Raw genomic sequence first — 70,537 nt, 5'->3', positions numbered from 1 at the left:
CAAGAGCAACGGCAGGGGTAATATTAACAGCAGCTCTTGGGTGCGGCTTCCACGGGCCACCTACACGAACTCTGGCTCACGGCTTGTCTTTCCTCAGATCCCCAAACTTCTGAACCGGTGGCCTTAGGGAGATGCTGGGCTCACCACTGGGTTCTGGAGAAGCTCAGGCGGGTGGGGGCTGGGAGCCGGTGGCTTCTGAGGTCCCCCGACCCACACTCTCCGGGGTCCTGGAGTTCTGAACGCAGCCTGTGCACCCTGGGCTGGTGGCCCCTGTGGTGTGGCCCCTCACTAGCTGGGGGAAAGAGAGACCGGAAGGCGAGGGGGGCCCTCCTGGGTCAGGTTCACATCATCACACTCTTCCCAGCCCTGCTCCCCCGAATCTTAGGGCAGCCCCAGAGCCAGCCCCATGGTGGAGAAGGAAGGAAAGAGATAGAGGGAGACTTCCCCAGAACACAATTATAGCCTGGCTTGGGTTTCTTTCTCTCTCAGAAACAAATCCTTCGTAGAGAACATCCTCGATCCTCGGGTTCCTCTGGCCATGTATGGGAATGTGGCAAAGCCCGGGCTTGACACTTTACTAGGTCTCAGTCTCCCCATCTGTAAAATGGGGACAATGCCCTCACTCTGCCATCCCCCATGGAATGAGAGAAGGGAAGCAGAGTCGCCTTCCCAGGACGGAGGGATTGTTGTTACTTCCAGCCTGGCTCGGAGATAAGGCCTAGCACATTCTCTGTTGTCTGCAGCCAAAGCCAGGGTCCGTCCAGATTTGCCGCTCCGGCTCTGGTCTCCGATGAGCTAGGCTCCCCCAGCTCGGGCCACAGCGGCAGACCCAGCCACAGGAAGCAGTGGCCCACGCCAGGGCAGTGCTCTGCTTTTCCGCCCCCTTCCTCTTGCCAGGGCCTTCTGTCCCCGCAGTCACCGGGTGCAGCCTGTCCCTCGTTGGGGCTCCCAGGGCTCTCAGCTGCATCAACGTTTGGCCCCTCTCGACGTCCTCCTATTTCCACAGAGCCCTCCTGAAGGGAAAAAGCACATCTTTTAAGACTCTTAGGAACAAAACGTTAGTGATGGAATTTCAGGGACCCCCAGCGAGAAGGTCTTTATGGAGAGATATGCTTCTCCTTGGCTCTCGGCCTCAGACGTACTGCAAAGCACAGAGCCCCCGGCCCGGCCCCCACGGCATCTGGGTTTCTGCAAGCCTGTGGCATTCAGAGATGTGAGTTTTTATTTTTACAAAGAGGAATCCCTTCCCTTGTGTGTCAGTTAATGTTTTAATAGGAATGCATTCATCTAGGGTCAGTCTCTTATCGTCCCGTTGTTTGTATTACCTACCCACTGAAGGTGAAACCCTGCTCATGCCTAGAATCCTGCAGGTTATGTTATCGTGAGTTCCCAGTTCTTCTAACCGTGCTCGTCTATGGCCTAGGCTGCCACAGCCCCCGGAGCCGTGTTTCCTCTGTGTGCAGGGAGAGGGGCTCACAGAATGCCAGGGCCGGCCCGAGGCTTCCTTCCCGGTGAAGAGGCAGCAGAACTGGGCAGAGCTGAGCTGTCTGCCCCTCATGGCCCCCCCGGGGCTGGAACCTCAGAGGCACACTCCAGGCTGCCTGACCAGCACGGCCTGATCGTGGCCCTCCGTCGTGCCCTGCGTCCTCTCCCCTGCTAGGCCGAGGTCGAGCCCAGGGCCCCGCACAGGCTGGCACAGGAGCCAGCTGCGTGAGACAGACTCCGGCGGATGGCTGTGCGAGAGCGAGCCACGGTCAGCACCCCGGAGCTGTGGGAAGCGGTTGGTGTTGGGGCTGAAGACAGAGGGTCAGGCCGAGACAGCATCAAAGTCAGATTTTTAAAATGGTGAACAGTGTAATTCTCCTACAAATATATGGTGATATACAGAGAGATATATTTAAGTTGTTAATGAGGGAATCAGCAGGATACACACACACACACACACACACACACACACATTAATGGGGGGGGGGCAAAAAAAAGAATGCCGGAATAAGATTGCTAAATTAGATACAAAACTGGTATTCTCCATTGACCAAAAATCATTTGCACCTTACCTTGGATAATCTAACTTTACGGAGACTGGGTTCTCTCAGTAGTAACCAGTAAGTCAGGTAAAGTTACCTTGTTCCAGAAAGCCAGATGACTCTCAGGCAAGGCCGTTAGTGTTCTAGTATGACTTTGAAAGGATGTAGTTTCTTTTTTGCCTTATTTCAAAGTTTTGGGTATTTTCCTTAATAGCAGGCAGAAATAAGCAGGGGGTGAAACTGAGGGATTCCAGCCAGAGAGAGCCCAAGACAGAGATAGCACAGAGGATTTTTTTTTTAACCATCTAAGATCACTGTCCCCCTCTGCTGGTCCCATTCCACCTACTTGGTTGACCCCTCCCTTCATCTAGAACATTCCATTCTGGTTATTAGAACAACCTGGACTGGACACTTTATGATGGACATGAATCCAAGAGGCTCTGGAGACACCCGAGAGCTAATGAGGACTCCCTGTGGGCACCCAGTCTTCCTGGGGACCTTCCTGCAGGCTGGTGTGTGTGTATGTGTGGGGTTCCACTCCCTTACCACAAGGACCCTCTCCTTTAGGGATCTGCCAAGAACTGGGCCTTGAAAGCCTCTTCTTTCTTCAAAGAACTCTGCCCTTATTTTCTACTCTCCCAAACGCATTGCTCTTTCCTTGAGTTTTTCCCATGGACATATATTCGCCTATTCCTGCCCCACCACACAGGCCCACATGCAGCACCTCCCATGAAAGCAAGCCCACTCACTCAGGAGCTCTGAAGGAGCACGGCTTTCTGATAGAAAAGGGGTCCGTCTCTACCTTTCACGTCTTTCCACTTGGGGCCAAGGCTAGCCCGTTCTGCACCTTTGCGTGAATTAGAAAATGGCTCCCCTCCCTGCTGGCAGATGTGGCCAGAGCCAGGGTGCACCCACTGCTGCTTCGGTCCTACTCCCCCCTTTGCGGGACATCTTTGTGTTTGGCACAGACAGCACATCTACATGTAACGGCCCCATTCCCTCCCCCTCGGAGATTTCCAGAGTAGTCTCCAGAGCCCCTTCAACCTCTTGGTTGGCAAACCTTTTGAAGTCTCAATGGGAGATAGTCCAACCACCACTGGCATATGTCCTCTGAGATCCTACTCCGCATGCTGGTGCCAGCTCTTGTCTCTTGAGTTGGAGACTATGGTTGCCCAGGTGATGTGATGTCAGGGGCCAGGAGAAGCCCATTCTACCTCATGAGTTACAGGGCTTCTTCCTGGGCCCAAAATCAAATTGCACAGAAATGAGACTTACAGAGGGCCAGGCCAAGATGTTGTACATTCTTCTGGGAGATGGGAGTGGGGGGTGCATCTTCACAGCTGGGCGTAAGTGACTGATGACAGATCGTCTTGTCTGGAGGTGCTCTGGGAACTAGGAACTTGTGTGCATGCTCACGAACACAGAAAAGGGTTCTAAAGAGCAAGGTGATGTACAAGGATGTTGAGCCCAAGACTGGGAGCTTTCCATGTTGGCTCTGATGACCCTACTGGACAGAGAACCATGCCTGGAGCTTTTAAATTCCCAGATGTTCTCCTCTCTGCTGATGGGTGAAAGGAACAAGGAAAGGCACAGAGAGAAAACCTAAATACAAGCCCCACAGCCCTTCATCTGAACATGTCACCTTCGACCCTCTAGAGTGTGAACTGGGAGCCCACTACCTCCTTCCAGAGGTTCTCTGCCACTCCCCCAACCCAGCCTCTCGCTCCTCTCTTATGGTTTTGGCAGGACCCCCTGGAGGTAATTAATGAATAAATCAGTGTTTGCCTTTGACCTGGAAAAGTGATTTCTCCCCCCCCCCCCATAAGTGACAGATGTTTCAGCCGGGCTCAGCTGAGCCCAGCGAAGGGCCTGGGGCTGGAGGAGTTGTTTTTATGAATACGTGCCAAGAAGACTGTCATATCATCTCCATAAACTGAGAGGAGAGGGCTGGATGACATCATGATGGTGTCTGCCAGCTCTGGGGCTCTGGTGACATAGACCCCGTGTCTACAGGAGGAAGCTTCCAGGCCATCTGGGCTTTCCTCTTGGTTGGTTTGCCAAAAGGAGGTATTGGGCTCCACCCACAGCCTCATGGGCCTTGGCAGCAAATGCCTTGGCCCATCAGTTTGGGGGGGAATGTTCTCATGGGTGAGAAGGAAATGGGCTACCACAGGTTGTCCTCCTTCTCCTGGCTGCCTCGGTGCCCACGCTGGAGAGGCAAAAGCTGAATGCGTCCCCCTATCCATGTACCAGGGCCTGTGGACTCTGACACCTCTTGAATCAACCACACTGTCACTGTCATCATCACCTCTGGCATTTGTATAATCTGGTGTTTTACCAAATAGCCACCATATATGTAGTCATCCTCCTATGATGAGGTCAGGACAGATATAACCATCATTATTTGACAAGAAGCAGTGGCTCAGTGGGGTTAATGTCAATTTTCTTCCAAGGCCAGCAAGTGTTGGGGCCAGAACAAGAATCCAACTCTCTTTCTGTGGCATCTTATGACTTGACCCCAGATGCATCCATCCATCCCTCCATCTATCCTTCCATCCATCCAACAGATAATTACTAAGAGCCAAGCATGTAGGTAGCGGTGGACAAAAACAAACCTGTTCCTTGTCCCCAGCTGCCGTCAGTTAAGTGGAGATTGTCTTTTTTGTAGATAGAAAGATCCAGGGTGTAGAGTGAAAGCTTGGGCATGAAGCTCTCAGAGGAAGATTTTGTTTTCCCTTCCTACCACTTCCTCCTGCCTTCTACCCCCAGCAGACCGGTTTTTGGGAGCCCTCCACCTTCCGATTTCTAGAACCTTTGGCATGGTGAGCAGGGCTTGAGAAACAACAGAGCAGCTAAGCACTAGCCGAGGGGAGCAAGGACACTGATGTTTATGGGTACTGTTGGGTGCTGGTGTTGACCAGGCATTTGGCAAACACATCTCATCTAATTCATTTCTCGGAAAATCCCCAAAGAAGAGTGGGTCACGTCAGAGAAACAGTGATTTCTGGTGGTCTCGCTGCAGTGAGGTCCTGATGTGCCTTAAAAAAATTTTTTTTTATGTTTATTTATTTTTGAGAGAAAGAGTGTGAGGTGGGGAGAGGCAGAGAGAGGGAGACATGGTATCTGAAGCAGGCTCCAGGCTCTGCCCACACGGGGGCTCAAACTCACAACCACGAGATCATGACCTGAGCCAAAGTTGGATGCTCAACCAACTGAGACACCCAGGCGCCCCCTGATGTGCCTTTTTAGCGCAGGGCTCTGGTCTGGCCAGCTCAGCAGACAAGTTTCTTGATGACTGTGGTTCTCAACTTCAGTGTCCAGCCAGGGCACAGGTGAAAAAGACAGAACCCACCTCTGGAGAGTTCCACAGTGGGTGTGGGAAATTAAAATAAGATCCTGCATTAAACCAAGTTGCTCCCTCTGACCTCAACGCCATGATTCCAGTGCCCCGGGGGCTACCCTGAAGTTGGGGAAGCAGCTCTCCTCAAGACAGTGGAGGCTTTGGGAGTGAGTCTGGCATGAAAACAGCGCTTACCTCTGCGGACGGGGCATTTGTATAGGACTTGCAGTATTCAGGGCTTCTAGCGGAGAGACTTGTGCTAGGTCCTCTTGAGGTTGTGTAAAACGTGGAAACTGTGTGCTTCCAACTCCACCCGAGTGCGGGTCCGGAAGGTGGGAAGGAAGGACATCAGAACGGGAGGAGGTCTGGAGCTGAGCAAGCAGGTTGAGTGAGGGGTGCAAGGACCCACCAAATGCGAACAGACAGAAACCTCAGGCGGCCTCCGTGACTGGAGAGGCTTCCAGTCTCTGCCATTGAGGGCTTCTGAAATCCAAGTTCAGGTCCCCCCAAAACAGACTCTTAGGTGTCCTTAGGTTCTAGTTACAGGGACAGCCAATAGGGGGCACGCCGGCTGCCAGCCCAGCTCCTGGGGTGGGGGCAGACATCCTCGGTGGCCAGGTGGGTATTCCTCCTGAGCCTGGAGACAGCTTTAGAATTCTTCCGACCGCATGGCAGCCCAGGATGTTCCCAGATTCTTGTTGGCACCTGCCACGTATGTACCACTTAGCGTCCCACGCATGCCTCCTTGCCATTCCCAATCTAGATGAACTCCCCCATTTGCCCCATGAGGACCAGGAGGCTGAGAGAGGCTTGCTCGATGGTTATTTGGAATTATTGCAGGGAGATGAAGGAGGGTAGCTGCATGATAAGGTGGCCTTGTCGAGGGACGCTTGGGTCCCGGCTGGGTAAGTTTGACATATCCTGTATGCAATGTCCCCTCTACCTGGAAGATTCACCACTCACCTGTTACGTTACAGGCTTGAATATCCGGGAACTTTTCTTTTACCCCTGTTTCCTGGACGCATTTGGTCTTAGGACCCTTTCAGCGACATACAAGCCGCTGAGTCCTGCCGCACAATGTGTTCCTGAAACACACTTTGGGACCTGCGAGATGAGCAGAAAGACACGGGGGGGGGGGGGGCAAGATGCCTGCACTCTGGTTTCAGGGTCTGCCTCAGCCATGAACAAGGACACAGGAGGATGCGGGTTGGCACTAATTGGCGTTGCCCTCGGTTGGGGTCTTCGGGGGTCATTGACTTCATGGCTTCGTTTTGCTCTGGGGGTGTCGGCTCCTCAGGTGGGCGTGGGGGGGGGGGTGGGCAACAGCCTGCTCACCAAATCCAAGTCATGAAAAAGCAGCTCTTTTGGAAGGTGGTTTTAGGATGAATCAAAGAAAATGTCATTTCCCCAGAGTGAGGGGTAAACCTGGAGAACCCAGAGACATGTTTGTGTGGAGGAGGTGGGTGTGAAAATTTAACACCCCACTTAGGGGCGGTCAAAAACAGATCTAAGAACACAGAGATAAAAAAAGAAAAAAGACACAAAACACTGAAATAGCATTCATGGAGCTCACGTGCTTAACTCTGGGGCATAGGGTCTTAGATTTCTCTCACAGTTTATTGACTCTTAGTTTACAAAGAGTTCTACCAGTCTTGGTGCCCAGTCAACAATAGATTGAAAGCAACCCGTTGGAAGGGGAAGGACAGGCTTGGGGACGGCAGAACCTATCACGGAGAAAACTGTGTACACCCTCATCCTTATCACAACTCACCACTGGGTAATTCTGACCACTAGGAAATAGGGGAGGATACGTTATATTTAGCCACTAGAAGGAACTAGGAAACTAAGTGAGCATTTAGGAAAGATTTCCATACTGAATGATGGGGATTCAATGGGTAGGTTTGTGTCATGGGGAAAAATTCACTTATGTGAATCTTTCGCAACAAGGCTGATAAGTGAAACGTCACTGTAAATTCTAAATGCTCTAGATACATTTCCCCTGGGACAGACACATACTATGTATAGGAAGCAGAGCATGTCAGAGTCATCTGGTTCAAGCCCTTCATTCTGGAGGCACAGAAAGGGAGGTGGGGTGGACAGGAGCCACCCAGTTAGACGCCCACAGCTGGTGGAGGGAGGGATAGTGTAACTCTCCCATCTTTCTCCCCTGGGACTAAGCCCCCTAGCCTTCCCTAACATCGCTAGACCCTATGGTTCTTTCTTCTTCCTGCCCCCCCCCACGCCCCTTAGGGTGGACTTGGCATAGGAATGGGGCATAGTGGGAGATTCAGCCAGGGTGGGGGTCTCTTAGGAAACCAACTGCGTTCGCCATCACTGGTCTGATGGCAAGTGGCAGAGGTTGGAGCCGGGTCGCTGCATCTGTGTCCTCAGGTGGTGGGGCTGGTTTCACAAGGCTCTGGCATATAGATTCTATTTTCGGTGGAGCTCGATTTTAAAGCTTGTGGACTTCTGGCTTCCTGTGAAACGGAACACTAACCCTTCTCTGAGGGATGGAAATAGGCCAGTTTCTTCTATTTTTTTCACTATAGGACGATGAATCCATCCACCCCCATTCACGGGCACTTCTGGTGTGGACTTAAGCACTTAAGGAGAACCGAAGGAAAGGCGGGAGAATGGGACTCAGAATTCCAGGCTAGCCTGGGCTCGGGTTCCTGTTGCATCACTGCTGAGCCGGGAGCCCTCGGTCTTGGTAGCTCGTTTGCCTCATCTGTGGAATGGGCATATGATGCCTCATAGCGGTGATGGCTATGAATCATTTAGGGAGCCCACGGTGAATGGCAGATTATTGCTTGCAGGGGGATTTTGACTGATTTTGGCTGACTTGCCATTTATGAGAGCCGTCGCTGGAATTCTTGAAAGCAGTGAGCACAATGGGCACACTTCACGTTTCATAACGGTCTCCAAGCGTGACGGGCTGGCTTTGAATCTGCTTTTGCCGGCTGGGGGGCTGCGGACGAGAGCTGCTGCCTCACAGGGCCGAGGACAAAACACGGGGCCGGTCATGGCTCCCTCAGTGGGGGGACCGACGCTCCCTGGTCATTTCCAGCTCGCCGCTCACTAGCACTTCCTTGTGGGGTGTGTTTCACGTGAGTTACATTGTTTAGTCTTGAGGCGGGAGACTGGGGTTCTAGACTTCGCGCCTTCGTAGCGCCATGGATCCTGGAGCAAGTCGGGTCCCTGCTCCGCGCTGCGGGCTATGTCTCTGTTGGGGAATGACACGGCCGTGCCCGCGGGTCGTGAGAGGTAGAGACGAGGCTCACCGCGCGCTCACGCTCTCAGAAACGACGGCGCTCACGTTGCTGCCGTTACTCCAGCCCCGGTGTCTTCACGTGCGACGTGTATTGAACCTACTCCGTGCGTCCCCACCTGTGCCCTGGGGAGACACGGGGCTCCCGGGAGCCTCCTGGGCAGGCCCCGCGGGGGCAGAGGTGGCTGGCGCAGCCCGACTCTCCCACCTGCCCTGCGACCTAAGCGGCCCCGTTTGGTCTGTTGGAGTTTAAAATAAGTTTGCACAGCACTGACTGGGGCCACCGGCTGCGGGCCCGGCCGCGTCCATCTCCAACAGTGTCCGCTGCTCGCTTCCCTCCGCCAGCCTGGCCCCCAACACACACCTGCCCCCCACCCACGTACACCACACCCACACCCACACATACACACATCCCTCCTTTCGTTCCTGCCTCCACGCCATTGCCCTCTCAGCCCCTCACCTCGCTGGACTTCACCTTCAGCCTGCCTCTTCCCTAAAGAGGCTGGGCTCACACGGGCCCGCGCTCACCTCTCTCCTTCCTGACCGCTCAGTGGGGCATCTGACTGGGTTCAGCCAGGGACTCCTTGCTGCCAGGAATAGCCCTACGTGTCCACCCCACAATAAGGCCCTCAGTGCCCTCCTGCTGTCCCTTGTTGACCATACTTGGTGGGAGGGGACAACATTCAGTATGGTATTGTTTGCTGGGTCCTGAAAGCCACCCTTGGCACGTGCGAAGCCGTTGGTGGCCGTAGCCCTGTCCTGCTGGGCCTGTGAACACAGACTTGGCAGAAGCTGCCCGAGGGAGCCCGTGCGTGGGGGGCTGGGTCAGTTCACAGGGGAGGACCCACGGGATGAGGTCAAGGCGTGCAGGTGCCCGGGCAGCCTCGGGGCTGATGGAGACACTGTCCCTGGCCACTTCGTTCTCTCCTTTCTGAGTGCCAGGGCCCTCGATTCAATACTCCGCTATGCCCCTGCCGGGCACCCAGCTTGGGATGGGGCCTATGTGAGGAACAGCCCCCAGCATCATCATGCCATACGCAGGAGAACAGGGAGCCTCCGTGGAGCTGAAGTGCAGCGAGATGCACGGCCCTGGCCTTTAGGTGGTGACTCCTGGTCCTGTTTCCATCTGGGTCCAGCCCCAGGAACTGAGAACCGCCATGTTCGAGCTCCCTGAGAGCTCGAGGGAAAATGGAATCCCCGAAGCAGCTTCCTCACATCACTGGCACAGAGACCCAGGGGCCCCCAAGCTCCCCCCCCCCCCCCCCCCCCCGCCTCACAGCAAGGGCGCAGGATGAGCCCTTTCCAACGTGGGGAGCTACGTCCTCTCTGTCGGCCTCACAGATTCAGATTTTTCATGGGTCAGGTTTGCTTAAATTGTGCCTCTGAATTTAAAAGCAGAAGCACAAAAGGGCACCGTGTTATGAGTTCTTGTATTTGTCAAGAGGATATGCCCACTGGTTTCATTCTGACAACATCCAGTTAAATTTGAGGAGCGCTTCACGGTATAAATCTTCTCAAACAGTTCTGGGCTGTGGTGGTCCTTCCCCCGGTGACAGGGCTGCCCCGGGGCCCCAGGCCATTGGCCAGGCAGCACCTGACCAGGTGACCTTCCTCCTTGCCGACAGCTCCCTCTAGGAGGTAGGATGCCTAACCAGAGCCTTCCAGAGGGCAGCCCCCAGGGCGCCCTGTTCTCCCTTCTCCCCAGGTTTTAGAAGCACAGTCCTCAGAGCTGGGAGGCTTCCTCCTTCCGTGGTGGCCTCATGCCCTTCCTGCCACGGCCCCCTCCTCTACCCACTGGGTAGGACTGGAGCTGGCCCGTGTGCTATTGAATTCACCCAAGTGTGAGGTCTCAGACCTGCTGTCACCCCACTCCAAATGATTGTCCAACCCTGATGTGACCCGCAGGTTCTAAAACCTCCCACCCAGTGAAACCATTTCCCAATTCCTGGGAGTGTCAGCTACTCTGCAGAGGTCTACAGGGCGATGGCCCAGTAAGTAGAAAACAGGGCAGACTTGCAGTTTGGAAACTGGAAGGGCTCTGGAGTCTGACAGACCTGGGTTCAAAGCCTGTCTCTGCCACATGCTAGCTGTGCTGTTAAGCCTCTGAATCTTGGTTGGTGCAAGGCTTAGAAAAGATACGGTGCCCACCGCCTGGTGGGGTTGTAGGCGTCTCCAGGCGCTGGCTCCAGGCATTATGGGAGGCGGGGAGAGTGGCCTTAGGTGCCCCCACCTTTCCCTGTAGCTTTCTGCTGCCTAGAAGCATCCCCAGGGCATGGGGAGTGCACACCCTGCTGCAAACCAGACTCGCACTCATTTCCTTCCTCCAGAACCTTCTTCTCACTTAGATGCAAATGACTAGGGATATTGACATGATGAAGGGGCTCCTGCAGAAAGACAGACTCTAAATGGGGTGAGAATATGAACCTCAGGTGATCAAGCGCATGTCCTGATTTCACCACAGGAGGTCATCTTTCCGGGCCCTGACCTGGCATCCTTCGTGTGTCCCAGCCCCCCACACCAGCTCACTGCCCCACACCGAGAGGGCTCCTTCCTTCTGGCCTGCCCGGTGTCCCTGACATTGGATTGGTCTCTGCTGGGAAGGGCTCTCCCCTTCCCTCTGTCTGCTGGCTGACACCCTAATGACTCTTCCGGACTTCCACTTCTGTGGGTCCTGAGTCCCCATCCTTCCCTGCACCCCACCCCCCTATCCACTTCCCCATTCGGCTCCCAGCTCATCTCCTCACATGGTTACAGTGGGGGAGGCTTCAGATTGATCAGATAGAATGCAGTCTCTCAGGTGGCTCGACGTGTATCCACAACTAACTATCCTGGGGGCGTTTTCCTACTTACTTCTATTTGGGGTTTAATGGACCCTCCGTAGCCCACCCAAATCCAAAAAGCAGGAGTTCCCGGAGGCAGAGTTTTCCCTTCACGTCCCTGACCCTGTGCAAGGACAACTGTGGATCCTAATAAGTGGACCCACGATTATTCCTGCAGGAGCCAAAGGCCTTCTAATCAGCAAAGGAAGATTCCAGTGTATTTCATTACAGACTAGTTCTTTAAAAACAGATGCTCTAGCAGAGCGTACACGGTATCTCTGGGAACCCGCAACATTCAGTTAACATTAACTTTCATGTGGGACTTTGCTCAAGAGTGCTATAAATCACATGCACAACCTCTCACTTAGTTTGTGAAGACAGCTACCTTTTGGTCACAGACGGCCAGAAACTCAGAAATGTCCTCCCCCTGTTGGAACTCAAGCTGAAACCTAAACTCCATCCAGACTGGCTGGGATCCCAGGTTACAGACACACGGGGTAGATGGACTCAAAGATGGAAGGTGGGATAACTATCGTCCGCACCCAATTTGCTGCTGCCGCTTTGCCAGGAACGTCCCAGGAATACAGGGGACCTTGGACCCCGCTTCCCCAGGGGCTGTGTGACCATCTCCACTGCTGTTTGATGTGTGCAGGGACTGGGGCTGGACACCTTGGGGTTTCACTGTTGACATTTGGGACTGCATAATTCCTTATAGTGGGGGCTACCCCGGGCGTCATTAAGATGTTTTCCAACATCCTTGGCCTCTCCTACTGGATGCCAGTAGCAGAACCTGTCCCCCCAACTTTGTGACAACTAAAAATGTCTCCAGATATTGCCAAGTGTCCCCTGAGGGGCTAGATCGCCTCCACTTGAGAACTTGTGGCTTTACATATCATCACACATAGCCCCTTGAGGGACCAACTTGGATGGTCACCTCCACTTTCCAGATGAATTCACTGAGGCTGAGTTAAGCAACATTTCTGCAGCTGGTCAATGCCAAAGCCAGGACCCAAACCTGAGTCTGCTGACACCAAAGTCTATTTTATTGCTTTCTAATTTTTTTCAGTTTAGTTTTTAAGAGACAGACAGAGAGAGAGAGAGAGAGAGAGAGAAAGAGACCAGCAGGGGAGGGGCAGAGAGAGAAGGAGAGAGAGAATCCCAAGCAGGCTCCGCACTGTCAGCGCAAAGCCCGATGCAGAGCTCTAACTGATGAACCGTGAGATCATGACCTGAGCTGAAATCAAGAGTCAGGCGATTAACTGACTGAGCCACCCAGGCGCCCCAAAGTCAATGACTTTAACCGTGATTCTAGCCATGATTCCTGCTGCAGGGGGTGAGATGAGATCTTGTTCACTCTCTGAAGCTCCAAGGAGCCAGGGGTCGCCTGGGAAAATGCTCAAGTTTTGGGTGTGAGAAAAGTGAGCTAACAGGTTCACTGCAAGGGTCTCAGCCCTGAATTCTCTTCCTTCAGAGGCTTTCTGGGGCCAGGCAGGGATGGGAAGAAGTAGCCGAGTGGTAAACCTACTTTCCTTCTGCAGTGGGGCTGGCTAGCTTTGGACCTTGTGTCCATCTCGAGTGCCACAATCACGCTGCGTACTAAGTCACCCAACACCAGTAGCCGCACACCGGAATCATTTGCTGGAGCTCGCGATTCCCCCGCAGTGCATCTGGCCTCATGAAATCTCAGGGAGGCCCACGTGTGCGCGTGCGGTTTGCCGCCCTTGGCTGGGCTCTGTCCCATGTCTGTGCTCCTGCCTGGCCACCGGGGCTGTCCTGGCTCTGTTCCGTTTGGTCTCATTGTGCGGGAGGTTAGTTTTAACTTGCTCAAATGGTGGGGCAGGAATCCGAGAGAGGGAAACCGAAAAGGAAGTGTGCAGGGCCCTATGAGGCCTAGGCTTGCAGCTAGAACAGTCACTTCTGCCTCATTCTATCGGCCACAAGTCACAGAGCCAGCCCAGATTCTAGGGTGCGGACATAGACCCTGCCTCTAATGGAGTGACTGCAGAGTCACAGTGTAAGAGAGGGGACAGCTGAGGCCTTTTTTGTGTTCTTTCTCTCAGAGGGTTCATCTGGCTTTCTGGAAGGCCACGGGAAGCCCAGGCCCTGCTAGTGAGAGAGGAAGGGGAAATGTCAGCAGGTTCAGGCTTCTGCAGAGAAATTGTGGCTGCCTGGAGGCAGAGCAGATCTCCTGTCACCCCTCCGGATGGCGAGCTCCTTGAGGATATGGCCTCTGTTCACCCCTGAGTTCTGAGCATCTAGCATGTGCCTGACACACAGTAGGTTCTCAGTTGTTGAGCGTGAGATTAATTCAACGAATTCACCTCACTGAAATCACATAACCTGATTTCAGTGGTCTTTGTTCTGTCCCTGCTGTCTATTGAGCTTAGCCCTACTTACTCTGAGAGTCAGATCTGCCCAGGTCTCCACCACAGACCGAGAGCTGGACGTGACTCATGGGGGACGTGACTGAGAAGGCATCCATTCAGCCTCGGAAGTGCTGGCCTTACAAACCACACCCATGTCGCGACAGCCTGGGCCACCCAAGGAAGGGCATGCAGAGGCCCGGGTCTCTGGAAACTCTTCCCAAGTTCTCGGCACCATGTGGGTTGGGTGGATTTTCTGCTGATTTTTCCAAGTGGTTCAGTTTAGCCAAATCCAGCGGGTGTCTCGGCAGCCTGCTGGCTTCCCTTTTCCTTTGAAAGCCTCAGAGCTTTGGAAGGGAAATCTGAGACTGTGCACGAGATTTACCACAATGCTGTCTGTGTAAGGGCAGCCGGGATGGGACAGACTTTCAAAGCCCCAGATTCTTAGAAACAGGAAGCTGCCTTCTGCCAGGAGTCAACGAGGTTAGCCTCCCCCGGGCAGGCCCAGAGTCCCGGCTTAGTTTGGCCGAGCAGGCCTGTGCCTGAGGCGTCCCCTCTTCCTGCTCTCCAGCTTGGAGGAGGAAGGAAGGGGTCTTAATGAGATATCAGTCCTCCCTCTCATCTCCACCCATATCTCAGGAGTAGGGCCTAGGGCAGGAGGTAAAGTGGGATTCCTTCCAGATTGGGAAGTAAATCAGGCCGGTGTGTGTGGTTTCTCGGTGGTGACTGAGAGTGGAGATTACCATATCAGTCACTTAGGTCAGGCTGTGTGGAATGTGTGTGTGTGTGTGTGTGTGTGGTCACAGGGAGGAGGCAGGTGTGTGTGGTTACAGGGAGGAGGCAGGTGTGCGTGTGTGTGTGTGTGGTTATGGAGAAGTAGCAGGGGTGTGTGTGTGTGTGTGTGTGAGTGTGTGTGAGGTCATGGGGAGGTGGCAGGGTGGGAGAGAGGGGACAGGTAGAAGGAAGAACAAATACCAGGAGACCAGGTGTTATATGTTGATATATGACCAGGTGCATGTGGTGGCCTGAGCCTTTGCCAGCAGCTGTGGATGGCCTGGGAGAAGAAATGCAGCCCTTTGTCTCCAAGGTCCCCTTGTGAGTGGGGACAAGAACCTGGCACAGGGGAGACTGCTAGCCAGCAGGGATGAACAGTCAGATCGTGCGGCTGGGACACCGGGGCTGGGGGACAGCGAGGGCGGGTGGGGAAAGCTTGGAGAAGAGCGTGAGCTGTGGTGGCACAGTGGGCTGGCGGGTCTGGAATGGTGGGGGTCCACTGTGATCGTTGGACACAGATCGTTGTGTGATCTGTGTGACCCAGAGCACACAGTCCAGCGCTGGGGCTCCATGGAGACCAGTAGCCTGATACCTGCCGTCACGGTCTCCGGTGCCCATGGCAGGAGAGGCCAAATACCCCAGATGCAGTGACCCTGGTCCTCTGCTTGATGCTCTTGGGTGGGGTGGGTGCTTACTACGCTTCCATGTATTATGATTGTGAAATACGTTCAACTACAGGGTTTTCCCCACAACTCCCTTTTGCCCTATTATATTGGCTGAGCAGGGATAGCTGTGCCCATTTCCTGGATGGGGACAAAGGAACTCCTGAAAAGAAGCATTTGCCCAGGGGCATTCGGGAATGGATGGTAGAACTGGGATGCCCTTTTCCATCAAATACTCCTCACTAGACTGGGCCAGGCAGCGAGGCCTCCTGGGAATGTGTGCACTTGAACTGGGCAAAGACATGTGACTCCCCAGGAAAAGCCTGCTTTATCTGGTTACCTAATGTGCTGTGGTTGCTGATTAGTGGCAGAGAACAAAGTCCGGGGGGCACTGGGACACAGGATGGACAGGCTTTGACAGGCAGAGAAGGGGAGGCAACGAAAGGAAGGGTCAGCTGGCAATGAGAGTGTCCCATGCTGCTTCAGACCAGTCCTAGCTAGTCCTAGAGGCAAATATTGGCTCTTCCCATTCTCGCCGTTGGAGGACTCCTGGAGAGCTCCAGAATCATGGACTGTTATAAAACAGAAGGCATCTCATTTTACAGGTGAGGAAACTGAGATGCAGAGACCAGAAATGGCTCACGCAATACCTAATCATAGTGGACTAGGGTGACGCCCTCATTAACAGCAGACAAGGGCACATGCTTAGATTGTTCCAGATTCAACAGGCACTCATCAACTCACCTCCTTTCTTGTCCGGGATCTACTCTTGTTCTCCTGTCTCATCTTGGACTGTTTCTCTGGTTTTCTCTCCAATTCCCTGATGCTGAGCCCTTGTATTCTACATTGTGATTGGCTTTTCCAAACCACTTTTGTGTAGACCACCCTGAAAGGTGATCGGGGCAAGCAACCCACTTTATAGATGAGTAAACTGAGCCACCGGGTTAGTGGAATGCAGATATGGGACCAGACCCTGGCTGTTCTGATCTTCAGGCCCTCGGTGTTGGACACTCTGACTCTCAGAGAGAGCACCCCATGCTCACGTCTGGACCCTCACCCCACCTCCTAGCCTTCCCCTGGTTTCATTTCCCGGGGCTTGGATGTCCTGGTGTCCCTCTCTAGCTCAGACTTCTAAAAATGGGCTGGGCCTTTCTGACCCTCGTTGATCACCCCTCCCGTCAGCTCCTCTCTTCTGAGCCTCTTGCTTGGACCATATGGGCAGTCTCTGGGTGCCTTCTTTGTACTTGGGCTTGGCCAGTACATCGAGGGCACGGTCCTGACTGCTCACTTCTCTGTGTTCCCTGGGAGAGGGGCTGGGCACCCAGCAGGTTCCCGGTGAATAGATGTGGCTTCATTAGGGACTCCAATGGCTTCTTCCTGGCCTGTTAAAAGAGTGCTGTTATGGCCTTCGTCCCCTCTCCGACAGGCTCAGATCAAACGGGGACCCTCAGTCTGTTAATGGGCAGTTTGTAAGATTGTGTGACCCGCAGAAATGGGGGAAGAACCTTGCCTATGCACTGTCGTTTCTCTGCAGTCAGAACGCCTCCCTGTTCTCACAAGTCCCCAGCTGTTCAGAACATTCCCTGACGCGTCAATGTGCCTCTTAGTGTGGTGGGCCGAGTCAGACAGTCTGTCGGGGATGCTCTGTCGTCTTCCTAGGTCTGAACACAGCCTGAATTGTGCCAGCTTTCAGCAGCCCTGTCACCGTGCTCCTGAGGGCCAAATCCTGTTTTCTCGGTTTGCATTTTTCCCTCCTTGGTCTTCTGCTAGAATGAAATGTGCTGGTGAGGGCTCAGGATCAGGGCTTATGGAGGCATTTACAACTCAGCCCTTCTGGGACTACTGGGGAGAGCAGGTTCTAGATGGGCAGGTGGAAGGAATGGCGATGGGGATGGGATACAGCGAGGCCAAAGCTGCCAGAGGCAGAGATTGCCACCATCAAAGCTAAGTCTTGTACTGGAAATGCTGGGAGACCTGGCCCTCCCGCAAGGATGGAGGGACTTTACATGCAGGCCGAGAGCCTCAGGGCCATGTGACGCAGCAGGTGAGGGCACGGGAAGCCCAGACCCGGGTCCCCAGGGCCCTCCCTACTCAGCCCTGCACAGAGGTGAGGACAAAGGCTCACCCAGTGCTCCTCCGGGCTCTGTCTGAGGGAGAGGTCCTGGGCCAGTGGGTCCGTTACCTGGGGAGCCACTTTACCTGCCAGGCTGGCCCCAGCATGGCCCAGGGTCTCCCAGCAGCCGGCCGGCTGGACAGGCCACACCAAACTCAGCAGGTCAGCGGCCCACATCCCAGCCGAAGTCAGGGCGGCACACAGCATTGCACCCCACCTCCATTTCTGCAGCCACCGCCGTCACGCAAGGACACTGTTTCCTTATTACGGAATTTTTCTGACCTCTCCGTGTCATCCAATTAAGAATGAAGATGCCATGTATTTACATTCTGTAATGGATCCAAGAGCATGAAGGCATGAAAGGAACTTAGCAAAACCCTTATCCTCTTTTGGACAGGCCAAGTGACTTGCCCATGGTCACCCAGCTACTCAGGGCCTTGTTCCTCCTGGGCCATGCCAGGGTCAGAGGATGGAGCAAAGGAACACACGAAGGCAGCTGGCTCTCCCTCTCTCCAGCCATCTTCCCACTAAACCAGCCTTAAGAGACGTCCACCACCTTCTGGGCTGCCCTTGCAAACCACCGGCATCAGCCCTGGAGGCTCAAGCCCCTCCAGGGGGCTTCCCGGTGCCATGGGCCTTTGAGTTGAGGAGGTTTTGGAAGTGTCTCCTCCTGCTCCTCAAATAGGCAGGGGTGGGGGGGGGGGGGGGGGAGGGACTCACATCCAGGTCCCGGAGTCTAGCTGACAGCACGCATCTCCCGCCACAGTGGGGGTTTTGCACTGTGGGAGGGGCCGCCTGCCTTCGGCTGCTCTTTGTGGGACTCTCAGCGAGATCTATTTACCCAGAGAAGAATTGGAAACTGCAGATCTGATGCAGATTCACAAAACCCTTCCTTGATTCCCAGCGGGAGGCTTTGGACTTAGCTTGCTCTGCAGGAGGTCTCCTCCTCTATTACAGAAAGACTGATCGAGGTATAGGTGATGCTCCATAAACTGCATGTATTTAAAGTGTAAAGTCTGATGAGTTTTGCCACGTGTATATACCTGTGAAAGCATCTGTTCCCTGCTGGTTGGTTCTTCTCGACTAATTCATTTATTAGATCAGCTGCTCCTTGAGAACACCCTCCATGCCATGGGCTTTTGCAAACTTATGTTCCCTCTACATTCTACTCTCCAACCCCAGTTTCATTAGGTGGCCAGATAAAACACAGGATGCTCAGTTAAATTCGAATCACAGATAGACGATGAATAGGGCTTTTTTTTTTTTTTTTTTTTTTTTTTTTGGTATAAGTATGTCCCAAGTATTGCATGTGACATACTTCTACAAATACTGCACATGACATATTTATACTAAAAACCATTTGTTGCTTACCTGAAATTCTAATTTAACTGGGCATGCTGTATTTTCATTTGCTCACCCCGAGCTCTAGCCTCTTGTGTTGTATAGAATTCGTGTGTTCCCTCTGCCAAGGAACAGCCCTTCTGGTGTTTGAAGACAAATCTTAGCATTCCCTGATGTTCTGAACCTTCCTGGGGTTTTAGGGTGCTGCACAGCGGTCTCCCTGTCATGAATTTAATTACTGATGTTAAGATCGTGCTAGCCTTTTCGAGTCACGTTCATGGCCTCTGTTGACCTCATTTACTTGGGTGCCATCAGGCAGTCCTCCCCTCCAGCCTTCAGGCGTTTTTGAACTGTCTTGGCTCCTTCATCTCTACCCGTGTTCTTTCACCTTGTTGATTTGTCTATGCTTCTGGGCCATTGGAATCCAGAGTGTGTAGCCCAGCAAAAAAGTCTATCCCTCCCAGGTTAGAGTATGTTCAGACGTGATAAGCCTGGCGGGTAGATCTACAGTCAAGTAGTTGGTGAAAACGGGGACCTGGCCAAGGCTAAGCACTGACATCTTTGGTGTGCCCCTGATGACAGCCTTCCCTTCCCCACTTCCTGTAGGCTGCCATTAACCAACACTCACTGGGCCAGCTTACCTGAGTGTAGTATCTATTACCCAGACTACATTTCTCATTTCATCTACAAACATTTTATAACAGTCTTCTTCCATTTTCTGATTCATTCATTTCAGGGAATATTTTTAGAACGCCTCCTTGTGCCATGTGCCAGATGCCTGGTGAAAATCAGATCCATTACATCTCCCAACCGAGGTAACCCCATCAGAAAGGCTTGTTCTTTAGGGAACTCTACTGGCCCCTAGTGATTGTCAGTCTCCTCTTGCTCCCCCTTCCCTTTTTAAGGGACCACAAACCATTTCGAAACCCATTAAAAATTTGTCAAGGTGTTTGAGATTCCAATTTAAAGTTTCTAGACTTCATCTTTTTTCCTTGTGGGAAAATTTAAACACAATTCATGGTCGGAAATGTCTGGCCCTCTGCTGCTATGCGTGATTCCTCCAAAATTGCTCAGCAGGTCTGTGGTCTCGTCTGCAAGTCCTTTCCCCATGCCACACTACAATTTAACAGAGTTGAGAGACATGTGTCCAGTGAATGTGCTGAACGACTGGCTGCCTTACTCTTCTTAACTTCTAACTCTAATGAATTCTAAGTAATTTGGTGGATGTAGGTCAAGGACAGGAGAAAGAGCGACAGAAGGAAGCTAATAGTAAGCACTTTTGTGTCAGATATGCAATGTATTCAGCATTCATTATATGATTCCACCTTCCTCCAACTTGATAAAGGGGAGATTATCAGCCCCGTTTCTGAGTTGGGGAAACTGAGAAGTTCAGAGAAGTTACGTCACATGGCTGGAATGTCTGTGTGATATCTGCAGACTCCACATCCAGCTCCATTCAGCCTCAAAGTCTGTGCTCTTTCCACTGTGCTCCAGGATGCGCTTAACTTGCAGCGAGTATAATATGGCCAAACTCAAATGTTCAGAGAGATGAAGTTCATCATGTAATTCTTTTTTTACATAGGATCTGATTCATGAAACGAGTTGACTATTTCAAACACATCTATCATGGGCAGTGTGGCAGCCTGGGTTGTCTCTCTCTGGGACACAGGGAGGTCGAGTGATTGTTCAGTATCCCAGAGAATTTTTAGCCGTGGGGGCAGCTGAGAGGCCAGGTTTTCAGTTCAGAGGGCTCCCCAGGAATAGCAGTGGCCAAGGGAGGTGCCTACGGCCAGGGAGGCAGGCAGGCAGCTGGTGGGAGCCGTGGAGTTCTGCGAGCCGGCGGGCTGGCACCCAGAGAGCGCAGGGTGGGGCCCACCAGGCAGGTGGTGGGGTGGGTGAGGGTTACGGTGGTGGCCCAGGGAGGGACCGTGAGGGCCGCAGGCACAGCTGAGGCAGGGGGCTGGGGTGTCGGTGGGAGGTGGCAGAAACAAGAGAAGTGGGTGGAGGATTGGACTGAAAGGGTGCTAGAGAGAGAGAGAGAGAGAGGGAACAAGGGGTGACCCTGGGAAGGTTCCCAGGCCCCTGCCCTGGCCATGGGTCCAGATGGGTTCTGTGTACCCCAAGGGGTAAGACAGGTGGAGGAACAGGTGGGAGGGGAAATAAATTTGATTTGGATGGGTGGCTTCAGACGTGTCATGGGACACGCTGGCTGGCGTCTTAGTGTCTGGGGCTGGCTGCAGAGATTCGGGGTTACTTCCGGGAGGAGAGCTGTTTTCTAGAGTTATTTGTATGTAAGACCTTCCCCGAAACGAATCTCCCTTTCTCCCACCCAGTAAGATTCCGCTGGGATTTGTGCACATGCGCATGCCCTCACACACTCATCCACACACACCACGCGGTCCCCTCACGTGTCCACACTCACACACGTGTACACAGTCACACCTACACCCACACGCGTGTGCACCTTCACACACTTATCCACACACACTTGTATATAACCACACACTCACATACGTACCCACACCCACGTGTACATCTTTACACACTCCTATCGGACACACTCACACACTGGAACACATTTACACACACATTACATATCCCTTCGACACACATCCATAAACACATTCACAGGCCCCTTCCACGCACATGCACACTCCCTCCATACACACTCACGCACCTGTACATATTTGCACACTGACATACACATACCCTCACTACCCTCACATGCTTGTGCGTGCACACACTCCCCTCATATACATATCCACACACTAGTACACACACACACATTGTGTACACCCTCAGCCACCCACACACTCATGCAACCCACTCACACACTCCCCTCATCCACACACACTCACTCCCGCTCACACACCCGTGCACACTCATACACTCATTTAAACACACAGCCTCACACACACGTGTCCCCTCTCTCATCTCCCTCCTGCTCAGAAACTGTTCCTTTTGCACAGCCAGCCCTTTACAGCCTCCTCAGAGAGCGGCCACCATCTGGGGACTGGGCGTCCTGGGCAGGGGAGCGGCTCCACTGTCAGGTGGCCCCCACCTGGGCTGGCTCCCCACCTCTAGTCGCCATTGACCTCGTGGGTGCTGGCTGGGGCCGGCCAGCTGGAGCAGAGCCTCTCCAGGATGTGCAGCCCTTCGGTCCTCAGTCCCAGGCCTCCGGGAAACCAGGGTGTCCTTGCAGTGGGACGAAGCATTAGAACTCGAAGAATTCATAGAGAGCCTCTCATCTGGCTCATTTACAGAGGCCTGCCCTGCCCAGGGTCACCCTGCCAGGTGGTGGCAGGTTAGGAGCTAGAACACCAGGATCTGGGTCAGGGGGTGGTGCTCAGCGCCCAGGCTGACACGTTTGATCACAGTGGGATCAGAGGTGGGCCTGAGCTGAAGCCTGGGCACAGGGACTACCAACAGCGGTGAGGCCAGATGTTGGGCGGGGGGGGGGGCCTCTTTTGGTCCTGTCCCGAGAAGCTGCCGTCCTTGGGGCGGGGCCTGGTTGGTGCCTGGGAGTGGGTAGTGAGGGCATGCGGCATGCAGCCCCCGGCACCCACCCATCCAGCCCAGAACCCTGAGGCGGACTGGGAGGCCAAACGTGCTTGTCTTTGCTGATATCACCCTCCTTCTGTCCCTGAACAGCCTAGTTTCCCTTTAAAAATGGCTATTTATGGAGCTCTTATTTAAGAGTTATCTAAAACCTTCTCAAACCTGACTTTTGCCCCTGCCTCTCCCAGCTCTTGGGGGAAATGAGGACTATATATAAATTGCATCCTACTGCATAGAGTTGGGCATCCTTTGATCTGCCTTGAATTCCCCAGCGTTTGAGATCTATTTGAAATACTGGGCTCAGTGAACAGGGGCTACCGCCTCCCTTCCCAGGGCGTGTGTGGCCTTCACCCCATAGGGCAGGACACCACCTCTGGCCTGGGCCTCTGCTTCAGACCCCCCAGGCCTTTGGAGGAAGCAGGTGTCCCCTCTGAGCCAGTCTCCTGACACCCCACCTGAGTGTCGCCACTCGGGCTGGCCTGGCCTGGGAATTAGCTCTGTCTGGCTTGCTCCCGTGGGCTTTCTCTCTTTGGTGCATGCTATCTTTATTATCAGCATGTGCCTTTACTTCTCCTGTTATAAAATCATGTCACAAGAAATTTGGAAAATATCATTCCTGACTCCATTCACCCAACAAGACCATGTTAACCTGTCCATGTATTTCCTTCTAGATTTTCTCCTTAGGCAGATGAGGTCTTGGTTAGTTTGTTGATTTTGTTGATGTTGTTGTTGTTGTTTGTTTTTGTTTTGAATTTGAAGGTTAATCTCTAATGCAGAGGCTGTTTCCAGACCCATGGCTCCAGCAGTGGCTTGCATGGGAAAAAAAATGAAGCACAGCTGCTATTCATAGCTGGATTTTAAAAATTAAGGGCAGGGAAGCACTTGCTGGGCCTGGGCTCGATGTCTTAAGGCATGTCAGGGAACTCCTGCTTGGAAGGAGCATATATTCTAGGTAAGGTGACAAGATCCACTCAGTTAAAAAGTTGGGTGATATCACAGGCATTATGTCATCACAAATGTCATGCTGCTTCAGGGAACCTTGTCTTTTGAGAAACACAGAGATTGATCGTGCCTTCAACAATCCAGGGGGGCAAAGATCCGGTGAGGGAGTCAGAGAAGGCTTCCTGGGGGAGGTGGGATGGTGGCTGAACACTGAAGTCTTGGAAGATAGATGTCGGAGAAGGGGGCTGCATTTCAGTTTGGCGGGGGGGGGGGGGATACCCTGGGGGGATATTTGGAGACAGGAAAGCTCCAATATGTATGGAGGCCTGGAAGTGGCTCAGTGAGTGGGAGCGGTGAGCTGGAGTCAGGCGTGATGGGTGGCACCTGTCCTGGGCTGAGCAGGGAACCATGAAGGTAGCCGAACGAGGTGCTGTGATGGAGGCTGCTGATTCAGGGAAAGGTGAGTGGGAGGAATCTCAGGTCTGCTTCAAGGAATAGTAAAGAGGCCAGGAGGGAAATCTGCCAAGTCCTACCTCCTCTCTGCCCGGCCAGAGCTGGTCTCAGGCTGATCCGACTGGCATCAGCTTGGCCCACGGCATCTATAATGACAGCCTGGAGGCAGGAGAGGGTCTCTAGAGGTGAAACACTCAGCACAGAGAACCTGATTTCCGAGATTCAAATTCCACGTCTATCGCATCCAAACCCACCGGCCAAGACCAGTGGGAACACACCTGTATCCCAACCCAGTCAGGGGTATTAGCCCGCAGCAGCAAGTGAGGGCACGCATCCTGGGCAACTGCGGGGCACCTCCAAACAGGGCGCTAAAGAAGGGGCGCACCCTCCTCGTTGGAATGAGCACTGCGTGTGGTATGGAAACCAATCTGACAGTAAATTATATCAAAAAAAAAGAAGGGGTGCACCCAGAGTTTGGGGGCTGGAAAGAATCCCAGCACGGTCTTGATCAGTTGCTGAACAGTCAGAAGTCACATCTTTAGAACACGCAAGCCTGCTCGGATTTGCCGTCAGATCAGTTTGTCTGTGGGCTTCTCTTGGAACAGATGGGTGTGGATGAGCTGGTGTCAAAGCATTTGAGCTTAGCTAGTCTGCGCTGTGCCGTTTTTCTGTTTTATGAATCATCACACGGGCCTCTTTGCAATTGGTAGTTTCTGTTTCAAGTCGCAGTTCCCTAGACACTGCCTATCTGCCCTCAGGGCCATGTCCTCCCTCATGTTTGCCCTTGGGCTAGTTACTTGCCCCCACTGTGCCTTGGTTTTCTCACTGGGCAAGTGGGAATAATAGCGGCAGCCACACCGTGGAATCCTGAGGATGACACGAGTTAATATGTTAGAAGCATCTAACCATGCCTGGCACACACTGGGTGCAATATACACGCCGGCCATCATTATCACTACAAACCTTCAAGATCGAGAAAAAAGAACATAGATATCCTTACTGCCCCTAAACAAAGGATGGTCCGCAAATTTGTTTTCCACTTAAGGGGGGAAAAAAGAGGTACCGTGATCTGAGATACCCTGACCACAACAAGACAGTGTGGAAGCCACCATAATCTAGAACAAGCAAGTCCTGTTCGACTGGTGTGATCTTCTGAGCAGTGAAGGAAGGGGATGGAAGGAGGCTTTGAGGTTTGGGGCACATCTATGTATGTGCAAGTGAAGGGGGGTGACACACACTTCCTTACTGTAGCCAAGGACAGTGCAGGAGGAAAGACACTAAAGCAGTGACACTGAGGTTTGATTTCGATAGGGAAAGAATTGTCTGGCTCTGTGTTGTTAAGTACTGGGTGGGGAGGCTAAGGGGCCGCAGGGTGGTGGCAGGGTGGTGGCTTTCTGCCACTCATTGTCCTCTCCTGGTCTTAACCTCCCCATTTACGAGACGAAGGATCCGGAGGCCTTTCAGACTCCTTGCTTTCTTCACTTCAAGGCATCCTGGAGATCATGGTCATTCTTCCTCATGACAGCACAGTGTTCTCTGAATACACGTTCCCTATCCACGGACACCCAGTTGTTCACAGTCTCACAAGCTACTGTGCACATTTTGTACATGTATCTCTCTGGACTTGTACACGCTGAGCTGTAGGGTACCGAGCGAAGCGGCCATTGCCAGGGGTTGTGCGTTTGTAATTTTCATGTCCATTTCCAGATGTCTCTCCACAGTGGCTGCACCAGTTATAATCCTACTGCCAAGTCGTGGGCCCTGCTACCTTACTCACGTGGTGGGGCGGTGGGTGGGATTCCTTGACGAGCCCTCCAATCTACCTGCCACCTGCCACCTCTAAGGCTATGTGACATTAGAGTCTTGCTGTGCTGCTGCTCCCATTTCTTAAGGTACCGAATGCTTAGCTGGGCTGGGCTTCTTATCAGGCTCCGTTCCTGGGATGCTTCCCACCCCAATTTCAGAAAGGAGAGAGAGAGAGAGATAGCGAGAATGAGAGAGTCTCTGGTGTTCAGTGTCTTACCAGTGATATGCCAGCAACTGACATCATTCCAACATCCGTGAACACATGCCTTGCCTCCCACGGTCAGGGTGGAGGAGGAGGAAAAGGAGAATAGCCAGCTGTGTGTGTCACTGGGAAGGTCAGAGCCCCTCAGGCCGTGAGACTGAAGGGCAAACTCACTGTCCAGGCCTTCGGTGAAGGATCCTCATCCTTAGCTTAACGAGGCTCTGATACTTATGGTAATTTCACCCCAGGAAGATGCTGGTAGGGCCTAGATCTTGGTGGTGACCTGGAGCCATGCCCAGAAACACTCAAAGCTGTCACCAATAACCCTCCAAGGGCTTAGCTAAGGGGGAGGGCCTCTCTGACACACAAATGGAAATCCGTCACAAAGGAAGTGTAAAATGACCAAGGAAAGGAAATGCCTCTTGTCCCTTCCACTCTTGTCATGGGCATAGCACACGGTGAGCCCACTTTTATGCATCGTTTCCTCAGTTGTCCAGGCTGATGAAAGTGGTCAGCAAGGAGTCCCTGGATCCTGCAACATGTGCTTGTGTAATGTTTACAGGGCCCTTCTCTCCCCCCCCCCCACCCACACGTATTCTTTAATCAGACATCTCCTGGGCACCACTGTAAGCCAGATGCTGGCTGTGCATGTGTGGCAGATGACCAAATCCCTGCCTCCCCCCAGGGGAAACTGCTCAGACAAGACCTCTTGTGACAGAGCACAGGATAGAAGGTGACAAGTGTCATAGACAAGATGGGCAAGTCGTGCCCTCCAGATCCCCCCTTCTCTCTCAGTGACAGCTCTCTTAGTTTCCATTTCCTGGGCATCCAATGATTTCAAGGGAGAGAAGCAAAGTACATAGGAGAGGACGGCTCCACGGGCAGGTGGAGTGAGGCTTGCAGGCGACAGTTTCAGGTCTAGCGTTTGCTGGTTAACAGGGTCACTGGCAAGCTGCTTCAGGTGGGGCCAGTTTGCCGAAAGATGAAACTATAGCGGCGTTGGCTGGAGAAGGAAAAGAGACAAGATTTCCTAGGGGCCTGTGCACTTGGCCTTTGTTGGTGACGTAATGCCATATGGCTATCATTAATAGGACCCGTGCTTCTGGATCAGTAGATCGTTTCTCACACTTGCAGTTGTGAGGAAGTTTACTACTGACCATTTCAACATACATTTGTGAAGTACCTACTGAGTGCCAGCAGTGAGCCGGACAATGGAGGTCCTGCCTCATGGAGTTGACACTCTATATGTGTCCTCAACTGTGATAAGCCACCCACCCCAGAGAGGCTCACTTGGATCTTAGTGGGGGAGTCTTGAAAAGGTCTTCACTTTCTGAAGGGCTGAGCCTATACTGGTGGAAACTCAGGCATGGGTCCTATATTTGGGCTGTTCACCCAATGTGAATAAGACGGGGTGTGTTCAAGAAGGAAATCCTGGGGCGCCTTGGTGGCTCGGTCGGTTGAGCGTTCGACTTCGGCTCGGGTCATGATCTCGTGGTCTGTGGCTTCGAGCCCCGTGTCGGGCTCTGTGCTGACGGCTCGGAGCCTGGAGCCTGCCTCGGATCCTGTGTCTCCTTCTCTCTCTGCCCCTCCCCCACTCATGCGCTGTCTCTCTCTGTCTCCCAAAAATAAATAAATGTAAACAAAAAAATTAAAAAAAAAAAGAATGAAATCTTGACGGTTTGTGACAACACGGATAGACCTTGGGATTTTTTTTTTTAGATTTTTTTTTTTAATTTATTTATTTATTTCGAGAGAGAGTAAGCGTGAATGAGGGTGCAACAGAGAGAGAATCACAACCAGGCTCCGTGCACTGTCAGCATGGAGCCCTATGTGGGGCTCCATCTCACAAACCGAGGTCATGACCTGAGCTGCAATCAAGAGTGTGCAGCTTAACCAACTGAGCCACTCAGGCACCCCAGACCTTGAGGTGCCTTCAGACTTCACTATGCTAAGTGAAATAAGTCAGACAGAGAAAGACAAATACCATATTATTTCACTTAGAGGTGGAATCTGAAAAGCCAAACAGCACAACGAAAAAGAAGCAGACTTATAAACACAGAGAACAACTGGTGGCGGCAGAGGGGCGGAGGGGCCTGAGGCGTTGGGTGAAATACACGAAGGGGTTGAAGAGGTACAAACTTACCGTTAAAAAGTCAGTAAGTCACAGGGATGAAAAGTACAGCACAGGGAATGCAGGTAACGATATTTCAATGACTTTGTATGGTGACAGATGGCAGGTACCCTTAACGTGGCCATCATTTCATAATGTGTACGTTGTGCACCTGAAACTAATAAGAATATCGCATGTGACATATACTTTAATTACAAGGGGTGTCGTTCGGGGAAACCAGATACAGCCAAGTAGCCGGACGTGCCTAAGTTATGGCCTGGGGCTGAGCCACGTGCGTTTGTGATCTTCACATCCCCTTGGTCCCTTTCTCCTGGACTCTTGGAGGCCCACTGGGAGGAGGAGGGACCGGAGGGAACCATGGCATCTGGCCCCCTGGAGTGGCATCAAAGATGCCAAGCTCCCTGGGCTAAAAGCCTCTTGTCAGCAGAGTAATTGGATCTGACTTGCAGCAGGCAGGGAGCAGAGGTATTCAAGTCAGCCGTGCTATTTTTAAACGCCCTCTCTTCCCCGAGTGCAGATCTCAAGCTCAGCGGGAGAGAATGGCTCATCTCGGAGCCTTGGGAATCAAAGAACAACTTCCCCCACCCCAAGTTTAACCAAAGTTTAAGTCTCCCCACCCTCGTCCTTCAAAAGCACATCGACTGGGCAGCCGCCTGTGAATCCGGCCATGACCACCACATGTCCCGGATTGGGGAAGTGTGGACTCCACGGGCCGTGGGGTAGAAGGGATGCATCCCGGTTATTGGGCCGGCTGCCCAGCTGGCCGGAGGCAGCCCAGCAGCCCTGGTCTCTTGGTTGCCTGGCGGCCCCAGAGGCTCACCACTAGGCCAGCAGGCAAACATGTCCCTGCCTGTCTGCCATCTGCCACTGTCTTTGACTCTTGGTAGCAGCTCACAGCTGCCTGTCAGGCTTTGAAGACAGCGGGAGTCAGAGCAGAGAGCAGGCACCCACCTGTCCAGCGTCCCTCTGGGAGCTGAGCCGCATACTGCGTGCTGCCCTGGGTGGGGAGAGGGCTCCAGGGAGGCCAGCCTCTCTGAGTGGCACCACGGCGGAGGCACCCTCGTTTGTCTGGTTCTTTCCACTTGCGCACTTCCCCCCCCCCCCGCCCCGCTCCCCAGCCCCCAGCAGCTTCAGCCATGGGCTGGCAGTGAAATGCTCCCCTTGTAGGGGATGCAGGGAAGACAGGAAGGGCCTTGCTGGTGGTCCTGACGACCCCTCACTCTCGGAAAAGGACAAGGCCACCTTAGGCAGGAGCTGTGGCGGATATGGAGTTGCCGTTACCAGCCATCATGGGGTGAATGCCTTCCATGCTCTAGATATCACACCTGTGGGCCAAGTATCACTGTGCCCTGTTACAGGTGAGGACACAGAGGCCCAAAGGGGAGCCCCCCGGCCAAGGTCACTGGAAGATCCTTCGTCTCTCCCTGACAAGGGTCCTCAACCCACCGCTCTCAACCTTGCCAGAATTCCTGATGTTCAGGAATTAGTGAGGCTTCATCTTCAAACAGCACAGCTCTCTGAGAAGGTGGAGGTGTTCCAGACACCTTCCTGCCTTTGCTGAGGGTGGGGGGGGGGGGGGGGGGGGGGGGGGGGAACTGTGGCCGTGCTCTGTGGCACTCTGTAAAGGCTTGTGGCTTTGGGTGTCAGGTCTTGAACTCAGTTTTCAAAATTGTTTGGTTCAAACACTGCAAGCCGGGAATCCTGCCAGGACCTCTTCTGTCTAGAGTGGAATTAGAATAAGGTGGGTTGCCTCGACCCTTTCCAAGGGCACTGATTCTCAAGTTCACACCCAAAGCAGCACCTTTGATAAAGCAGCCTCACTCAAGCCCAGCCTTCTCTAGAAGCAGACCATGTGGTGATATCCAAACGGCCCTGGGAGGACCCTTTCCACCCCAAAGTATGTCTGTTGCAGCCTGTCCCATGGGGTCTGAACTCACACCACTGTAAGGGCTTCCATTGGCTTTCTAGAGCAGTTCTGAGTTGTAGGTGCCACGTGGGGTCGGAGGGCCCCCCTGGCTGTGGAACTGAACCCCAATACACCTTGTGTTCACTCTGGGGTAATGTGATGGGCCGTTGTCGACTTTCTTAGTGCCTCAGTTTGCTTATCTTTAAATTGGGGAGAGGGGGAAAGCTGAAACTGGGGGAGATGGGGGAGACAGTGTGGGGCACCCTGGGAGCCTGGGGTGAGAAAGTGAATAGAAAGGGGGGCAGAACAGTGCTGAAGACCAACCGACTTGCCCATTTTGCCGTGCTTAACATTTATTATTTTTAAAAGCTACTTTGTGTATTTTAAAAACCACACAGTGTAGGGTACAAAGCCACATGGTAGAGAGGGTGTATATAGACCGAGAAAACCACATCCCCTTCCCTCCCCTGCCATTAGCCACCCGTGCTCTCTCCTCATGGGAACCACTGCCGTCAGAGCTCGTGTCATCTTCCAGAAATCATCTGCTGCGTGTACACTATAACCTAGTGGCAGACTTGACTTGAAGTTACTGCGGGACCCTCAGGCTCCCCTAAACATCTGTTGTAACGCCCTTCCTACCCAGGCCTCCCTGCTGTGAGCCGTTGTATACTTTTCAAAGCACTTGACCCCAGCACATCTCCTCTGAACCCGTGACCATCCTGGATGAACAGACGGCAATATCCTTGTGCCGTTTTGTAGGTTGGGAAGCTGGAATTCAGAGAGGCCAGGCTGCTTGCCTAAGGCCACTGAGAGTGAGTGAGTGAGACTGGACTTCAGTGAAACTCTCCTGAGTCCCAGGGCAGATGTACCCCACTGCTTCCTAGAGGGACAGTCTACTCCCCCTTCTCCTGTCCGGTGTGATTGACCTGACAAAGCAGGACTATGTGAAGCCACTGCCAACAAGTAGGCCTAATTCCAGCAGGCCACGGAGCAGGCGATGGATGCAAGGGCACAGCTGCCCCCACGTGTGCACGCACGCACACACACGCGCACGCACACGCTGCCCCCCTCCCCCCGACACCCCTCAGATTCCAGAAGGGCAAATGCAGCATGTGGAATCCCTTGCTCCTCTTGGCTTCTCTTGCCTTAGTGGAGAGGGAAGGGTACAATGGTAACTGGGAAGGGTCATGTGAGAGGCCATATTAGGTTCTTCGGGGCTCACTTTGCACCCGGTAAACATCTTTACTCTGTGCAGTCATAGTATTGCAGATGGGGAGCACTGCAGATGGGGAACGTGCACAGAATTGCAGATGGGAAGCACCCCATATGCATATGGGGAGCACTGCAGATGGGGAATGTTCACAGAATTGCAGATGGGGAGCACTACAGATGGGGAGCCTGCACCAGGGCTGCATGAGAGTATGTGTGGCATCAGGAATTGATTTAAGCACCTCGGAAGAACCTGGTAAGATGGGTCTTTATTCTTGGCTCATGGACACCCTGAGCTTCAGGTGACAGCTAGAGCCCAGGAGATGGGGGCAGGGACAGTTTCAGGGCCTGGGAGAGCCTGCGTCTCTTCAGAGTGTCCCCTTCCCTGGGCCTGGAAGACTGGCCAGAGTTTAACTGACATCAGCTAAATGCCCACGTGAGACCTGAGATGGTAACCTTACCAGTGAATTGCTTACGGAGCCCCCCGCCTCAGTGTTCTTGGCCCCATATTTTGATGGTGCAGACAATGAAAGAAAGACAGGCTTGGAATGAGAAAACTAGGCTCCACATTTCCAGCCCTGGGCCAAAGGATGTTGGTAAGTCTTTCTAACCCTTTGAGCCTCAGTTTCTTCATCTCTAAAATGGAAGTAATGTCTACAATGCACTGTGCTGGATGGTTGTGGGGCTGAATTTGGGAAAGGCTTTGTGGGAGGTGACATGGTGCACTGAGATTACTGTCAGCATCACAGAGGTACCGAAGCAGAGTTTCTGAGGGATTCAGAGCACCTGGGGTGGAGGAAAGACAAGCAGGGAGGCAGAAAACAGTGCCTAAGGCCCTGGAAATGGGCACCAAACTTGGATGGAAGAGTCAGGACGCCCAGTGCTGCACCAGCTGTCTACCCAGGGTTGGGAACTGTCCTCAGCCTTTTGACTTTGCTGTTGGCATTTTCCCTGCTAATTAGCATGTCATGGGGGTGGAGAGCAGGAAAAACACAAAACAATTGATTTGTCTCTTTGCCAGCACATCTGGGAAAAGGCTGGGTGTGGGAGGTCAAAAAGCAGGCTAAAAATCAGTGCTTCACATTCTCAAGGAAGCTCACGGCTCTGCAGGTTTCAGTTCTCCACTGTTACTGCCGGTGAAAGCGCTATGAAATCAAGGTTCAACTGCAGACCCTCGGGGTAGAGAGAAGAGGCATTGAAAGCCCTTTTGGCTTTGTCAGGGGAAGGGTGATTCAGGGACCTGGCTGGTGCTTAGGGACCAATTAATAAGTCATCCATGCATGCACGCATGCATGCATCCATCCATCTATCCACCCATCCAGTAAGTGTTCAGTGTGCACCTAGATTCCATCTAGCCCCCTCTGAAGTGTTCTGGAAGAGATGAGGGAAGGGGAGGCTTTTGCTCTCTAAACATCCTGACTCATATTCAAAACAGAGCATAACTCAAAACTGGGTCCCCGCATCAATAAATCAATTATACCAGCTAGCTTTTCCTACAACAACCACTCTAAAGCTTGGCTTTAAAACAGCAACCATTGGGCACCTGGGTGGCTCAGTCAGTTGAGTGGCTGACTCTCGATTTCGGTTCAGGTCATGATCCCAGGGTTGTGGGATTGAGCCCCACATTGGGCTCCATGCTGAACATGGAATCTGCCTAAGATTTTCTCTCTCCCTTCCTCTGCCCCTCTCCCCCACTCATGTTCTCGCTCTCTCTCTCAAATAAAATAAAAAATAAAAAAATAAAACAACAACCATTTATACAGCTCACAAGTCAGTGAGTTGATAATTTGGGTTGAGCTCAGCCAGGACCTTTGGTCTTATCTGGGCTCAGTCATACATCCACAGGGAGCTGGGACCGACTGGGGCAGGAGGACCTCCACTAGGAGAGTTTTCCCCAGCTTCGCAGGTCTCTCACTCTCCAGTGGGACAGCCCAAGCTTGTTTATAAGGGAGAAGCAGGAGTCCAAGAAAGTGCGAACAGGCAAGGTCTCTTAAAACCCAGGCTAAGAACTGGCATGATGTCACTTTCACTACATTCTAGTGGCCAAAGTCGGTCACACGGCCAACCCCAGATTCAAGGGGTGGAGAAATGGATTCTGCCTCTTGACAGGGCGGGCACAAATCGCCTTGCAAAAATCGTGTCTATCCAGAGCGGAGGAATTGGGGCCACTGTTTTGAACTGTCAACCACACAATCTTTGTTGCTCACAGAGGCTCTGGAGTCAGCCTTGTGCTCTGTCTCACATTCCACATCCAATCTATTAGCAAATCTGGTTACCTCCACCCTTGACATATATTTTCCCTTCCTCCCTCTGCCCCATCCCCTCCAGTGTCCAAGAAACAATCACCTCTTTCTTGGTACCTGCTTCTTCCCTTTTATCCGTATAGCCTATTCTCAACATGGCAGCCGGAGCAAGCCAACTCATATTACTTTCTGCTCAGACACCCCTTTGGCTCCTAATCTCACTTGGGGTGAAAGCCAACATCCTATAATGGCCAATGGGGGCCTGCACAATGTGTTCCCTGAACTCCCAATATCTATCTCACCTAAACTCCTACCACTGTCCCCTACCTCACTCTGCCCCACCCACACTGGCCTCCAGATGGTCCTCACCATGCCAGGCTTCTCTCACCACAGGGCCTTTGCAATGCAGACCCATCTGCGTGGAAAGCTCTTCTCCTGGATATCTTCACCCCCAATCCTTGGCCTCCTTCAGCTCTTTACAAAAACCTTGCCCTCTCACTGAAGGCCCTCCTGGCCATCTTATCTAAAATTGACACATTCTCCCCACCCCTCCTCCTTCCCTGCTTCAGTTTTCTCTACAGCTCTTGGCAACATCATCAATGAATGATATATTTTCTTATATAGCCCCTTAGGGTCTAGACCAACATTGCCCAATAGAAATATAACGTAGGACACATATATCACTTAATTTTTTTCTAGCAGCCACATTAAAAAAGTAAAATGAAAGAGGTGAGATTTGTTTTAACAATATATATTATTTAATCCAATATATCCAACATCAGTTATTTCAATGTATATTTCATTTGAAAGTTAGCTTTTGGTTTTTACTAAGTCTTGGAGGTCTGGTGCATATTTCACACTGGCAGCTTATACCAATTCAGACTAGCCACGTTTCACAAGCTGACAGTCACATGTGGTGACCACACTGCTGTCATACAGAACGAGACCACAGTCCCATGAGGGCAAGGGTTTTTGACTGTTTTGCTCAGGGCTGCATCCCAACCATCTAGAACTGTGCCTCGCCCGTAATAGGCACGCCGTAAATATTTGGTGAATGAGTAAGTCGGGTTTGGAATCAGATACAAGTGTGTGGCCAGATAGTTTCAGACCCAGCGAAGAAGTACTGTCTGGCTGTTCTCATCCTCAGGGCGGCCAGGCAGAGAGCTGCAAAGGCCATGAAGGTAGTCTTTCTCTCTGAGCCCTGCAGCTCATTCTGTACCTCCCCTGCTTTCCATTCTCTGTGGACGACAGAAAGCCCTGCATGGCCTTCCGCATTAAGGACTTAAAGTGTCGCCCTCTTGGGGACATTTGCATCTTAAAAGCAGAAGTGTGAGAGAGCAATGCTTAACCCAAGGCAGTGCCTCTCTCCTGGGAATTTTTGGCTCCAGTGCCATTGCTGGGCTATGAATCTCTTCCTTGTCTCCGCGTTCACCCCAGGAGTAGGAGGCCGGCCGTGGTGGCTCTGCGGGCAGGGAGCCCCAGTGCGGGGTGCCCTGGCTGCGCTCCCCTGCCTGACATCTCATCGTAGACCATGCTTGGGGCTTGGTGGGGAGAGAGGGGACCTGGGAGGAGTGGGTGTTCCCTGCGGCCAACCCCGGCCCCTCCCTGAGAGGGGTGAGCGGTGTTTGTCCTCCGTGAGGCACCTTCCGCAGTGATGTCTCATGGTGTCCACCCTGCCAGGTGGCCAGAGGCACTACTCGCTCATTTTGCAGACAGAAAGCTGCAGCCCAGAGCTGGGAAGTGAGGTGGCTCAGCCGGTCTCCTGAGGGCTTGTGTGGGGCCCTCCTCCGGGCGGGTGGAGTCCGGGGGCCGCTGGGCTCTTAGGGCAGCTGGGGTGACCCGGTCGGAGGGACACTGGCCTGAAATGAGTATGCAGGATACCACGTGGTGAGCTGGGTGCCCGGTGGCACGGCTGGCCCCAGCCTGCCTGGGGAGGCAGGTGCTGTCACAGGCCAAGCCAGTGGCAGCCAAGGGACTGACAGAGTCACTGGAGGTGACTTGAGATGCGCCTTGGTCGCCCATCAAGCAGCTGGGATCTGCGGGTTGTGAGACCCCCATAGCTCTGCTCTTCCCAAGTCCTCTCCCTCTTCCTTCTGCCCCTTCTGTCTTCTCATCTCCTTTCTGTTCTCCCAGCCTTCCCTCTCTCTTGCCCCCCTTTGTGCTTCCTCAAGCATTTCAACCAAGGTCTTCCCTCCCTCCCTCCTGTCTCTGTCTCTCTCTCTGTCTCTGTCTCTGTCCCTCTCACACCTCACAGCCCAGGGAGCCGGCCCGAGGTCCTCATGAGCAGTAATGGACGGGGATCTAATTTCAGTGCCCCTGGCTCCCTCTGAAAGCAAACGGATGCCCACCCACGCATGTGGTTTGCTTTCAGGGGCACGGGGAGGCCAAGGACTCCCCCAGCGGGCGGACCCACAGGCTTCCCCCTGAAACCCCACCATTAGCTCTTCGCAGCGTGATCCTGCCCAAACATAGCCGCTTCGGAGAAAGGCCTCCGTCTAAGCTCTTCTACACTCTTCTCAGGAGGAACGCGCAGGAGAACCAGTGGTCAGAGCAGACGGAGTCGTCCGGGTGGGAAACGGGAGGCAGAGGCACGGTGCTCCCCACGGCCCTGGCCCGGATGTTCATAGGGCCGGGCCTCTGTGCCAGAGGCACGTATGTCCTGCACACCTGGGTAGGAAAAGTCCATGGAAGCAGCTGGCTGAACTTGGTCTGCCTGATGGGCACCAGGCGGTGCTAATGTGACCAGGTCCCGGGAGCGTCCTGGCACTTCTCGAAAGTTGTTGGGGTTTGGTTTCTGTTTTTTAAAAATGTACTGGAGCATTAAGGCCATGAGGAGAGTGTCTGAACTCATGACCTGGGATTCGCTGCGCGCAGTTTACGGAAGCTAACCAATGCCACCAACAGTGTGGACCCCTCCTCCCACGGCCAGGAGCAGCAGGTGTTCTGTTCTGGGTCTGAAACGGCTTCTTCTTCTGAGGTATTTGCTTGTGATTCATGGTGACCGCCTCACATGCTGGGCCACCCCAGTCCTGGTACTTGCATCTGGGCCCTGGGATTCATGGAAAGAATCCTCAGTCTTTCTGTGGTGCTCACCGGGTTAGTCCTCCTGCCCTACTCTTGAACTCCGTCAGCCCCTTTGCTGCCATGCAAGCCCGCGGGTGCTGACTCGCTGGGGGCAGCTGGTTTGCACACTACCAAGGCTTTTAGCAAGATGCCCCTTCCTACATATTCAACTGTTCGTTTTCATTCACTCACTCATTCATTCTTTCATTCAGCAAGTTCTTCCTGGGTATTAGGATCTGTGCCAGGCACCAGGAACATAGGTAAATGAGATAGACCCAGGTTCTGCCCTCAGGTAGCGAGGTCTCCTGACCATAGACGCCCTCCACCAAAAGCCCTTTTATGAGTGCACTGGGAATGTTTGCCTGGTTTTTTCACATTTATTCATGTTTGTGAGACAGAGAAAGACAGAGCGCGAACAGGGATGGGGGGAGAGAGAGAGAGAGAGAGAGAGAGAGAGGATCTGAAAGAGGCTCCAGGCTCTGAGCTGTCAGCCCAGAACCCGACCCGGGGCTCGAACCCACGAACCACGAAATCATGACCTGAGCTGAAGTCGGACACTTAACCGACTGAGCCACCCGAGTACCCACTGGGAATATTTTTATAGCCATCTTTGGCACTGGATGGAGAAGAGGTATCTTCGGGGCTAGAGGACGCCTGGAAGATTACCTTATCCCCGTAGGCATTTTCTTCTGCAGTAGCAGCCTGCTGCTAGCTGGCCACTCCCTCCTAGGCTCCAGGCTCCTACTCCTGGCCCAGTGGGCAACTAGAGCTAAACGCTTGCCCTTTGCTGCTTGTTGGAAGCATGCAGTTTAATTGCTTCCTGTCCAAGGGCAAGTTAGGCTTCCTTAGGATGGAAATTTCCCTCCCATCAGTGGTTTCAGAGCCAGAATTCAGTTCCTTGGAAGAAGCTGAGCTTTTCATTAGAGATCAAATATTGGCCCTGGGGAAGCGTTCACAAAGCTGCTCTGGGCTCCAAAGGACCCCTCTGGGCATATCACTTCCTTTCCTGGCTCTGTTGGTAAGGGAACCAAACCACGGAGTGGGAGGAAAGGAGACCTCTGGCAGCCCAAGGGGCTGAGCCAGGGGATAGGCCTCTGGGGGTTGATCGGACTGGAGCAAAAGGTGTTAAGCCGATTTACCTGGAGGAGGTAAGGAGGAGGGAAGAGCAGCCAAGAAGCTGGGCTCTGGGCAGATGGCTCACATTCCCGTTCTTTATCTCTGATTTTATCCAGTCTGTCATCAAGTACTCAGCTCAGGAAGTATATCCCAGACTCCTGGTCTTGGGATTCAAGATTCCCCACAACTTAGCCCTCCCTTCTCCTTCCCGTGTCCCCCCCACCCCCAAGTGTTCTGCATCTGAATGGATCGCAAAGGATGCATTTCTTGTCACGTGGATCTCAGATGTGAGAAGTCAGTGTGGGCCATCAGGAGGCTCAGCTGCCGCAGGAGATGGGATTCTTCTGATATCAGCAGAGGGAAGAGGAAGCCCCTGGAGGGCCAGGTGGAGTAGTACAGGGAGTCTGACTTGTGGCTCACGTCGACTCCCTGTTCCCCGGGCTCCGGCCTCCAAGCTCGGGCCCCGAGTACCCAGGCTTGGTCTCTCCTCGCTGCTGTGCTCCATACACCCTTCCCTATCACCCAGGCCAGCCTTTCTGTGCCTTCCCACAACAGTTCGGCATCACTACGATCAAGCACTGGGAGGTGTTGCAGTGAGTGTGCATCATGTCCTGGTGGGCCTAGAAGGGGTCCTGGAGGTGCTCCAGGCCATCTCCAGCGTCCACACACCTCTGCTGGGCAGGTAGTAGGCCTCTGCGTGGGCATCCCCCATGATGAGGAGCTTTGGGGGACATAGTGACATTCTAAAAGACATCCTCCTTATGTTGACCCAAATCTACCAGAAAGAGCTTAATCTCTTTGCCTGCAGCTATTATCTGTCCCAGAGTCTCCTCTTCCTGGTTCACACTCAGATTCTTCAGCTAGTCCTTGTACCGCACAACCCAAGTCCCCTGACCATCCTGCTCTCGTCCTGGTTTACCTGCGTGATTGTTCTTATAAGGCTTCCGGCGTTGGTGCTCAGACCCAGGGGTTTCCACCATCCTTTTTATTAGCTAAACCCCGTGAAGTATAGGGCTGAAAGCCTTCTGCAGAGGATTTGTCAGGGCTCCGTAGATTTGCCCTGTTACAGAAGCATCCGACGGGCTGGCAACATTGAATAAGCCCTTGGCATTTTCTTAGGCCGGGGCGGGAGGCGGGGGTTCCTGGGGCCCCTGGCCAAAGTGGATTGGACTGTGCCTAAGCAACCTCAATCAGCATGGCTTTTCCTCAGCGGGACACCACTCTCCAGGGACAGTGGTAGCTGGTCCCTTGTCATTTCATGGTTACCTCCATAGGCAGGAACAGGCTTTCTCCTGGGGGCATCTGGGGAGACAGATGAGGGTGAGACAGCGGAGGTGGTTCCAGCAGGGTCGTGTGCGTCATTCTCATCCAGCAGCCCACCGGGACAGGTGGGTTCCTCTCTGAGGGTACCATGTATGGTCATGGAGGGACATGCGGGGGCCTGAGGGCTGGCAGGGGGACTGAAATGGCAGAGCTGAGGGAGAGCACACTCTCAAGGCCCAGAGCCTTAGCCCCCAGCTCGGCCGTCACTACCCGAGAGCCCTTGGACAGGCCACCCCGCATTTCCCCCTTTGGGGTTTTCACCTGTCCACTCACTGAGGATCATTTAGCTTGAATATTCAATGAAGAACCCGATTTCCTTACTAGCTAATAACGTAATCTTTAACTTTCTGAGATAATGAAGGTCTTTCTTTTCCTTTTTTCTTCCCTCTGTCTTCCCTTTCCTCCTCCTAGATTTTTCTTACCCTCTCTCCTCCATTCTCTCATTTCCCTCTCCGTCCCTCTTGGAAGATTCTAATCCCCTCCCCCCTTTATTTTTAATGTTTATTTATTTTATTTTGAGAGAGAGAGAGAGAGAGGGCAGGCGCACAAACAGGGGAGGGACTGAGGGAGAGAGAGAGAGAGAGAGAGAGAGAGAGAGAATCTTAAGCAGGCTCCATGCTGATCCCATGACCTGAGCCAAAATCAAGATTCAGCCACTCAACCAATTGAGCCACCCAGGCACCCTGCTAAGCCCCTCTTGAGAACAAAAGACATCTACTGCATCGTATTTGCTTCGAAACCACTCACTTCACAGCTTATTTTTGGAGATAAAATTTGCCCACAAATGAAATGCCAGTGTATGAGGCGAAGGCCGCAAGTGAAGCGGAGAGGGCACCTCATGTGGCTGGGAAGGCGCTGGAGGGCTCCAAGGGGGACTGGCATCCGCCCTAGAGTCCAGGCTTCACAGGACATATGACAGTCTGGTTAGACAGGGCAGTAGTGCGGGGGCAGAGAATGGCGGCCAAGGGCTGGAGGCAGGCCAGGCCCCTGGGGGTCTGGGAGAGGTGAGAGGGAAGGTCACACAGGGCAGTGAGGGGTGGGGGCAGGAGGGGAATTTGGGCGGGGAATAGAATGCTCAGGGGTAGGCTTTAGAATAATGTGGTAGCCATCCGGAAGGTGGGTTTCAAAGGTCAGTGCTGGTCTGCTCTGCTCCTCACTGCTTTTAGCCCACTTGAGATGCTGGACATCACACAGATGTCAACAGGGGCCAGGGCAGCAGAGCCGGGTCTGGGCTTCCAGCTGTGGGCCCCTGGGGGAGCACAGATGTCAGTTCACAAACATCTTCCAGGGCTTTCTACTTGGCTTCCCAGTGAGCGAAATGAGAGGCCTGGCAGGAAAATGTTCATGGCCCCAGGCAGCCCAGACCTTTTAGCAGGTGTGTAGGATCAGGTGTCATCATCGTGGGTCACAAGTCTAGGAAACTAAGGCTTGGAGAAGCCCAATGTCCTGGCCAGGTCCTACTGCTAAGGGGAGGTGCCCTGGCCTCTAGGACAGAGGCTTCCACTGGATCACTCTGCCTGGCTTTGAAAGCCTCTTTGGTAGCAGAGGCCTTCCTCACTGGCCTCTTGTGGACGGCAATCTGCTTTTCTTTTCTTCTCTTTTTTTTTACTTGATTTTTTTTTAACGTTTATTCATTTTTTGAGAGACGGAAACAGAGTGTGAGTGAAGGAGGGGCAGCGAGAGAGGGAGACACAGAATCCGCAGCAGGCTCCAGGCTCTGAGCTGTCCGCACAGAGCCCGATGCGGGGCTCGAACCCATGGACCACGAAACCACCACCTGAGCTGAAATCGGCTGCTTAATCGAAGACAAAGCCACCCAGACACCCCAGCAGTCTGCTTCTCAAAGGACTGGTTTTCTCTGCTGTTTGAGAGCCAGCTTCTCAGAAAGGAGTAAATGCTGCCTCCAGCCCTAGCTTCTAGGGAAAGGCTCAGCAGGGACAAGGTTTCCAGCTGCTCCTGTCCCCTTTCTCCCCAGCCATCCTTGGCCCCAGGGCAGGGAGTCTCCGTGGTGCCCCTTCCCTCCTGACTCTGCCGTGGGCCTGCCTAGCGTCCCTCCCCCTGCCGGTTCTGCCCCCAGCTTTGAGGGAGGGTGACGCTGGGTCAGTGAGCTGAGGGACAGCAGGAACCTGACACCCTGGGAACAGGCCTGGGGAGGATGGGACACGCCAGGCTGGCTTCCCTGGGGACCTGGAGGGTTTGGTTCCCACCCTCCTCTCCCAGGGTCCCGGATCCCCTGGGGGAGCAGGCGAGACTCCGCCAGCTGGTAGACTCTGTGCACCCACGAGCACAAGGGGACTATCACCAGGCTGCGGGCAGCAGCCCAGACTGCTGCTGGGGACAATGTCAGTTGTCCTACTGCACGTCTGTTCTTCCCCCTTGCCTCTTTGTCTGAAGGCTTGAAGGTGGTGCTCCTGGGCCCTGGAGTCTTGGGGATTAAAGCCCCTTTGCCTCCGGGTGACCATGCTGGTCAGGTTCGAATACAGCTAGAACCTTCCAACATCTCTGGGGGCTGCCTGCGCTGAAGAAGCCTCCGTCAGGCCTCAGGGCTCTGTGGTCTCAGTCACCATCCCTGGCATTCTGACATGTGGGCCTGGTTCCTCTGTGCTCCCACCTAGGCCCAGCCCTGAGGCTCCCCCAACCCCCTTGGTTCTGTCCCCAGGCCAGAAACCGCAGACAGGCCCGGTGTGTCCTCTGGGTGTCCTGGCCCCATTTCTGTACCACCTTCCTCCTTGGTAGGTCCCCTCACTGCCACCTCTGCTTTATTTATCAAGCCTCCTAGTTCCCTGGGCTCTGGGCCCTCCTTCCCATTGAGGATTTGCTTCCAGGAAAGACCTCGGTTCAAGTCTCTGCTCTGTTTTTTACCAGACGAGTGTCCATGAGCCTTTCAGAGACTCGGGACCTCTGTCACCGTTGCCTCCACTCACCTCACCCACCATCCTTAGCCCCACAGTCCTCTGCTTCTCCTTACCTTTCCCTCTGCTGTGGGGTTGTATGGTTTCTTCTGTCCCCTGGTCCACCCACTCTCCAGCTGCCAGCCTGTTCAGGCTCCCTGCCCACGAGGCACAAATCAGTCACCAGTCCCCAGGCTTGTGTGGAGTACCTGTTGTGTCCCGTGTGTCAGGTGGGCATCAGGAGACCCCCGCACCACGTGCCTCCCCTGCCCCAGCTGTGAGGGGCCAGCCCGGGGCCTCCCTCCCCAGCTCTGCCCTACCTTGTGCATGTGCCAGGCCCCCCGCTTGAAGATATGGCTCCCTGCCAGCTCTCGGAGGGGGTGGGGTGGAGGGTTGCTATGAACACTGATTTTCTGAATTCAGAGATGCACATGTTTCTCTTCCATTTCCCAAACTAATTTGTGTCTTATACTTGATGTGTTTCTTTAGTGGGGTGCTTTGTTTCGGGGAGCTCCTTCGTTCTCCTCACTCCCTAAAAATGTTATTTAGCTCATGGCGGATCTTGCAATTGATGGCATATCAGCCCCGAGGAAGTATGATAAATGGATAGTGTAATCAGGGACATCTGGAGATTATGTTTTAACCCAAGGGAGTGGCTCTAATGGGAAAAATTGTGGGTTGTCTATTGATGGGGCCATTTGGGGATGTAAGAGCTGTTCAGACGTCATTGATCATTGGCTTGTCATGGGCCCAGATATTCTACCCTGAGAACTTCACTCCTCTGGTCTTCGAGGCCAGATAGAATCGCTATTACGTGCTACTTTCACAGACCCTACATAACACAGGCTTGAGGAGAGCCGGGGGTCCCTGAATGGCTGTCTCCTGGCTTCAATTCCCTCCTGAGCAGGGGTGTTGAGACTAAGACACCCTCCGGGCATGGAGGCGATGGGGAGAGGGACCCAAAGTCCCAGAGTGGGAGTCAAAGGGTTCTTGCAGGTAGAAACTGCCTGAAATATGGGACAAATAGACACTTTGGTTCACCTTTCTCTTGCCGCCCCTCCCGGAGGGAAGGCACCTGTCCTCACTTCCCAGTGCATCAGTGTGAGGGTCCAGGCCGCAGGGAGCAAAGCCTCTCTAGGCTAGGACAGTCGCTCGGTCCTCTTTCTAAGAAGAAGGAAACCTGAAGGCTCCCCTGGCAGGGTGGGCACCCTGGCGGCAGGCCTCTGGCCAGCCCCGCCTGACCTGTCCCCGCCCAGCTGCCGAGTTAAAACCCGGGAGCTCACCCAGGCCCTTCTTGCCGTTCTCTCTCCCTCTCAATTTGAAACCAGCTTGCCACCAACCAGTCTCAGCGCACCAGTTTCCTGAGCTACTGTTTCTGCCTCAGACCCTCCAACAATCAGCCAGTAGGTCTCCACTGAATGCAGCTCCCAGGGACGTGCGTGGGGATCCAGAAACAGTAAGACACGAAGCTCAGCCAGCTGGGGGTGGCGAGTGTGAAGAAACAGCTCAAGGTAGCCCCTGCCAGGTGCCAAATGAGTGATAGAGACGGGGCGTTCTCCACGAACTCAGGGGAGGCTGGTGGGCAGGGGAGACGTTTTTGGAAGAGCTGAGAGGTGACCTTTAAAGATGGGGAAGGCAGCCGGTGAGGTGTGAGCAAAGGCCCCTCAGTGGGAATACGCGTGGCGTGTCTGAATTTTGAGTTGACCAGTGCAAACGGCTGGTGGGGGGGGGGAGGTTAGTGGAGTTAGCAGGGATCAGGAGGATGGGGCTTACTTTCTGGCAAAGGGGTGTGCATCTCACCTGTAAGCAATGGGGAGCTCCCCATTTGAAGGCAGACCAGTTAGGAAACTTGGCTCAAATGCTTTGCTCTGTGCATGGAGTTGGCTTTCTTCCTTCACAGCTCACTGTCCAATAGGGGAGGCACTAACCCCAAGGGGCAGCTTGGGAGGGGGCTAGTCGGAACTCAGACGCTTTATAAGTGCAAAATGCACCCTTGGTTCTGAAGACTTAGTGCACAATAAAAAAACAATGTACTAGGGGCGCTTGGGTGGCTCAGTCGGTTGAGCGTCCGACTTCGGCTCGGGTCATGATCTCGCAGTTGATGGGTTCGAGCCCCACCTTGGGCTCTGTGCTGACAGCTCGGAGCCTGGAGCCTACTTCTGATTCTGTGTCTCCCCCTCTCTCTACCTCTCCCCCACTCATGCTCTGTCTCTCTGTCTCTCAGTCTCTCAATAATAAATAAACATTAAAAAAACATTAAAAAAAAGCAATGTACTATATCTCATTTTTTTTCCTGGAGTACCTGTTGAAATAATAACACTTTGGATATATTGGCTTATGTAGCATATACTATTTATTTATTTTAATTTTTAACGTTTATTTATCTATTTGGAGAGGGGGGAGGGGCGGCAAAAGAGAGAGACACAGAATCCCAAGCAGGTTCTGCGCTGTCAGCACAGAGCCCGATGCGGGGCTCTATCTCGCCAACCGCAAGATCACTACCTGAACCGAAATCAAGAGTCAGGAAGCTGAACCGACCGATCCACACAGGCGCCCCTAGATATATTATTAAAATTAATTTCACCCATGTCTTTTTACTTCTTTTAAGGGTGGCTACTGGAAAATTTTAAGTTACACACGTGGCTCACGTCATAATTCTTTTGGACAGGACTGGATTAGAGTCTCTGTATTTTTTACGCAATTCCCTTTCCCTGCAGTCATGCCGCCTTTCACTTCTTTCCATGATCTCTCAACAGTCCTCCTTCCTTCTTCTTGCCCCTGTCCTCTGTCACCTTGGCCTTTTTCTTCTCTTTTGATGGTCAGGCGTGAGTGAGGGAGAAGGGGGAATCCAGGACCTACTTGCTCAGGCCACCGCCCCTGGACTCAGCAAAGCCAAAATTCAACAGGCAGAGAAGTCCTACTTATCCAGAATGTTTGTAGAAATAAACCTTCTAGATAATTCTTTCCTGGCTCATTTGAGGGCAGTCAGAAACTCTTTTGGTTTTCATTTGGATTTGCAAAGAGTTATTTTTAAAAGATTAAAAACGTCTATCAACGGCATGGCCATCATTTACAGAGTCAAAAGGCACCAGTATGTAAGATACATGTAGCAATGTATCCGCCTCTTCCCCTCTCCTACAGCCCAAAGCCCAATTCATGCCACTCGTCTTTAGCTGTTCACTTCCTGAAACACATAAATTACTAAGTAAATTCTTATAATGCTATTTGTTGATTTTTCAATGTTGACATTACACATTTTCTTTTTATTTAATTAATTTAAAAATGTTTATTTATCTTTGAGAGAGAGAGAGAGAGAGAGAGAGTGCGTGAGCAGGGGAGGGGCAGAGAGACAGGGAGAGAGAGAATCCCAAGCAGGCTCTGTGCTGTGAGCACAGAGCCGGTGACGCGGGGCTCTGTCTCATGAACCGTGAGATCATGACCTGAACCGAGATCTAATCAACTGAGCCACCCAGGCACCCTTATAGTTTCTTATTAAGAGAGAAATGTCTTTTTCTGTTCTAATATAGCTTATTAATGTTTGCTTTATTATACATATAATATAATATAATATAATATATATGTAATAGAAATATTTTTTACTGCTGAACCAAGTAGTACATAATAATTACACTTTCTTGCATAGCTTTTTCTTTCCTGGGAGGTAATAACTGCCTCTTTTTGTAGTTTAGCATTATTTTTTGTGGTTGCCTTGCTTTTTATGACATTTGCACAAATTCTTACCAAATTCTGTCAAACTGCAAAATTCTGTCAAATATTATAAAATTTTTTAAATTATTTATTTATTTTGAGAGAGAGAAAGAGTACATGTGTGAGTGGGGTAGGAGAAGAGAGAGAGAGGGAGAGAGAGAGAATGCCAAGCAGCCTCTGAGCTGTCAGCGCAGAGCCCGTCGTGGGGCTCGAACTCACAAACCGGGAGATTATGACCTGAGCCAGCGTCAAGAGCCTAATGTTTAACCGACTGAGTCACCCAGGCACCCCCTTCAAATACTGTTTTTGTGTGGCTAAATCTCTTGGTAGTCCTATCCTTTCCATCTCCACCCCAGGACACCCTCTCAGAGCGCCTCCCCTCCTGCTGCTTTCCTGTTCAGTGCTGGAGCCACTGCACGGCTTGGGAAACCCCATCTCTTTCAGGCCGCACCCCCCAGTGTCTGCTCCTCTTTCTTGGTTTGTGTCAGTCCCTCTCTGAGAAACGTGCGGAGAAGGTTGATGTTTTTGAGACCCAGCATGTTTGAAAATGTCTATATTCTATTCTCATGCTTGATCAATCAATAGTTGGGCTGGGCATAGAGCTCTAGATTGAAATCTTTTTCCCCCTCAGTATCCTGAAGGCAATTGCTCTACTGTTTTTATGCTACCAATGTTGCTTTTGAAAAACCTCATGCTATTTTGCTTCCTGACCCTTTGTGTAGCCCCTGTTTGCTTTCTCTCTGGAAAGTGTTAGAATCATCTTGGCTCCTACAATTTGGATATTTTACAGTCAGATGCCTCAGTATGGGTTCTTCTCCTATCCATTTTGCTGGGCACTCAGAGGACCTTTTCTATCTAGAAACTCAAACGGTCAGTTTGGGAAACTATCTTGTACAATGTTTTTCATATTCTCCTCCCCCTTGTTTTCTCTGTCTTTTCTCTCTCACGAGTCACGTATGTAACCTTCCGACCCATCCGTCTATGTTTACATCTGTTTTCTCCTATTTCCTGTCTCTCGGTTTTCTCGTTCTGCTTCCTGGGAAATTTCCCCAGCTTTGTCTTCTGACCCTTCTGTTTTTAATGTCCAAGAGCTCTGGTTTTCTCTTAGCTCCTTTTAAAAGAACTTCTTGTTTCATAGATCCAACATTTTATTTCTCGGAGGATGTCAATTATAGGGTTTTTCCTTTGCATGGCCTCTGTTCCTTTGGGTTCCTTTTGTTTTGTTCTTTTAAAAATTTGCTACATTGTCTCTCTTTTCACTCAGTAATCTTCCTCAGAGACTGATTACCCTTGGGCTATCTGTTCATGGTGAAGACTAGGTCACTAAAAGCTATCCAGAAAATGGGAGCGATTGTGTGTGCCTATATGGACTTTTAAATGTACAGGTTTCATTGCAGAGAGGCTAGCTGGGGACCCAGCCATTTTACTGGGCCCTCCCAACCAGAAGTATCTGCAGATGTAGAAGTATCTGCAGATGTCTTTCTGGGACCAGTTTCCAGTGCGCTACTGGGTGACCGTGCTTTCAGAGCCAAGTGGCAGAAGGGGGCAGGGGCTTCCAAAGTTCCGTGCATAGACTTTCACTTAAACCCCCCCGTTTGAGCACGCTGCTGCATTCTGGCCCAGTTTCCCTACAAAATGCTAGGATGAGGGAGGGGGTAGTCAGTGCCTCCGTGGGAAAGGGGAGAAGCCCCAGGCATTACTGGTCCTCATACAGACTTGTCATCAGCGTCCCTCTCCCCAGCCTTCCAAAGTAGCCACCACCTCCAATTCCTGACCCAGAGGGGCGGCAAAATCTGTCTACTTCCTGTTGCCCGCCCCCTCGGGCGGACACTCATTTCCGGTTTCTCAGCGCTGCAAATTCCTCCATTTGCTTTCCATCTTCCAAAATCTGTTGACATCTGCTGTCGGCTCGTGTCATTTCTACTGTTCTCTCTGTCCTTAGCTGTTTATCTTCTCTTTACAACTTTGCTCTCATTTCAGTGGGGTTAAGGAAGGAGCAGACATGTGCTGAACCTGCCACGTTTAGCAGGAAGCCCCGGTGAAGGTTTGTGAAGTGCCAAGTTCTCTCCCTTGTCTTCATAAAGGGCCTCCAAGCTGAGAGCTGGCTCTTTCCTCATGGAGAATCTGTAAGGCTTTCCTGTCATCAAGGTCAATATTATTTAGAAAAGTCGTGGAGACTAGATTAAGCGTACCCTGAACCCAGCTCGTTCTTGGAAACGGTTGCTTTTAAATACATTGTAACACTGTAACAAGTTACTTAACTTTTATGGAACAAAAAAATGACTTTTCGTGGATTAGTCTTTTTCCCGAAACTGCATGGAAAACAATGTCTGGTTGTTTCATCTCTGGAAATTAGGGCTCCCCCCGGGGTTGGGTACTTAGGCTGGACTCCCTGTTTTCTAGGTAGCATCTATGAACACGGGCAGGAGGGTCAGTGAGTGTGCACGGCAGCCGTCGAATTCAAGGCCAAACTGCCGCGAGGGGCCTGACACCTCCTCCAACAAGTGTGTTGATTTTTAAAAGGACGCTTGCGAATCGGGTCAGTAAACGAAACGCTCCTCTCTCCTCCAACACACACGGCACAGAGCCTCTACCTGGCGGCATTACAGACGGCCACGTGTATCTAAGAGCAACGACACTGCTGCGTTCCTGCGAAATCGAAATCCGGGCGTTTCACCAGCTGCCGGAGCGGCCCCTCGGTGGGGGAGGGGCGCAGAGCGGGTCCTCACCGGGTCTTCTCTGTCCTTCCTCTCCAGGTGCCCCCTTTCAAAGGTCTCAGCATCCTCACGCTACCTCCTGCCGCCACTTCCACCTGGGCCCCCCGCAGCCGCAGCAGCTGGCCCCCGACTTCCCCCTGGCGCACCCCGTGCAGTCGCAGCCGGGCCTCAGCGCCCACATGGCCCCGGCCCACCAGCACAGCGGCACCCTGCACCAGTCGCTGACTCCGCTGCCCACCCTGCAGTTCCAGGACGTCACAGGTCCCTCCTTCCTACCTCAGGCCCTGCACCAGCAATACCTCCTGCAGCAGCAGCTCCTGGAAGCCCAGCACCGCAGGCTCGTCTCGCACCCGAGGTGGGCGCTGCAGCCGGGAGCGGAGGGAGGGAGAGGAGGGGGGGGAGGAGGGGGGGCGGGGGTGGCTGGGGGCGGGGCCTAGAGCGGGACACCTGGCTTCCCCCCCCCCCCCCCCCCCCGGGGGGGGGGGGGGGTCCTGGGGGGGTTTCCCCCCCGGGGGGGGGGGGGGGGGGGCAGCTTTTGCTCGTTAGAGGCGTTGGTGTCAGGCAGGGAACACCACCTGGACCCCACACGGGTTCCCTCAGTAGCTAGTGTGTGTCCTTGCCATACCACCCGGGTGCAGGGACGGGGACTGAGTGACTGGTGGTTTCTGCTCACGGTGGGGGAGATGGGGTCCCTTATGTCTCCTTGAGCTCCATGGTCACCTGATTCTAACACCTCGGTTCTCTAAGGGACACCAAAGGACGTGGCTGCTTCCGCCCTGGAGCCCGAGGTCTGGTTGAGGTGACTAGCTCCGAAACAAATGGAGAGTAAAATTAGATAATACTAATCAGATAGGTCCGAAGGGCTGTGGGACCCTGGGGAAGTCACTTCACCTCTGTCAAGAGAAAGAGATTACACTGGTGCTTCCCAAATATTTTTGCCTTAGGACCCTTTACACTCTTTAAAAAAAAAAAAGAATGTTTATTTTTGAGAGAGACGGAGACAGAGACAGGGCATGAGCAGGGGAGGGTCAGAGAGAGAGGGAGACACAGAATCTGAAGCAGACTCCAGGCTCTGAGCTGTCAGCACAGAGCCCCACGCGGGGCTCAAACTCATGAGCGTGTGAAATCATGACCCGAGCCCAAGTTGGTCACTTGACCCACTGAGCCATCCAGGGGCCCCAGGACCCTTCACACGCTTCAAAATTATTGAGGATTACACAAGCTTCTGTTTGTGTGGGTTATGACTATTAATACTTCCCATGATGGAAGTTAAAACTAAGAAATTTTAAAAATATTTATTAATTCACTTCAAAATACAATAGCAAACTCATGCTAGCACTAATAATATCTTTTTTGGGGAACGAGCTATATATAAATGTAGTGAGAAGAGGGGCTTTTTTTTTTTTTTTTACATATTTGCAAATCTCTTTAATGCCTGGCTTAATAGAAGACAGCTGTGTTCTCATGTCTGCTTCTGCATATTCAATCTGTTGCAGAATCACATTTGGTTTCTAGAAAACCTCACCATTCACTTATGAGAGAATGAGAGTAAAAAAGCAAATAACGTCCCAGTATTATTATGAAAATAGTTTTGACCTCATGAACCCCATGACGGAGCCTCAGGAATCCCCCGGGGGTGCTTGGAACACACTTTGAAGACTGCTGGACCTGATGGTCTCTAAGGCTCTGAGTGGAGTCTCATCCATGACTGTAAGGGTGCAGGTGCAGGGGCAGAGATGAATGTTGTAGCAGGTCGGAGGGACAAGAGGTCACCATGCTTGGAGTGTTCAGGGAGGCCTTCCTGCAGACGGCGGCTTTGACCGGCACTACGAAAGCTGGGAAGAGTGTAGAGAAGGGTGGAGGAGAGGGGTGCACAGGTGTGCGGAAGCCTGCAGGAGGCGTATCTGTGTGTCTTGGGGACAGCCTACCAAATTCAGAAGGAAGAAGTAGGAGAAGGAGCAGAGGAGGGGAGAGAGTTTGGGTGGGATGGGTGGCCTGCTGCAGGCACACCCGGGGAGAGGCCTCAGAAAAGTGGACAGAGCCGGGGCAGCAGGAATGGTCAGGCTGCTGCCAAGCTGGGGAATGTCCTCGGAGTTTGGGAAGGGAGGCAGAGCCCACTGCTCTGTAGGCTGCAGGCTCAGGCAGACGACGGCTGCTCGGTGGTCCTGGGAGCTGGGCTGGCCGTGGGCAGCCGTGACACTGCGGGCCCTCCTTCCCTTCCTGTGCAGGCGGAGTCAGGAGCGTGTGTCTGTCCACCCCCACCGCCTCCACCCCAGCTTCGACTTCGGCCACCAACTCCAGACGCCTCAGCCTAGGTATTTGGCTGAGGGTACTGACTGGTGAGTCTTTGGGGCCCCTGAGCGAGGGAGGGAGGAGGGTCGGAGGAAGGTCTTGCTGGTCCGTGGAGACCCTGTTTCCTTCACTTTGAATGGGGCAGGAGGCCTAGTCCTCAAGCTCTTGCCTTTGCCTGTGCCCCCAGTCACCCTCAAGGCCAAATGGCCCCCAGTGGGCCTGGTTTCAGCAATTAGCTCATTATGTGGCTGGATATCATCATGCACCCGGCTTGGGGCTCTGTGCTCACGGTCCTGCAAGGGAGGAGGGGACAGAGTTACAAAACATTTCCCAAGGTCAGTGAGGGCTGGAAACCAGCGGTTTTGGGGAGGCGGGCAGAAAGGAGAGTCTCAAGAGCTAGCTAGTCAGGGAAGGCTTCCTGGAGGGGGTGGGCCTTGAGGGATCCACAGAGAAGAGCCAGGGCCAGTCAGCAAGACCAAACACAGGCTCGTAGAGGCAGAGCCAGCAGGGTTGGAGGTAAGGACTGGGGAGAGAAGCTGGGGAGAGAGATTAAGAGCTTTGCCTGATGCCTTTTAGGCACCAGGTCCCTACGAGGCCTTCCACTATCTCTTGCACTGGAGACAGATGTCTTTGCAGTGTTGCTTGGTTTTGGGTCCTCTGCCTTACCTGACTCTCTGGTTCTAGCTCAGAAGTTGGCTGACCTAATCTAGAGTCAGATCCAAACACCCAAACACATGAAAAAGACGTGTAGTTTACTGAAGCACTTAGGCTTAAAGGGCATCATGCTTGTCATTTATTTTTAAATAGTTCAGAAAAAAAAAAAAACCCTGGAGAAGTGTGTGTGTAGATGTGTATATGTATACATGGAGAGAGAGAGAGAGAGAGAGAGAGAGATAAGAATGCAGTAAACAGTAAAACATCAACACATGGGGAATCTGGGTGAAGGGTATCCAGGAATTCTTTGTGCTGGTTTTGCAACTTTGAGGTCAAAAATGTTTCTTGAAAGAATGCAAAAGCAAACAAGAAACTTCTATGGAAAGGGATGGACTATTTTTTTTAAATTTTTTTTTTTAATGTTTATTTATTATTGAGAGACAGAGAAACAGAGCATGAGCAGGGGAGGGGCAGAGAGAGGAGGAGACACAGAATCCGAAGCAGGCTCCAGGCTCCGAGCTGTCAGCACAGAGCCCGACGCGGGGCTCGAATTCACGAACCGCGAGATCACGACCTGAGCCAGAGTTGGACGCTTAACCGACTGAGCCACCCCGGGGGCCCCAGGGATGGACTATTTAAAAAAAAAAAAAAGACATCCACTGTGTCATTCTTCAGTCATTGGGCGAACTGGACATCCAGGAATGAATGATGCAAAAACTGGAAAGTTCTGGTTGGTTACATGTGCAGGATGCTTCCAGGGGCAGGAAATTGTTGTTCTGGCACATTCCGATGTCTCTCAGCCCTCTGCTGGTTCTTGGGGACACTGTTAAATTGAACACTTCCTTAAAAGACAGGCTGCATGGCGGCCAACTTCAGTCCAGGCTTTTTCTAATTAGCAGATTCAAATCAGGAAGATTTAATTGCAGTTTGGATTGAATTCTGTCCCTCGGCACTCAAGCCCATCCGATTGAATTCAATTCAGCACACACCGAGTGATTTGAACAAACATGTCGGGGCCAGTGCAGCAGGTTGGGACCGGGTAGGTGACACGGGTGAGTGGAGAGTGGTGGCCTGGAGAGGTGTCAGGTGCAGTGTGGGTGTGAGCCCTGCCAGGCTGCTTGCTCTAGCCAGACCTTCCGTCCTCCTGCAGCTCAATCACGCTGCCCTCCTGACCTCTGTCTGCCTAAGAAACATAAAGACTGAGGCCCTGAGAGGCCTTAGCGGGGGAAGAGGGGAGGCCCCTGCCCCGAGGCACATCTGGGTCCACCCCGGGCTTTCTCTGCCTGGCCTGTCACCCTTACTTTAGGATATGTGAATCCTACCTAGGCAGCTTCTCTTAGCTGGGCACCTTGGCCCCAGAGTGTGTGGGAGCAGCAGGCCTTGGGGGATCAATCCCAAATATGCCCCCTTTTGGGTCCATGCCTGATAACGCGACCCTGAACTTGAGCTCCAATGTCTCTGTCCTCATGGTGCTCCTTCTCTGACTCAGTCCCGGTTTCAGAGTTCCAACTCTGATGCCCTGTTCTGACTGCCTACCCCCAGCCTTAGCCCTGCCCAGGCAGAGCCCCCCAGGGGCACCTGGGACCTGTGAGGCAGGGCAGCGAACAAGAGCCTCCTACTGTCCTTCCCCTGCAGGCAGCTGTGCCTCTGCCAAGCCTCCAGATTCCCCTGTGAGACAGTCCAGCACGGATGCTCCCCCAGGGAAGAACGTAAGGGTCTGTGTAGCAACTGGACCACAGCATGCTTCAAGGCCATTGATAGTGGAAAATAAAGTTTAGCTATATGTATATATTAGTTATATTAGCTATATATATATTTAGCTATATTAGCTATATGTATATATGTGTGTGTGTGTGTGTATATATATATACGTATATATACATATATATACGTATATATATATAAATTTTTTTGAGAGACAGAGAGAACATGTGTGAGAAGGGGAGAAGGACAGAGGGAGAGCGAGAATCCCAAACAGGCTCCACGCCCAGTGAGCCCAACATGGGGCTCAGTCTCACGACCCTGGGATCATGACCTGAGCCAAAATCAAGAGTCGGACGCTCAACCAACTGAACCACCCAGGCACTCCAAGTTTAGCTTGATAGTTAGACAGAGCTGACATAAACTGTGCATTGAGACAATGCCCACAGGAAATCTCCAGAACACCGTTCTGGGTTAACCCTGTGGCTCTAGGGCTGTAAGGTATTTCTGTGACCCTGTTCAACCCTCAGCCAGGTTCTCACAGTTTGGGGCAACAGCAGAAAGGTGGGAGACACTGATTTTCCAGGGGCTGATGTGTCCTAGGGTAAGTCCCAATCCAGGTTTCTTTTGCACCCAATGAGTGTCCCCTTTTCAGGGATCCTGGGTTTAGGAAGGAATTTTCTGGTGAGATGATAAGAGGGGTATCCCAGAGACCACCCAGGGCCAACCTGGAAAGGTTATCCCACTCATTGAGGGTCAAGGTGCTGTTGCTCCCCCAGTTAGCATTCTTGCAATTGGGTCAACTCTGTTCTAAGTTCCTTTGGACATTGCTCTTGGTAGAATTCCCTGAATATCTCTTTGTTGCTTTGAATTGGGTGCCCCCCCCCCCCCCCCGCCCCGAGGCTGCTAAGTAAATACTGACAGCCAGAGCTTCAGCCACATGAGGGTGCGCCATGGAACACCTTCCCCAAGGCAGGTCAATGGAATGGGCCCAGGCAAGGCTTAGAACCCAGATGGCCCAAACTGCCTCGCCTAGGACTGTGGATCAGGCACGGCCACTCTTCAGGCCTCAGAAGGACCTGGGGAGCCTGGGGGCTGGATTAGTGGGTTTCTAAGTTTGCTTCCAACTGGATCCAAGAATTTAGCTCATTTCCCAAATGATAGACTCATGAAAAGTTATCCCAGGGATTTGGGCTAATATATTCAGGAAATACGGCACTATTACATGTACATTGTAATATATATGTATATCACGGCTAGAAATCCCTTTAATGCCAAATGCCCCTCATAGTGGTTGTTTGTTTGTTTGCTTGTTTGTTTTTGTTTCTTTTGATGTATTTGTTGAAGAATTTGGCTGCTTCTGTGGAGTTTCTCCTTTTCTGGATTCAGCTAGTTGCACTTGTACTCTGGTGTATCCCTTAAGACCTCCCTCAGTTTCTCTATGTTCCCTGTGCTCTGGTGCTTAGATCAAGGTTTGAGCAGATTCCGGTTCAGCTCTTACTATTTCTTGGCAAAAATCCTTCACAGGGGGTGTGTTTTTCCAGCAGAGAGCTGGTTGCCTTTCCTTCTGTGATGGTAACATCAAATGATCTTTGCCAGGAGCCTCTATTCCTTTAGGGGCTGCAAAAAGGTGACAATTCAATCCTTGCTTCCTCATTTATTACCTAGGAAGCTTTTATAACGAGAAATTTCCCTTCTTCAGCCATTTGGTTACCCTCAAGTACAGCTAATAGAGGAAAGGCAGGATAAACGTTGTGTTCTTTCCCTTTCTTTACTAGTTTTCAAAATGAAGTCTGGGTTCCCTGACATGCTTCAAAGGGCCCTGTTTTCCTTAGCGTCACATAACCTATGCGATGGGTTTCCATCCATCGTAATTATGCTCACTGACTTGCCAGGTGTCCAGACTGGCCAGGGGGAACCTCTTCAGGATGGTTCCTGAATCCTTTTCACCTCTGACCTGGGGTAACTTCCTTACTCGCAGTTATGACAAGACGTTTCAAAACATTTTGTGCATTTTCTGCCCCAGACCTGAAATTAGCGGTTTCCCAAGGACCTGGTTCCTTTTCAGTCACATTGACAGGTTAAATTTTTTTTTAATTTTTTTAAAAAGTGTGTTCACTTATTATTTCTGAGAGAGAGAGAGAGAAAGAGCACAAGCTGGGGAGGGTCAGAGAGAGAGAGGGAGACACAGAATCCCAACTTATTATTTCTGAGAGAGAGAGAAAGAAAGAAAGAGCACAAGCTGGGGAGGGTCAGAGAGAGAGAGGGAGACACAGAATCCCAAGCAGGCTCCAAACTCTGAGTTGTCAGCACAGAGCCCGACGCAGGGCTTGAACTCACAAGCCATGAGATCATGACTTGAGCCGAAGTCAGACGCTTAACTGACTGAGCCACCCAGGCACCCCATTGACTGGTTAATTTTTAAGGGAAATGAGTTTTCCTGTACTTGCAGGAGTGGGGGGCAGGGGTCCAGGATAGATTTTCCAACCTCACCGCTCTAGAGGTCCGTCCCTCTTCTGTGGTTTTCTCCAAACACTGCCTCTGCTCCCACCTCTGTCTCTGCCTCCCTTGTCTTCCCTTTGCTCCATATCCCTCCCTGAGCAGCTCTATTTGAATTCTTCTTTCAGCATTTCTGCCAGGGCCGGGCTTTATCTTGGGAGGGAGACTTGGTGCACTAATTTGAAGAAGCTTTGTGAGGCATAGACCGTCCCGGCCCCTTCAGGCCTGGCAGACCCCTTGCCTCCTCTGAGTCTCCGTTTTCAGCACTTTAAAGAGAGGCGACGGGGTTGGTGATGCCAAGCCCCTTGCAGCCTTGGTGGTTTGTGACTCTGACTCTTGTCCCTGGGCTTGAAGTCTGAGGTCCGTCCTCCAGACCCCCTTCAGACGGCTGAGTCACACCGCCCTGTGGCCTCGTCCCTGCAGGGATCTCAGCGTGGACGCCGGCTTGAGCCCTGCCCAGTTCCAGGTGCGGCCCATCCCTCAGCACTATCAGCATTACCTAGCGACTCCTCGAATGCACCACTTTCCCAGAAACTCCTCCTCCACGCAGATGGTGAGTGGAAGGGCCCTGCTGGGAACAGACCTCCCCTTGCTGCCGGCGGGTGCCGACGGCTGGGTGCCGAGGGTGGGCCAAGGCCAGAGGCTCCCGTGGGTCCTGCTGTCACGCCGCCCTCCCCTCCCCACTCCTGTTCCCACCTGCCCTGCTAAAGTCGGTACTGCGGCAGGACTGAGTGGAGCGCTCGAGGAGCCAAGGGGGTGTGTGGCAGGCTGTGGTCTGTGGGGAAGAGGCCGAGGATAGAACAGTCCTGGTGGTCCCTGGCCTCACTTAATTAATTTCTTGGAGTCAGTGCCTCCCTGGGCTTTGATTTTGCTTATCTGTGGGATGGGAGGAAGAAGCCTGCCTCGTCCTTCTCACAGGGCTGTTGTGAGGGACAGAGGAGACCTCACAGGTGGCCTTTGGGCCCTGCCTGCTGATCCAGTTCTGCTTTCTGCAGGGGGCTGGTCTTTGTCAGCACAGGCATCGGGGTGGCAGAAGGGGGCAGGTTGGGTTTGGGGGCCTTCTGGTCAGTCCCTGGCGTTGCGAGCTAAGTGGAGCGAAGTTGGATATTCCATCAAAGCGGCAAAAGACAGATGGCAAAGTCTTATCTCCACCCAGCTGCTTCACAGTTCCACCCTTCCAGCCCTTGCCTGTGTCATTAGCCACTCAGTTCCTCAGTCTCCGTATTTGTCAAATGAGAGGCCTGGAGCCCTCGTCAGCTCTGAGGCGCGATGGTTCGTGTCATGAAGCACCATCTCCTGGGGAAAAAAGCTGACGTTTATCGAGCACTTACTGCATGGCAGGCCCTGTTCTAAGCACTTTGCATGAATTATCCATAACCTTATCCAAAAGGGCATTGTCCCTATTTCACAGATTGGCAAACTGAGGTATAGGGAGGGTTAGCTAACAGGGTTCATGTAGCGAGGAGCTGTGATGGAGATCTGGCCCCCCTGACACAAGGCTGATGCCAGAGCGAGGTGAGGGAGGCAGAGCCCTGCCAGCACAGGGTCAGATTCTGTCTTTATGTAAGCTTTTGATATTTTGTTCACTGTGGACTTCCGCATTTGATTTCAATTTAAAAGATACTGCGTGAGGATATTATTTACCTTGATTACTGAGTCTTTTGTGTTTAAATTTTGTGCTCTCACCTGCATTTCCCAGTGAGGACCCTGGCCCCAGCTCTTCCCCGTCTAAGGCAGTGCAGAGTGGAGAGGAAGGAAGTGGCCATGGCCACCCAACTGCCTGGGTTTGAAATTGCGGTTCTGCCACTTGGTTGCATAACTTGGGCACTTACTTTATCTATTTGTGTCTCATTTGCACCATCAGGAAAATGGGGATTTTCCTATTTGTTCTATCAGGAAAATGTGTAATTGCACCCACATTCTAGAGCAGATGAGACCATTAACTTAATCATGTGAAGTGCTTAGATAGTGCCTGCCACGAAATAAATGCCCAATCAGCTTGGTTATTTTTCTAATTATATTAGTATATGGTATATATATTTACTAATTTATATATATTTTTAGACGTTTATCCATCTATTTTTGAGAGAGAGAACATGCGTGTGTGTGAGCGGGGGAGGGGCAGGGAGAGAGGGATAGAGAGAATCCCAAGCAGGCTCCTTGCTGTCCGTGCAGAGCCTGATGCACGGCTCGAACCCACAAACTGCGAGATTATGACCTGAGCCAAAATCAGGTGCTTAACCAACTGAGCTACCCAGGTGCCCCTAATTTAATTTTTTGTAATGTTTATTTATTTCTTGAGAGAGAGAGAAAGAGAGAGACAGAGTGTGAGCAGGGAGGGGCAGAGAGAGGGAGACACAGAATCTGAAGCAGGCTCCCACCTCTGAGCTGCCAGCACAGAGCCCGACACGGGGGTCAGACTCACACGCTGCGACATCATGACCTGAGCTGAAGTCAGACGCTTAGCCGACTGAGCCACCCAGGCGCCCCCAGGTGCCCCTAATTTATATTTACTTCATTGATTTTGTTATTTTTTTTCTGGGGCTGGTCTAGTACAGGCTTTGTTCTTGATGAGGCGAGGAGGACAGAGGAGCAGGAAAGATAGAACTTCTGCCTGAAGAATCTTGAGGGTGTGCAGATTGGTGGTTATGAGGGTGGTGAGGAGTTGGATGCCGGGCTCATGCAGCCGGGAATCCCATCTGAGCGTTTCCTCCCCAACAGGTGGTCCATGAAATCCGAAACTACCCTTACCCTCAGCTTCACTTCCTTGCTCTCCAGGGACTGAACCCCAGCAGACACACCTCTGCAGTGCGGGAGAGCTACGAGGTATGCCTGCCCCTCTGTCCGGCTCCAGCTGGGTTGGTGGAGACACCATTATTGTTCATTGTCCCCTCCCTCTTTCCCCTGCTGGTGGGTAGGGCATGGGAGGTTGCAGGGAGCTTCAGGGTTGAGAGTAAGAGAGAGAAAAAGAGAGAGTGAGTAGAGATGTGGGGTCTTTCAGTACCAGGCAAGTTCTTCCTGATGGCTATGTGAATGGCTCCTGTTAACATCTTTCAGTGCCCCTCCTCCTTATCCTCTGTGTGTGTGTGTATGTGTGTGTGTGTATGTGTGTGTGTGTGTGTGTGTATGAGCTTGTACATGCAGAGTGCACATATCCACATTTTTCTCTTTGCAGGAGCTGCTGCAGCTTGAGGACAGGTTGGGAAATGTGACTCGGGGAGCCGTACAGAACACCATCGAGAGGTTCACCTTCCCCCACAAATACAAGAAGGTGCGTCTGCAAGCAGGTCAGCCTGCATAGTTGAGGTGCTGTGGTTAGATGCTCTGAAGCTGTGATGCTTTCCCAGGGTCTTCTCCCTTGTCTCTGTCAGGTGTGACCAGGAGGGGAGATGGGGGTGCCTCTCATCATAAAAGAGGAGGGCTGGGTGTGTGGTACACATGGACCTGTGAGTGGGTGTATTAGGTAGGGGTACAGGTATGTCAGTGTTTGTATCTGAATGAGGTGAGCCAAGGGAGCACCTGCAGTGAAGGCTGAGATTTGCCTTAGAAGAGAATTCCAAGTCCAATCCCTTGTGTGGACAAATAGGCAAGTAAGCCTTCAGAGCAGGGGTTTCCAATCCTCACTGACCAGCAGGATCAGTTGGGGAGCTTTTAAAGCCACACGTTGACAGGCTCTACCCTAAGCCTGTAGAGGTAGATTCTCCAGGGTTATTGCTCAGGAATGTGGAGTAGGATTAGAACCCAGGGATTTGATTTTTAAAACATTTTAACATTCAAATAAATAAAAAAATTTTGGAAGCAACCAAGATGTCCTTCAATAAGTGAATGAATAAACAAACAAACTGTGGTACATCCATACAATGGAATATTATTCCATGATTTTTAAAAATGAGCTATTAAGCTATGGAAAGACATGTGGGCACCTTAAATGTGTATTACTAAGTGAAAGAAGCCAGCCCGAAAAGGTGCCATACTATATGATTCCAACTATATAGCATTCTGGAAAAGGTGAAACTAAACAGTTAAAAGATCCCTGTTGCCAACGGCTTTGGGGAGGGAAAATAAATGAGCACGTGGGTGACTGGGTATTTTTAGTGAAACTATCGTACGTACTGTAATGGCGGACACATGACATTGTGCATTTGTCAAAACCCATAGAATTCTACAACACAAAGAATGAACCCTAACGTAAACGAATGTTCTTCAGTTAATAACTGTGTATCACTATCAGTCCTTCAGTTGTAACAGAGATACCACATTAATGCAAAATGTTAATAATAGGGAAAATGTGTGTGTGTGTGTGTGTGGTGTAGAGAGGGGGAGGGATTTGGGAATGCACTGTGTTTTCTGCTCAGTTTTAATGTAAACTAAAACCGCCCTACAAAATAAATTCTATGGAAACAAGTATTAAATAGTTTTTTAAAATTTAAGAATTAAAAGCTTGGCAAGTGCTGAGAAACTTGGAGTGGGAAAATGCTCATGGTGGTCAGGCCAGAGCCCATCCTCACTTCCTCATGAGGTGCTAGGGTGCAGTGGTTGTGATCACCCGGCATTGAAGTCAGACAGGGCCAGCTTTTAATTTCAGTGTTACCACTGTCTTTGGGCTGCTATAACAAAATACTACCAGCTGGAGGGCTTAAATGGCAGCCATTTATTTCTTGCAGTTCTGGAGGCTGGGAAGTCCAAGATCAAGGTGCTGGCAGATTTAGTTCTTGGTGATGGCTCTTTTCCTGCCTTGCAGACGGCCGCCTTCTGCTGTAACCTTACATGGCAGAGAGAGGAAGCTCTGGTGTCTTTTCCTCTTTTTATAGGGGCACTAATACCATCCCAGGGGCTCTGTCTTCATGGCCTCATCTAAACTTAATTAGTTCCCAGAGGCCCCATCTCCTGGTACCATCACATTGGAGGGTAGGGCGTCAATATGTGAATTTGGGGATGGGAGGCACAGACATTCAGTTCATAACCACTGCTGATAGCTAGGTACTCTGGACAACTTACTTGGCTTTTCTGGCCCCTTCTCTGACCTTTATAATGTAAAACGGGAGTGATGTGTTAGTAGCGACCATAAGGGGTGCTCCAGGGATTCAGTGGGACAATGCATAGAACAGCTTAGTACAGTGCCTGGTATCTGGCGAGTGACCGGGAATGGTGAACCACTCTCACCTTGATACAAGGCTCACTTGTTCTAGGCTTGCCCAGGTGTCCATGCAGTCAGTGTCAAAGACTATGAATCTTGGTCTCTGCAGACCAAGGTAGAGGCATTGGATTCACCCGTAAGTGATTTCAATCAACATTTATTAACCTCGATGTGTCCTGTATGGGTAGTGTGTTCGTAGAGGAAATGACAGTGTTTCAGTAACTAAAGGTGTCATCTCCAAGTGGAAAACGATCATTCTCTGCAGGGAGAGCTTTAGGCTACTGGAGGAGAACGTGGAAGAAATGAGTGATGTGTTCAGGAGCCCGGAGCAGCTTCCGCATCACCGATTAGGGTGTCCTCGCTCCTGCCAGGGCCACACTCTCACCTGCCCTCGTGGCAACAGGCCGTGAGGAGACAGGAACAGAACATACATTGAGAATGAGAAGGGAATGTGGACCAAGCCAATGATATAAAGAATTGAGGTAAAAATGATGAGACTAAAGGGACAATTAGGGGAATAGAATATTATAAAAAAGAAACCAGGGGCGCCTGGGTGGCTCAGTCAGTTAAGCGTCCGACTTCAGCCCGGGTCACGATCTCGCGGTCCGTGAGTTCGAGCCCTGCATCGGGCTCTGCGCTGATGGCTCAGAGCCTGGAGCCTGCTTCCGATTCTGTCTCCCTCTCTCTCTGCCCCTCCCCCATTCATGCTCTGTCTCTCTCTGTCTCAAAAATAAATTAACGTTAAAAAAAAATTAAAAAAAAAAAAAAGAAACCAGAAGAATTAAAAATATGAAATGATAAACTTTAGGACCCACCCAAATAAATTGTGAAAAAAACTTTGAAAATGTGAACTGAGAGGGGTGCCTGGGTGGATTAGTCGGTTAAGCATCCAACTCTATCTTGGCTCAGGTCACGATCTCACAGTTCGTGGGTTCGAGCCCCACATCAGGCTCTGCGCTGATGGCTGTCTCTCTCAAAAGAAATCAATAAATACATTTAAAAAAATTTTAACTGAGAGTCAAGTAATACAAAACAAAATGAAAAATATTTTACAATGGTGATATAAGAATAGAATATATAAAATAAATCTATTCATGTAGAAAAATGTAAAAAATAAGAATTAGGCAAAGATATGAAAGTAATAGGGGGTGCCTGGGTGGCTCATTGTTTAAGGGTCTGACTCCTGATTTAGGCTCAGGTCATGATCTCATGGTTGCTGAGTTTGAGCCCCGCTCAGGCTGTCCACTGACAGTGCAGAGCCTGCTTGAGATTCTCTCTCTCTCTCTCTCTCTCTCTCTCTCTTTCTGCCCCCCCCCCCACTTGCACACTCTCTCTCAAAAATAAAATAAACACTTTTTAAAAAAGATATGGAAGCAACATACAGAATTAAAACCAATAACACTGACATGAAAAGGTATTGTGCATGAGGACAAAGAGGGACAGACAGAAGGAGTAAAATAAATATGAAATAAATAAATGCTGAGAAAAGTTACTGTTAAAATAAAAGTTACATGGATGAGAAGAGAAGAAAAAACCCAGAAGACCTAAAAGATTACAAACACAAAAGAGAAAATAGGAAAAGATTTGAAAAGAGACAATCATTAAATATAGATTAGACATGGTAAGACAATTAGGTTTAAATAATTAGCTATAAAAAGGAAATCATGAATAATGGTCGGGAGAAACAATAGAAAATAGGCAAATAGTGACTCTTATTAATGTCATTTATGGAATATCCCTTTTCTCAAAGGACCAGCTAAAAGAAGGCCACTCCCCACCAGAAACACAGCTGGGCTGTTAGGCAGGCCGACTGTCATGACTCCGTTCAGACTCAAAAGCCACGGTGGTTATATGTGACTAAGGGCGTAATTTTAATTTTCGGGATTCTAGATAAGGGCACACTTATTGCAGTGGCCATCGCATGGTTTGCAGTTAGCGTGTGCAGGGCACAGGGAGGCTGAGAGCAGAAGCTTAGAGTTTCTTCAGTGTTCCAGGGAGGCTATGGTACTCTGGACACCATATCACACTAGGGATCTCCAGGGCTTTGGACCAGGGACCAGAGTGGGGAAACCTGGTCCCCAAGCCTGGCATCAAGCTTATAGTCATTCTGTGCATGTTGCTTATCTTGTGACTCTTCAGATTTTTCTCTTGGCAAGAATGGCCTTTACCCCTGCTTCTCTTTGGAAAGGGGCCAGAAGGGCTAGTTTTCTTCCCATGGATATTATCAGACTGTTTCACTGCACAGCATGGAGATGAGGACAAGAAACATGGGCTGATTTCATTCACTGATTAGATTCCTTGCTCTCCAGAATATGTTTTTAAGCACCAGTGATGTGCCTTCTACTTGGCCAAGTGTGGAACAGTACCTAAAGAAGGGTGGACCATGGTCCACACCATCTAAGAGCTTGGAACTTCCTATAAACTAGTTAACTATTTTCAAGTAATTAGCATAGAATTTAAAACAGGACAACTAAAGTCAGTAAGTATAAACAGAATGTTTGATGTCCAAACTTGTGTTTGGAGCTGTTGCCTATGCTAAAGGAACTTTCTGGATAGGAAGAGATCCAACAATATAAAATTATAGGAGTTAATGCCAGGTTGAGGAATTTTGCCTTCATCTAGTAATAGATGAATAAATGAGTAGACGTTAGTTGAGTGGAAGAGAGGAAGGGAGGGAGGGAGGGAGGGAGAGAGGAAGGAAGGGAGGAAGGAAGGGAGGGAGGGAGGAAGGAAGGAAGGGAGGGAAACAGGATGGATCGATGGATGGATAGATGGATGGATGGAGGTTTAAATGGGTGGATGGATGGGTGGAGCTTGCTGGACCTGAATGTGAGGGAAAAGCCTGGAGGCAGGGGTCTATGTTGGAAAGGATGTAAGGAGGATGGAGAGTATGAGGGGAATAGAGCAAACCGTTCATGCACAAACCATTGTTGTGCGAAGGATCGAATCATTAGGCACCCGCTTCCTGTCCAAACCCTATGTGCCCCGGCCAGGATACCACCCCTGTATCCTGAGGCAAGGAGGAAGAGTTGGAGAGGAGGCCAGGAGAAGGGGCTAGCGACAGCACACCAGCCTGGGGTTTCCTTAAGAACTTAGACACTGACTTACGTGTAAGGGAGGGGAGGCTGTGGATGAAAGACAGTAGGCACCAGGTGTGTCTGCTCCAGGTAACTAATGCCCCTCCTCTTCTCACAGCGAAGACCCCAGGATGGCAAGGGCAAGAAGGAAGAGGGGGAGGAGTCAGACACAGATGAGAAATGCACAATTTGCCTGTCTATGCTGGAAGATGGAGAAGATGTGAGGTAGGAGGCCAGACTCTTCTGTTCCCCCTCCCTTCCCGCACAGGCATTTGCGATCAATCACCTGCTGTATGTCAGGGGCGTGGTGCTTGCTCACTTGTGCATGTGTGTGCTGGGCATGCCACAGTGTGCCGCGTGGTTGCTCCCGGCAGGTAGGCGTGGAAGATGTGCGATGTCTATGGTGTGGACTGGTGGACACAGAGTGTAAGAGAGCAGGGTGATATTTGGCCTGGATGGGTCTAAGACAAAGTCATGGCTTTGTTTTCGGCTGGTCTGAAAGGGCTTCGTGGAGGAGGGCCTTGTCATGACTTCCCATCCCAGCCACAGCCTTGCTCTGGAACAGGGCTCCCCACACCCTCTTTGGCCCATCCCCCGTGGCATTGGTGTGGTCCCCAGTCCAGTGAGAGCCGGTGTTGCTCCGCCTCTGGCCCCGCCCCGGGCCCCTCTCTTTCCACCAGTCCTCTGACCCTCCCTTCTCTTCCAGGCGCCTCCCCTGTATGCACCTCTTCCACCAACTGTGTGTGGACCAGTGGCTCGCCATGAGCAAGAAATGTCCCATCTGCCGAGTGGACATTGAGACACAACTGGGAGCCGACAGCTGAGGGAGGAATTAGCCAGTGGACACCCCATTTTCCTTCACCAGGTCCCCCCCACGGCCATAGCCCTTGCAGCCAAACTTTGCCTTCTGAGCCATTTGATGTAGAGGAAAAGCCTGCAAGCACATTTTGTGGAAAGAGGAGTTGGCGGTATCAGTGTCTGAGGGAAAGGAGGGGTGGGGGGGCGACCCCCCCCCCACCAGAGCGGTGACTGCCCCCATCCACCTCGCTGCGCGGGAGGGAGCTGGCCGTGCCCGGAGCAGGGGTGGGAAGGGGGGGCCCACGCTGCTGAGAATCTGGATGCGAACTGGAAGGTCCTAGCTGATAGACAGGCCCCTCAATCCTGTCCTTTGAAGGATTGTGTATATACCTCTCGACCACGTAGAAACCATGTAGGGGTCTCTAGCTATTTCTGTGGATGGCAGCCGGAGCATGTTAGCTTAAGAAAAATGTTGTGTGTGGTGCTCTAGTCATCTTGTGGTGGACATGTCGCTATTACGAATTCGCACCAAATATTTCTCATTGAGTTCCTTGTTTTGGTGCCTGACTGAACCAACCAACGACAGCCCAGATCTTCCTGTCTTTATGAGAAAAAAGGAAAAAGGAATCAAAGGTGAAAAAAAAAAAAAAAGCCAAATCCTGTTTCTGGTGAAAAAGGATGATTTTTTTTTTTTTTTTCACCCGGGTTGGGAGGCGGGAGGGGGGTGGTTCTTGTTTTGTTTTTGGTTTTGTTTTTTCCTTTGCTTTTGTTTTTCTCATGTTTACAGTGCACGGAGTGTGGAAGGGGAGCGTCTGGGGAAGGGGAGGGCAGGAAAAGGGGGAGACGGCGGCTTGGCTGGGCACCCGAGGGGCTCAGCCAGGGCGAGGAAGGCAGAGTTTGGGTCAGTGAAAGGGGAAATTCTGTCTTGAAGGAGGGCCCCCCAGTTCCAGGGCACATGTACTTAGTTCCAGCCATGTCCCGGGTCCCGCGGTCCCCTGTGGAACTAGGGCGGAGCTAGCTTTGCGCTCGAGTTGCCCCCGTGTTCCTCAGAGCCAGGATGTCCCTGTGTATGCCACCTTCTTCCTTCTGGCTGTGTGTATGCCCTGTCACAAAGAGGCGATTTGGCCACGGCCTCCCTATGCAAAAAATTCACTGGATGATGAAGATATAATAGTGCAGCTCGTGGTGGACCCTTGGTCTTGGCCAAAGTGCTCTGGCTGGCACTCAGGGGCTGGGGTCAAACACCATGGACCTGGGGGAGGACTTCTGCTTCCTATGGGATGTCTCAAATCCCAGTGGAGTCCCTCAGAGATGGCCCTGGCCCCGAGACGGTGTCAGCTGGGCTTGGGAGGCCCTGTGTCCCTAGTCTCTGGCTCTTTCTCTCTTTGATGACCTTGGGCAAGTCCCTCTATTTCCCTGTGCCTCATTTGCCTTCTCCTGAGAGGGGGGAGAAACGACAGTCCTCCCCATCTCCACTTCTTCGCCCTCACCTACATGTTGTGAGGACTGATAACCATCCACTCCACACATTCGTGCTGTGTCCTGGGACCCTCCTGGGGGTTTAGGGATGGGAGTGGTGAGAGACAGAGATCCGGAAGTTTGAAGCGACACCACCCAATGTGTCTTTCTGCACCACCCCGCAACTTTTCTGAACCTCAAAGGGAGCAGGGAGATGGGAGGACAGAAGAATGGAGATGGGAAAATCCACCAAATCCCAACCCCAACCCAGCTTTCTTTATCCATGTGCAGAACACCCCAGCCTAGCTGAAATTCTGCTCTCTTCCTTTACCCCTCCCCCTCCCTTATTTGCACTGTCCTCGAAGCCTCCCCCTCTCCTCGCCCCTCCCCCAGTCTCAATGCCCTCATATCAGTAAGCGAAGACTAAGGAGGACAGGATACTTATCCCCTATATGAAGAAATTCTGTAAGGTTAAGGGTACGACCAGTACCAATGGGTTAAAAATGACTGAGAGGCAGATTTTGGCTTGAGGTAGAACCTTCTAGCACAACCAGAGCTGTCGGGCAGAGGCATGGCTGTTCTGGACACCTGCAGGCACAGAATGGGGATGTGGCTTCTGGTGGAAGGGTTACTCAAGGATCTTACTCAGACTGAAGCCTCTTCCAGCACCAATACTCTCGTGTTCTATAAAATCTTTCCTGAGTGCCTGCTCAGTGCTGGGAGAGAGGACAGTGTCCCTGCCTTGAGGAGCTTACGGTTTAGCCGAGGAGGCAAGACACATACAATAGCACAAAAGTGGTGAATCACTGACACAGGGTTAACAGCAGCAAGCATTACGTCGTCCAATTCCATAGTTCGGTGCGGGAACTGTCTCCAGGGCTGAAGGCTGGAGAACCCACCAGTGCAGAAAGTGCTTCCCAATCAGGATTTGGGGGGGGGAAGCTCATCACTAGTAGCCACAGGAAGCTGGGACTTCTCCCCAGCCTGCTTTGGACCGGGAGGCAGCCAGGGTGGTCTAGGGAAGGTCACTCCCCTCTTAGTCCGGGACTCTTGTTCTCTCTGAGGCTGGTTCAGAAGGCTAGCAAGTAGAGGGAGTCGGTGCGGAGCCAGATGGCACGAGGGCTGGTGTCCGTGGGTTCTAGTCTTGGCTCTTCAGTGACCAAGCACGTAATGCTGGAAACCTCCTTCTCTCTGGGCCTCAGTTTCCTCAGCTGCGACGCAAGGAGTCTGGATTGGATGCTTGCTAAATTTCCTTCCGACACTCACATTCTCTGATCCTCCCCGACATCAACACATCCTTCAAGTGGTAGGGCCACGTGCCTACCGAGCTGTTGAAAACAACTTCCTGTGGGCACCAACATCTGTCTCAGGGGCTGAGAGTGGGAGTGCGGTCCCCTCCTCCTCCCTGTTCTGGGCACGCTCTGAGTGCCCCAGGCCAACACTAGGCACTAACTGGGGTGGGGATCACCCAGTGGGGAGAGGTCAACTGCTGACTATGGGGGTGGATCCTGAAGCCCTCCTCCCCTCCCCATCTCTCTGGGGCCCTCGCACTTTGCAGGGGGGGCACAGGAGGGGACGTGGACTCAGGCTCCTGCCAGCTCCAGGCTCCTTAGCCGGGCAGCTCTCTGGGTGAGAAGACAGGAGAGGGGTCTGTGCTTCTGCTCCCTGGAAGCCCCCTCTCCCTCGCCCAGGAGCCCGGGAAGACGGAGAAGAGGCAGGCTTGGGCCTCAGCATCTTGTACCCACCACCTCCGGGAGAGGAGACCCCCGGTAGTCCTCCTACTGCTCAACTCAAGGGACTCAGACCCTTTCTTGACTGAGATGCATGAGTGCCTTCTGGGGCGAGAGCCACCCCAGGATTCAAGTTGGGCCTCCCAGCCGCAGTGTAGCCCTGGCCGCAGCGGGTTGCAGAGGACGCCAATCAACGAAACCAACGCCACAGCCACAGCCACAGCCACAGCCAGCGCCGGCTGGCGCCAGCAGGGGGGCGGGCCAGGGCACGGGGCTCCTCTACTGGCCCGGACACCTGGCCCCCGTGGCCCTGGCCCAGCAGTCGTGACAGGACTCAAGCTACTCTTCTGCAAATGCCCCAGCCTCCCTGCAAGTATTCTCAACTCTTTACGCCTAATGAACAAGCACAGTTTTTTCAATGGTGAAGAAAAAGCACCAGATCTTTCTTTCTTTCTTTTTTTTTTTTTTCCTGAAGAAATCCCCCAAGCCCCCCGCCCGCCGGCGGGACAAACACTCCCCGCGTGGGGCTGTAGCAACGTCTGTCAGGTCCCCTGTCGTGTTTCATCTCCTGCGCGTAGAGCAAATGCTAGAGCGATTTCAGCTGATAGAAAAACAAAAATGAAAAAAAAAACACAAAAAACAAAAAACATGGCACGTTGCTAGTTTACAGGGTTTTGTGAGTTTAAATGCCTTATATTTAACAATCATAATTTATGACTAACTTGTAGATATCGTGGGTTCTTATTTAATTATTTTTATAGTTGTTTTGCATTTTTAATTATAATTTATTTATTTAGAAAGGATACTAATTTTTTTTATTACTCCTATTACCTCATTTTGGCGTTGTTTCTGGGAGTGGAATGCTTTGCATGCATTGGTACGATGACAAACAACTATGAATACGAAAAAAAAATTTAAATAAAATTCCGCGAACTTTATTTCGTCCAAACTATCAGGGTGTGTGATTGCAAGCTGTCCTACTGTGGTGCTGGCCTCTTTGGATACATTCCATACGAAATGCAAACCTTTGATTCTGTATGCTGTGACCTAGTGAAAAACTCCAATATAGTGACTGTATTTAGCACATATATAAATATAATTTGCACTCGTCAGCAGACTGGGGTAATCCTTTCACTTGCTACCCCTGCCCCCTCCCCAGCCCCCTCACCATTAAACCTATTTTTCTTTCTTCCCTAACCCTTCCCACGACCTCAGCCCATCCTGCCTCCTAGGAAGGTCAGGGGCCCCTAGGGGTCACTCTCTCCACCTGGGCTCCGTATCTCTCTGGTTCCAGAACTGGGCCCTTCAGACATTACCAGCTGGGGCATCTGAAAGCCAAAATCTGAAAGCCTGATTTATTAGAAAGAGCCCTGGACTGGGGGGGTCAGGAGGCTCAGGTTCTCAGACCAGTTTTATTGCAAACTTGCCTGTGACCTTGAGCAAGTCGCTTGGCCTCCCTGAGTCTCAGGGTTCTGGGCAGAGGTGAGGGAGGCAAAAGGGAGGGTGTCTAGGGTCCCTCAGACCCAGATAGACTAGGATACAGACCCAGCGGGGACCCCTCGCTGGGCTTTCTCAACCTCTCAGGAGAGAAGGAAGGGGAAGACAAAGGATGGAGGGGTGGAGAGAAGGAGATGAAAGAAAAAAGGAGAGAAAGCGTCCTGAGAATTTATTCAGTGGATTTGCTCACGGTAGACACCGGGAAAGGGTTTTGTCCTTTTATACGCAGCATTCCGCGGGAGTCAGGGAGGCGGGATAGGTGGACACATCCCCAGACGCAGGACGCGTGCTTTCACGGGGTTCCGTGGTCATTTGCAGAGCGAGCTGAAGGCCACATCTCATTAGATGTGGGAAGGGCATAGGCAGAACAGCAGCCCCGAAGTGTGGTTTTTGGGATTGGCACCTGTCCTGTCCTCTCTTGGAGCCTCTGTTGTTGAGCAGTACCCTCGACAACAGATTGGGACAAGGATTTCAGACCCATGGTCTCTCCTCCCAGCGTCGTCTCCACCTCTGCCCCTGTTCCACGGCTGTGGGGAGGGGAGGGGCTGCTGTGAAGGACAGGAGGGCCTTCCGGTCTCTGAGGACCACGAATGCTAGGGGAGGGTTTGGGGGAAGCAGTAACCTCCAAGGCTGGTAATGCCGTGAGCCCAGATGCCTCTGAGCCAAAAAGAGAGAGAGGAGGTCCATGCCCCCTGGGGGTCCTCTGAGCCAGGGCTGTGACCCTGGCCGGGAGAGGGAGGACCCCTCCTGTCCTCCTTCCCTTCTTTCCCTTCTCATCCTTCCCTCTTGCCTCTTGACATCACTGCCTTTGCCTGGTGGAGAAGTCCATCCTCCACATGAGGCCCCGGGATGGTGCTGATGGGGGAGGAGGCGGAGGCCCAGACCCACCACACTGCCGGCCCAGGCTTGCAGGAGTGGCCGGGCCGCGTAGGGCCCCTGAGCCCCACCTTTGCTCCGGCCGGACTGTGGGCCCCGTTCCCTGGGCTTCCTGCCTGCTGCCTGCCCAGCTTCCCTTTCCGCCTCTGCCCCAGAGCCGTGTTCTCCTGCTTGTTCCTTGGAGACGGCATGGCCACCACACTGCCAGGCCTGGCGGACACGGCCCCCTCGGCAGGGCTCCTGGACGGACATGCCTTACGCCGCTCTGCGGGGTCAGAGTGGGAAGGGGCCCTTTGCCCTGGCTGGCCTGTGCCCCCCCCTCCCCTCCTCCCGGCCCCTTGCCTTTCCCTAGCCCCACCCTGGCCTCGGACGTGGCTCATTTCTCAGCTCCAGAGCCAGCCACGCCCGGCGCCAGGCCCGCTGGGGTAATTCGGTTGCCCCTGGTAAGTGAAAGGATTATCCTCAGTGTTGATTGTCCTTTTTTGTAATCCTCCTGCTGTTCTGTTCTGTTGTGCTGTGCAACATTTTGCTACATAGACTATTTTATAGCAGAAAGCTAGAAGAATATTTATTATGAATATTAAAGCAATAGTGCATCAATGAAAAGGCGGAGACATTAGGAATTGTGTAAATGCTTAGATTCACTTTTGGTGGATTTTTTGTACTTTATTTATAACTAATAAAAATGAACTGCATTGCTAACTACACCTCGCTGGTGCAGGGTGCTTATTTCCACGCGTACCCAGGGCGTGTCTGTGGGAAGCCTCTCACAGACCTGTCTTGTGTAAGAAGTTAGGTAACACCATCCCCATCCATTTTCTTCACTGTCCTTCACCTGTTTCC

General features: G+C 52.1%; 1 protein-coding gene across 1 annotated transcript; it reads left to right on the top strand.

Annotated features, from left to right (window-relative positions):
• Positions 1–23,615: 23,615 nt before the first annotated feature.
• On the top strand, positions 23,616–64,763 carry ARK2C (arkadia (RNF111) C-terminal like ring finger ubiquitin ligase 2C). Its single transcript, XM_049619556.1, has 12 exons — positions 23,616–23,667; positions 34,838–34,897; positions 35,599–35,725; positions 40,880–41,001; positions 41,054–41,125; positions 47,685–48,330; positions 50,204–50,314; positions 55,545–55,674; positions 57,843–57,947; positions 58,297–58,392; positions 63,454–63,560; positions 64,042–64,763. The coding sequence occupies exons 1-12, from the start codon at positions 23,616–23,618 to the stop codon at positions 64,157–64,159; spliced, it is 1,746 nt and encodes a 581-aa protein (XP_049475513.1). The 3' UTR covers positions 64,160–64,763.
• The last annotated feature ends 5,774 nt before the right edge of the window (positions 64,764–70,537 follow it).

This window comes from Panthera uncia, assembly GCF_023721935.1.
Source record: "Panthera uncia isolate 11264 chromosome D3 unlocalized genomic scaffold, Puncia_PCG_1.0 HiC_scaffold_8, whole genome shotgun sequence".
NCBI classification, from domain to species: Eukaryota; Metazoa; Chordata; class Mammalia; order Carnivora; family Felidae; genus Panthera; species Panthera uncia.
Note: the sequence above shows the minus strand (reverse complement) of the source record. Positions and strands in the feature narration are given on the sequence as shown.

Coding starts and splice junctions, on each gene's coding strand:
- ARK2C (XM_049619556.1), top strand. CDS start 23,616: ATGAAGGTAGCCGAACGAGGTGCTGTGATGGAGGCTGCTGATTCAGGG. Junction 58,393..63,453: donor TCCCCCACAAATACAAGAAG/GTGCGTCTGCAA, acceptor CTCTTCTCACAG/CGAAGACCCCAGGATGGCAA. Junction 63,561..64,041: donor GAAGATGGAGAAGATGTGAG/GTAGGAGGCCAG, acceptor CTTCTCTTCCAG/GCGCCTCCCCTGTATGCACC.